This window comes from Oncorhynchus tshawytscha, linkage group LG07, assembly GCF_018296145.1.
Source record: "Oncorhynchus tshawytscha isolate Ot180627B linkage group LG07, Otsh_v2.0, whole genome shotgun sequence".
Taxonomy (NCBI): domain Eukaryota; kingdom Metazoa; phylum Chordata; class Actinopteri; order Salmoniformes; family Salmonidae; genus Oncorhynchus; species Oncorhynchus tshawytscha.
The window spans coordinates 49,703,082-49,775,170 of record NC_056435.1 but is presented as its reverse complement, the minus strand read 5'-3'; the positions used below and the strand labels follow the sequence as shown (position 1 = coordinate 49,775,170).

Below are 72,089 nucleotides of genomic sequence, written 5' to 3'. Positions count from 1 at the left end.
ACCTTTTCCTCCTCAGCTCTTCTGGTCTTAGCAAGTTTACTACCATATTTTCTAAGGTATTTGGACACCTCAAATTTAAAGAGCTCCCGGTTCTTGCAATAAGATTTTTCTTCACAAGCCCTTTCCCAAAAGTGTGAGAGCAGATTTTTAACCTCAAATGTAACTATATCATTATTTAATAATGAGCTATTTAGCTTCCAGTAGGATGCTCTACCAAGGTTAGTATCAGTGGTAAATCAAATCAAATCAAATTTTATTTGTCACATACACATGGTTAGCAGATGTTAATGCGAGTGTAGTGAAATGCTTCTAGTTCCGACAATGCAGTAATAACCAACGAGTAATCTAGCTAACAATTCCAAAACTACTACCTTATACACATAAGTGTAAAGGGATAAAGAATATGTACATAAAGATATATGAATGTGTGATGGTACAGAGCGGCATAGTCAATCTGCAGTAGATGGTATCGAGTACAGTATCTACATATGAGATGAGTATGTAAACAAAGTGGCATAGTTTAAAGTGGCTAGTGATATATGTATTACATAAAGATGCCCTGCCCTAACCCATCTGGACAAGAGGAATACCTATGTGAGAATGCTGTTCATCGACTACAGCTCGGCATTCAACACCATAGTACCCTCCAAGCTCGTCATCAAGCTCGAGACCCTGGGTCTCGACCCCGCCCTGTGCAACTGGGTACTGGACTTCCTGACGGGCCGCCCCCAGGTGGTGAGGGTAGGCAACAACATCTCCTCCCCGCTGATCCTCAACACTGGGGCCCCACAAGGGTGCGTTCTGAGCCCTCTCCTGTACTCCCTGTTCACCCACGACTGTGTGGCCACGCACGTCTCCAACTCAATCATCAAGTTTGCGGACGACACAACAGTGGTAGGCTTGATTACCAACAACGACAAGACGGCCTACAGGGAGGAGGTGAGGGCCCTCGGAGTGTGGTGTCAGGAAAATAACCTCACACTCAACGTCAACAAAACTAAGGAGATGATTGTGGACTTCAGGAAACAGCAGAGGGAACACCCCCATCCACATCGATGGAACAGTAGTGGAGAGGGTAGCAAGTTTTAAGTTCCTCGGCATACACATCACAGACAAACTGAATTGGTCCACTCACACAGACAGCATCGTGAGGAAGGCGCAGCAGCGCCTCTTCAACCTCAGGAGGCTGAAGAAATTTGGCTTGTCACCAAAAGCACTCACAAACTTCTACAGATGCACAATCGAGAGCATCCTGGCGGGCTATATCACCGCCTGGTATGGCAACTGCACCGCCCTCAACCGTAAGGCTCTCCAGAGGGTAGTGAGGTCTGCACAACGCATCACCGGGGGCAAACTACCTGCCCTCCAGGACACCTACACCACCCGATGCTACAGGAAGGCCATAAAGATCATCAAGGACATCAACCACCCGAGCCACTGCCTGTTCACCCCGCTGTCATCCAGAAGGCGAGGTCAGTACAGGTGCATCAAAGCTGGGACCGAGAGACTGAAAAACAGCTTCTATCTCAAGGCCATCAGACTGTTAAACAGCCACCACTAACATTGAGTGGCTACTGCCAACACACTGTCAATGACACTGACTCTACTCCAGCCACTTTAATCATGGGAATTGATGGGAAATGATGTAAATATATCACTAGCCACTTTAAACAATGCTACCTTATATAATGTTACTTACCCTACATTATTAATCTCATATGCATACGTAGATACTGTACTCTATATCATCGACTGCATCCTTATGTAATACATGTATCACTAGCCACTTTAACTATGCCACTTGGTTTACATACTCATCTCATATGTATATACTGTACTCGATATCATCTACTGTATCTTGCCTATGCTGCTCTGTACCATCACTCATTCATATATCCTTATGTACATATTCTTTATCCCCTTACACTGTGTATAAGACAGTAGGTTTTTTTTTTGGAATTGTTAGTTAGATTACTTGTTCGTTATTACTGCATTGTCGGAACTAGAAGCACAAGCATTTTGCTACACTCGCATTAACATCTGCTAACCATGTGTATGTGACAAATAAAATTAGATTTGATTTGATTTGAAGATGCAGTAGATGATATAGAGTACAGTATATACGTATACATATGAGATAAATAATGTAGGGTATGTAAACATTATATTAATAGCATTGTTTAAAGTCGCTAGTGATATATTTTACATCAATTCCCATCAATTCCCATTATTAAAGTGGCTGGAGTTGAGTCAGTGTGTTGGCAGCAGCCACTCAATGTCAGTGGTGGCTGTTTAACAGTCTGATGGCCTTGAGATAGAAGCTGTTTTTCAGTCTCTCGGCCCCAGCTTTGATGCACCTGTACTGACCTCGCCTTCTGGACGATAGCGGGGTGAACAGGCAGTGGCTCGGATGGTTGTTGTCCTTGATGATCTTTATGGCCTTCCTGTGACATCGGGTGGTGTAGGTGTCCTGGAGGGCAGGTAGTTTGCCCCCGGTGATGTGTTCTGCAGACCTCACTACCCTCTGGAGAGCCTTACGGTTGTGGGCGGAGCAGTTGCTGTACTAGGCGGTGATACAGCCCGACAGGATGCTCTCGATTGTGCATCTGTAGAAGTTTGTGAGTGCTTTTGGTAACAAGCCGAAATTCTTCAGCCTCCTGAGGTTGAAGAGGCGCTGCTGCGCCTTCTTCATGATGCTGTCTGTGTGGGTGGACCAATTCAGTTTGTCTGTGATGTGTACGCCGAAGAACTTAAAACTTACTACCCTCTCCACTACTGTTCCATCGATGTGGATAGGGGGGTGTTCCGTCTGCTGTTTCCTGAAGTTCACAATCATCTCCTTAGTTTTGTTGACGTTGAGTGTGAGGTTATTTTCCTGACACCACACTCCGAGGGCCTTCACCTCCTCCCTGTAGGCCGTCTCGTCGGTGTTGGTAATCAAGCCTACCACTGTTGTGTTGTCTGCAAACTTGATGATTGAGTTGGAGGCGTGCGTGGCCACGCAGTCGTGGGTGAACAGGGAGTACAGGAGAGGGCTCAGAACGCACCCTTGTGGGGCCCCAGTGTTGAGGATCAGCGGGGTGGAGATGTTGTTACCTACCCTCACCACTTGGGGGCGGCCCGTCAGGAAGTCCAGTACTCAGTTGCACAGGGCGGGGTCGAGACCCAGGGTCTCGAGCTTGATGACGAGTTTGGAGGGTACTATGGTGTTAAATGCTGAGCTGTAGTCGATGAACAGCATTCTCACATAGGTATTCCTCTTGTCCAGATGGGTTAGGGCAGTGTGCAGTGTGGTTGAGATTGCATCGTTTGTGGACCTATTTGGGCGGTAAGCAAATTGGAGTGGGTCTAAATCAAATCAAATTTTATTTGTCACATACACATGGTTAGCAGATGTTAATGCGAGTGTAGCGAAATGCTTGTGCTTCTAGTTCCGACAATGCAGTAATAACCAACAAGTAATCTAACTAACAATTCCAAACCTACTGTCTTATACACAGTGTAAGGGGATAAAGAATATGTACATAAAGATATATGAATGAGTGATGGTACAGAGCAGCATAGGCAAGATACAGTAGATGGTATCGAGTACAGTATATACATATGAGATGAGTATGTAAACAAAGTGGCATAGTTAAAGTTGCTAGTGATACATGTATTACATAAGGATGCAGTAGATGATATAGAGTACAGTATATACGTATGCATATGAGATGAATAATGTAGGGTATGTAACATTATATTAGGTAGCATTGTTTAACGTGGCTAGTGATATATTTTACATCATTTCCCATCAATTCCCATTATTAAAGTGGCTGGAGTTGAGTCAGTGTCAGTGTCAGTGTGTTGGCAGCAGCCACTCAATGTTAGTGGTGGCTGTTTAACAGTCTGATGGCCTTGAGATAGAGGCTGTTTTTCAGTCTCTCGGTCCCAGCTTTGATGCACCTGTACTGACCTCGCCTTCTGGATGATAGCGGGGTGAACAGGCAGTGGCTCGGGTGGTTGTTGTCCTTGATGATCTTTATGGCCTTCCTGTAACATCGGGTGGTGTAGGTGTCCTGGAGGGCAGGTAGTTTGCCCCCGGTGATGCGTTGTGTAGACCTCACTACCCTCTGGAGAGCCTTACGGTTGTGGGCGGAGCAGTTGCCGTACCAGGCGGTGATACAGCCCGCCAAGATGCTCTCGATTGTGCATCTGTAGAAGTTTGTGAGTGCTTTTGGTGACAAGCCGAATTTCTTCAGCCTCCTGAGGTTGAAGAGGCGCTGCTGCGCCTTCTTCACGATGCTGTCTGTGTGAGTGGACCAATTCAGTTTGTCTGTGATGTGTATGCCGAGGAATTTAAAACTTGCTACCCTCTCCACTACTGTTCCATCGATGTGGATAGGGGGGTGTTCCCTCTGCTGTTTCCTGAAGTCCACAATCATCTCCTTAGTTTTGTTGACGTTGAGTGTGAGGTTATTTTCCTGACACCACACTCCGAGGGCCTTCACCTCCTCCCTGTAGGCCGTCTCGTCGTTGTTGGTAATCAAGCCTACCACTGTTGTGTCGTCCGCAAACTTGAGGGTGTCAGGTAGGGTGGAGGTGATATGGTCCTTGACTAGTCTCTCAAAGCACTCCATGATGACGGAAGTGAGTGCTACGGGGCGGTAGTCGTTTAGCTCAGTTACCTTAGTTTTCTTGGGAACAGGAACAATGGTGGCCCTCTTGAAGCATGTGGGAACAGCAGACTGGGATAGGGATTGATTGAATATGTCCGTAAGCACACCAGCCAGCTGGTCTGCGCATACTCTGAGGGCGCGGCTGGGGATGCCGTCTGGGCCTGCAGCCTTGCGAGGGTTAACACGTTTAAATGTTTTACTCACCTCGGCTGCAGTGAAGGAGAGTCCGCATGTTTTGGTTGCGGGCCGTGTCAGTGGCACTGTATTGTCCTCAAAGCGGGCAAAAAAGCGGGCAAAAAAGTTATTTAGTCTGCCTGGGAGCAAGGCATCCTGGTCCGTGACTGGGCTGGTTTTCTTTTTGTAATCCGTGATTGACTGTAGACCCTGCCACATACCTCTTGTGTCTGAGCCGATGAATTGCGATTCTACTTTGTCTCTTTACTGATGCTTAGCTTGTTTGATTGCCTTGCGGAGGGAATAGCTACACTGTTTGTATTCGGTCATGTTTCCGGTCACCTTGCCCTGATTAAAAGCAGTGGTTCCCGCTTTCAGTTTCATGCGAATGCTGCCATCAATCCACGGTTTCTGGTTTGGGAATGTTTTAATCGTTGCTATGGGAACGACATCTTCAACGCACGTTCTAATGAACTCGCTCACCGAATCAGCGTATTCATCAATGTTGTTGTTTGACGCAATACGAAACATATCCCAGTCCACGTGATGGAAGCAGTCTTGGAGCGTGGAATCAGATTGGTCGGACCAGCGTTGAACAGACCTCAGTGTGGGAGCTTCTTGTTTTAGCTTTTGTCTGTAGGCAGGGAGCAACAAAATGGAGTCGTGGTCAGCTTTTCCGAAGCGAGGGCGGGGGAGGGCCTTATATGCATCGCGGAAGTTAGAATAGCAATGATCCAAGGTTTTACCAGCCCTGGTTGCGCAATCGGTATGCTGATACAATTTAGGGAGTCTTGTTTTCAGATTAGCCTTGTTAAAATCCCCAGCTACAATGAATGCAGCCTCAGGATATGTGGATTCCAGTTCGCAAAGAGTCAAATAAAGTTCGTTCAGAGCCATGCTTGGGGGGGAATATATACGGCTGTGATTATAATCTAAGAGAATTCCCTTGGTAGATAATGCAGTCGACATTTGATTGTGAGGAATTCTAAATCAGGTGAACAGAAGGACTTGAGTCCCTGTATGTTGTTGTGACCACACCACGTCTCGTTAACCATAAAGCATACGCCCCCGCCCCTCTTCTTACCAGAAAGATGTTTGTTTCTGTCGGCGCGATGCGTGGAGAAACCAGCTGGCTGCACCGACTCCGATAGCGTCTCTCCAGTGAGCCATGTTTCCGTGAAGCAAAGAACGTTACAGTCCCTGATGTCCCTCTGGAATGCTACCCTTGCTCGGATTTCATCAACCTTGTTGTCCAGAGACTGGACATTGGCGAGTAGAATGCTAGGGAGTGGCGTGCGATGTGCCCGTCTCCGGAGCCTGACCAGAAGACCGCTTCGTTTGCCTCTTTTACGACGCCGTTGTTTTGGGTCGCAGGCTGGGATCCATTCCGTTGTCCTGGGTGGAAGGCAGAACAAAGGATCCGCTCCGGGAAAGTCATATTCTTGGTCGTACTGATGGTGAGTTGACGCTGCTCTTATATTCAGTAGTTCTTCTCGACTGTATGTAATGAAACCTAAGATTACCTGGGGTACCAATGTAAGAAATAACACGTAAAAAAAACAAAAAACTGCAGTTTCCTAGGAACACAAAGCGAGGCGGCCATCTCTGTCGGCGCCGGAAGTATCAATGTAAATAGCCCAATGGTCTGTGAGGGGAGTAGTACAAATATTTGTAGTAACACACTCACTATCAATACATTTGGATTGAAGAAATTATTTTTAAATGGACCACTCTTTGGCCGGATATTCGTCACTCGTTCATGCCGCGATGATTGTGTTTTCAGCAACCGGTAGCTTGTGGGTGTTTTTTGCTACATTCAATTGAGTGCAGGTCTACTTATATTTAACATAATTATTAATATACGCCTACTGTATGATAGCTAGCAAATTAATTAGCTAACTAATGTTAGCCTGTCTAATTGGGACTTCTGAAGAAGGGAAATGTTTTATTTCTACAATTTCCCAAATAATAATTTTTACGTAGTAGCACAATTTCTAACTTATTTGCGTTTGTTTTTACTTTCACTTATGTTGACCTTATGTTGACCTTTCCATCGATGTTGTTTTTAAGTTTTGGCAGGCAGAGCCAACTCACTCACAGTCACACACTTAGCAGCTGAGGAGAGAGAGGAAGGGGAGCTGTGAAAACAACAGCTGGAAAATGAGTCTGAAGCACAGTAGCATTTGGATGCATTTTAATAATGTAGACAATGTCAAAGCACAGTGTAGAATTTGCCATAAACAAAATCTCATATAAAGCCGGTTCTACGCACAACCTACATCGGCATATGCGAACTGTGCACACAACTGTGAAGCTAGCTGTAGCGGAGCTTCGAGGAACTAGCGGGCCTGCTAGTGATAGTGGTGGACCCAGCACCTCCACACGTGGAGATGTATCCACTCAGTCAAGTAGGCCTACTCCGCGACCCACAGCAACGCAGTTTTCTATAGACCAGTTTATGCCAAAGTCTATGTCTGTAGCAAAACAAGGCCAAATTGATATTGCATTGGCTAAAATAATTGCCACCAATTTCGAGCCATTTTCGATTGTGGAGGACAGAGATTTTAGAAATTATAGCAATAGTCTAAATCCAATGTACACAATTCCAAGCAGGAAAACCCTTTCAAAATCACTTATTCCACAACTGTATGAGAGCACACAGGCTTCAGTGCGGGAAAGAGTCCAAAAAGCCTTACCACTGTCTCCTGGACATCAAGGGTAACCACTTCTTACATGTCGGTTACATGTCACTTCATTGAAGATTTTTCGATGTCTAGCTGTCTTCTGGACTGCTTTGAGTTCAGCGACAGACACCTCAGAGAACTTGGCAGAGGAACTCTTGAGAGTGGCCAGAGAATGGCAAGTATATGGAAAAGTGGTCTGTTGTGTTAGCGAAAATGCAGCTAACATAACCAAACTCATGAATATCTTAAAATGGACCCATCATCCATGTCTTGCCCACACAATCAGCCTGATTGTAAGAGATGCTCTGAAGGTGATGAAGTCCACTGTGGACAAAGTGAAAGCAGCTGTGGAATACTTCCACAGGAGCACAGTAGGTGTTGAAAAACTAAAGTCTACCCAATGCCGGATGGGGATGCCAGAACTGAGGCCTAAACAAGACTGCACTACAAGGTGGAATTCAACATTTTATATGTTGAAGTGGTTTCTTAAGTCAAAGGATGCCATCACTTCTACCCTGGCCATTGTCAATGTGCGTGTTGATGCTCTGACCCAAGAGGAATGGGAGGAGGTGTGCAGAGTCCTGGAACCCTTTGAGCAGGTCACTGTGGAGATCAGTGGAGAGAGGTAGAGTAAGCAGTTATTACTACATCATTATTTAATCCAGTATTATATATGTACAGTGGGGCAAAAAAGTATTTAGTCAGCCACCAATTGTGCAAGTTCTCCCACTTAAAAAGATGAGAGAGGCCTGTAATTTTCATCATAGGTACACTTCAACTATGACAGACAAAATGAGAAGAAAAAAAATCCAGAAAATCACATTGTAGGATTTTTAATGAATTTATTTGCAAATTATGGTGGAAAATAAGTATTTGGTCAAAAACAAAAGTTTTGCAATACTTTGTTATATACCCTTTGTTGGCAAAGACAGAGGGTCAAACGTTTTCTGTAAGTCTTCACAAGGTTTTCACACACTGTTGCTGGTATTTTGGCCCATTCCTCCATGCAAATCTCCTCTAGAGCAGTGATGTTTTGGGGCTGTTGCTGGGCAACACTGACTTCCAAATCCCTCCAAATTATTTCTATGGGGTTGAGATCTGGAGACTGGCTAGGCCACTCCAGGACCTTGAAATGCTTCTTACGAAGCCACTCCTTCGTTGCCCGGGCGGTGTGTTTGGGATCATTGTCATGCTGAAAGACCCAGCCATGTTTCATCTTCAATGCCCTTGCTGATGGATGGAGGTTTTTACTCAAAATCTCATGATAATGGCCCCATTCATTCTTTCCTTTACATGGATCAGTCGTCCTGGTCCCTTTGCAGAAAAACAGCCCCAAAGCATGATGTTTCCACCCCCATGCTTCACAGTAGGTATGGTGTTCTTTGGATGCAACTCAGCATTCTTTGTCCTCCAAACGCGACGAGTTTTTACCAAAAAGTTATATTTTGGTTTCATCTGACCATATGACATTCTCCCAATCTTCTTCTGGATCATCCAAATCCTCTCTAGCAAACTTCAGACGGGCCTGGACATGTACTGGCTTAAGCAGGGGGACACGTCTGGCACTGCAGACTTTGAGTCCCTGGCGGCGTAGTGTGTTACTGATGGTAGGCTTTGTTACTTTGGTCCCAGCTCTCTGCAGGTCATTCACTAGGTCCCCCCGTGTGGTTCTGGGATTTTTGCTCACCGTTCTTGTGATCATTTTGACCCCACGGGGTGAGATCTTGCGTGGAGCCCCAGATCGAGGGAGATTATCAGTGGTCTTGTATGTCTTCCATTTCCTAATAATTGCTCCCACAGTTGATTTCTTCAAACCAAGCTGCTTACCTATTGCAGGTTCAGTCTTTCCAGCCTGGTGCAGGTCTACAATTTTGTTTCTGGTGTCCTTTGACAGCTCTTTGTTCTTGGCCATAGTGGAGTTTGGAGTGTGACTGTTTGAGGTTATGGACAGGTGTCTTTTATACTGATAACAAGTTCAAACAGGTGCCATTAATACAGGTAATGAGTGGAGGACAGAGGAGCCTCTTAATTCTTGATACTACCCATCCCGCATGCGGGAGCGTAATCATAGCCTCAAACTAATTAGCATAACGCAGCGGACATTAATATCCCTAGAAAATGTTCCTATTCATGAAAATCACAAATTAAATATATTGAGACACAGCTTAGCCTTTTGTTAATCACACTGTCATCTCAGATTTTCTAAATATGCTTTACAGCCAACGCTAGACAAGCATTTGTGTAAGTTTATCATGGCATAATGCTATGCTAGGCTCTGCTACCAGCAGGCAATATTTTCACAAAAATAAGAAAAGCAATCAAATGAAATAATTTACCTTCGAAGAACTTCAGATGTTTTCACTCAGGAGACTCCCAGTTAGATAGCAAATGTTCCTTTTTTCCAAAAATATTATTTTTGTAGGCAAAATAGTTTCTTCTTCACCTTATGCTGAGAAATCGACCGGAAAATGCAGTCACTACAACACCAAACTTTTTTCCAAATTAGCTCCATAATATCGACAGAAACATGACAAACGTTGTTTAGAATCAATCCTGAAGGTGTTTTTCACATATCTATTCGATAAAATATCCACTGGGACAATTGGTTTCTCATAAGAAGCGATTGGAAAAATGGCTACTTGTGTACTTTACGCAAGATTTTCTGCGGGAGCCATCATGTGACCACTTGCTCAATGTGGTCCCTTACGGCTATTCTTCAACATAAATGCGTAAAAAGACGTCACAATGCTGTAGACACATTGGGGAATACGTAGAAAGTGTAAGCTCATTCGTAGCCCATTCACAGCCATATAAGGAGTCCTTGGCATGCACGGCTTTCAAAAAATGGGGCACTTCCTGGTTGGATTTTTATCTGGGTTTTCGCCTGTAACATCAGTTCTGTTGCACCCACAGACAATATCTTCGCAGTTTTGGAAACGTCAGAGTGTTTTCTATCCAAAGCTGTCAATTATATGCATAGTCAAGCATCTTGTCATCACAAAATATCCCGTTTAAAACGGAACGTTTTTTATCCAAAAATGAAAATACTGCCCCCTATTTACAAAAGGACAGTTTAACATACCAGTCCAAAACTGCGAGCATACCACAATTCTAGATGTAACAGCCAGACAGACATTAACGAAGAAGTTACTGGTCTGTGAGAGCCAGATATCTTGCTTGTTTGTAGGTGACCAAATACTTATTTTCCACCATAATTTGCAAATAAATTCATTAAAAATCCTACAATGTGATTTTCTGGATTTTTTTTCTCATTTTATCTGTCATAGTTGAAGTGTATCTATGATGAAAATTACAGGCCACTCTCATCTTTTTAAGTGGGAGAACTTGCACAATTAGTGGCTGACTAAAAACTTTTTTGCCCCACTGTATATATGAGCAGTAGATGAGAATGTAGTATCAGTAGACAAAACATGAACCTGAACTAATAAGTTACTGTTCTCTCTTTTCAGCTATGTGACAGCCTCAAAAATGATACTCCTGTGTAAGCATCTGCAGCGAATCACAGCCAGCCGCCAGAGAGAAGCAAATGTAACCACAGGACATGTGACAGAGTTGATGGATACCCTATGTTCATCAATGGACAGAAAGTTCCACAGAATGGAATATAATCACGTGCTATTAGAAACCGCTGCACTTGACCCCAGGTTTAAGAAGTTAGCCTTCAGTAATGCCAGAGCGATTGATGAGGCTCTTCAAAGAATAACCTCATCAGCAGGGAGGGACAGCCCCAGCAGTCAGCTGGCTCAGGCACCAGGGCAACAGGATGAAGAGGGATCAGATGGAGCCGAAGCTCCAGCAGTAGTGCCACAAACGTCTGCTGTTTGACGAGAGAGCAACTGGGGATGCAGCACGAAGGAATCCCTCAGCAGATGCCATAATGGAGGTCCGATCCTATTTGGAGGAGCCCCTCCAAATAGATCTGCATATCCTCTGAGCTGGTGGAAGAACAAGGCCTCTGTCTATCCACTGCTTACTAAAGTCATGACAGGGAGACTCTACATAGTGGCCACATCCGTTCCCTCTGAGAGGGTCTTCTCGAAAACGGGACAAATAATTACTGAGAGAAGAAACCCAATCAGCCCCTCGAAAGTGAGGCAGCTTGCATTTCTGAATGCAAATCTCTCAGAAAAGCAATATCTGGTCAGCATTGCTGTGTGCTGCTGGTTATAACATGGCAATAAAGAAGAGAGAGAAAAGAAGGACCAGTTTCATGTTTTAAGTGGGATGCTGCAGTTTTGCACATTGTTATTTACTTTTCTTTGATATGGTGCAATATTATATTATTATGTTGTTCAGATTGTATTCGTTTTGAATTGTTTTATTTATATGAACTTTGTTAATATACATTAAAAAGTTATACTTTAAATGCACATGTTTAATAGCATTCTTTTTCATAACAAACCAATGCATATTTAAATACATTGTGGTTAAGGAAGAGTATGATTTCATTTAATAATTTAATTAGAATTGTTTTAACACCAATCATATTCAAACTATCGCAAACTGTTTGACTTGAAAAAATACAAAACATATTATTTTAAAGAGCCGTTAGGGAGTCAAAATAGCCGGCTCTTTTTGGTGAGCAGAGCCGAACGAGCCGGCTCACTGAAAAGACCCGGAATGCCCATCACTAATTGGTGAGTTTCAGGCCTCGGAGAGAACATAATTGTACACTCGCAAAGCCGACTGAAAACGAGGGCTGAGGGGCTTACGTTGAAATCTTCCCTTGCTTGGCTAATCATTTGGACCACCCACCAAGATGGCGACGGATATTCCCCCAAGGGTTTTAGGCGAGGGTGTGTTTTTTAAGTGTTTGGACGGTAGACGGAGTGTGCATATAGGTTCACTCCAGGGCCTGAAACTCCCCATAATTAAATTCACGACGATTGTACATCCGCTAAGAAATGTCCGCCAAAACTTAAAAACAACGTCAATAGAGAAGTCAACATACAAGTGTAAGTAAAAACGAATGCAAATAAGTTAGAAATTGTGATACTAAATGCACATGACGGCACAAACACGTCTTGTAAAAAGTACATATGTTTTTGTTGTTATCTTTTGGAAATTGTAGAAACAAAACATGTTATTTTTCAGAAGTTCCAGCTAGGCAGGCTAACTTTAGTTAGCTAATTAATTTGCTAGCAATCATACAGTAGGCGTATATTAATAATTATATATTAAATCTATCGGTAGAAACGCTTTTATGCGAAAATATTGATATAATAACCATATCAAAGTAAACTTGGAGTCACGACATCTTGTGTGGTCCTCCCACTACGACTCGTCAGGAAAACATGCAGTTTGTTAGGCTACAGATTAAATTAATGATGATGAACTTCATAGGGAGGTGAAAGTGCAAGGAGATGAGCTTGTTGCACCTTTCCAATAAATATCGAGGGTCTTATTCTGGTGACATGATGATCGATGCTTGGCTGCATTTGACAAATACAAATCATCTCATAATGTAGGCTATACAAATATTGCCAGCAAACCATAAATGCAAGGTGAAGCAATTCAGGCATTCTTGAAAGTCAGGACAATCATTGTCCTGCAAATTTTTATATTAGAATTAATCGTGGAGTGGAGCTTTATAGTTACGTTACGCGGTTACATCGCGTGCCCCGTGTATCTTCAAATGATTCCGCAATCATTATTTATTCGAGGGGAAAAAAGTTTCCATAATTTGTCGCAATGAAGAAAGTTCGACAAAATAAAAATCCACCTCAGTCTAACGGATAAAAATGTCGATCTTTAGAAATTGCCGTTTGCATTACACATGTCGCAATGACTTTATTTTTTTTTGTTTTTGCGACATTTCTTTTGTAGAAGAAACCTGGGTCAATGGACACCGTCCTACTGTCCTAGTGTTATGTCAGTTTATCTATTCGTTATTTAACGAAATGAAATTGACATAAACACACGTTTTGTACATAAGCTATATCCAGGTAAGACGACGCTGATACATTCATTCCGGTGCTTGTTTTACTTTAACTTTACATCTAGCTTTCTAGCCGGCTAACACCATGGCATCCAAGTTAACGTTAACGTTAGCTAGCTAGCTAGGCTAATTGCTTGCCACATCATAGGTCAAAGTGAACTAACTAGCTGGTTAGTTAGCTGTCAATTATTTACTGTAAAATGTAAGTAGACAGCTATGTAAATTAAATAACACTTATTTGTAGTATTATAGTATTAATGCAGCATAAGTTAGCTAGCTAAGTTACACGTTTGGTAACTAGCCAGCTAGAGTCCATGTTAACGTTAGTTGCCCAATGTTCCAGCGCTAGCCGGGGAATGTAGTTAGTTTACCTGTGGTTTGCTAGCTACCTATCCAAGGTTTTGGCGATAATCTATGTTTCTTAAGATATATAACAGTTAGTTAGTATAGACGTCAGAATACTGTTCAGCCAGGAAATTTGGCTGATGTAGTTACTCAACTGACTTCTTACATTTGCTCAGTTTCCATTGGTTTGTTATGGTACTCCTTTGACGCTTACTTTTACTTAATTTCAGATAGCTGCCATAGAAATGTCTAGACTTTCTGCACCCCCTTCCTATCCAGTTACTAACCACACTTGCTTGCTAGTCATTTGTTATTGAATGGGTTTCAAAGTGAGCCCATGATTTGACTGGGTTCCAATGTCAAAGTGAGCCCATGCCACCAAACAGCTTAAAATAAACACATCTAGTATATGCAGTGTAGATGGAAATTAATGGACAGTTTTTACATTGCACAAGTTTGAATAAATATCAAATTCCTTTAATCACTTCACTGTTTAAACCACAACCTTTGAGATTTGAACATGAAAATGGTCAGTGTGACCTTGGTTTGACAGATATGTAGGCCTAATCATTGATTTGGACAAACTATAACATGTTCTAAACTTGCCAGACTCTTGCCACAGGCATTTATTCAGCCCTCAGACATTTCTAGGCCACACTGTTCTGTTTCCTGATTTCAAGCCTACTCCTTGTGTCATGTGAGGAATATAGCCTAAAGGTTTGTGTTTTCTTCCTAGGCTGCTACACCTTAAAAGAGATGGGTGTGTGTGCGCAAGGTCCTTGTTCCGTTAGGGAGGTGATATAGAGTGAGCTGTTTTTCACAGATTAGGTCTGTTGGAGAGAGGAGGGGGGAGAGGAAAGGCCCCAGGTTAGGGGAAGAGCAAACTGCTCCCACTCTGTTCTCTCTCTCCCACCCCAAGTTTTCAATGAGTCATGACTTTATAGTTGCACGCTTTCACAACCCCCCATTCTCCTCAGCCTCATGCTTCTGTTTCTTGGGAAGAATGAAGGTACACTGTGTGAATGTCAGGAGGTTTTTGTTAACTAATCGTTGAGGGAAGTGAAATTTGCTCAGTGGCTACCGAATAATATGTATTCTAACCACAGAGACCATGTTGAGGTCAATTTAAGGCTTTTGTACCAAATATTCTCACAGGGTAATCTTTTTTTGTATTACATTGTTATTGATTACGACACTTGGGGTTAGCGCTTGCTAGAAAGGCGTTACACTGTACTTGTACATGTGACTTTAAACTTGAATGAAGTAGTCATGTGCATTTGCTGAGTCATTTTGCTGTTGCAGAACTAGTTACTCAGCAGCATCAATATCAGTCGTCTCCTGTCATGGGTTATTGATACAAGTTTCAAGAGTGCTTATTTCCCATTGTAATGAATACCTTTTTTCTAGGTTACCTTTTTTTATTTTATCTTGTATTGTGTAAGATCTGGTCTAACACTACAAATTAAAGCATGCACCAGTCAGCCTCTCACAATTTTCTATAGCGGTCCTGCTCTTCTCTGGCAGAGCAGTATTTAGACCCAAGTGGAGAAATGTTGGAAAGAAATGGAACTCTAACCCAGGTATTCCCAAACTTTTTCACTCGGGGGGGGCTTCCAGCATTGGAATTTTTCTATGGACACAAGCACTGTTCATGACACAAACTGTTGACACCTGTTTTGTTGGTGGAGATAATATTGCAGGTTTAAAGTTTATTTCCTTCAATTCTACACATTTTGTCATGAGGTGCAAAGAAAACATCGCAGTTTTAAAGCATTTTTTGTTGCTGTAATTTTATACATTTGCCCTGTCTGTGTACTCGTGTTATTTGAGTGACAAAAAAAATACAACTATATCTATGGGCTAAAAAAAAGACAATTAAAAAAAACATTCGCTGACATAGTCTAGTTGATCCAGACATTTCTGCTAAGTTCTAAATAGCTCTCTAAGGTATGCAGTGGCTAACGTAACAAAAGGAACTAATGATGCATTACTCAATTTCAAAATTGCACCTTGTGCATTCTACTATTAAAACTTTCAAGATTAAGTTTTAAAGCCGAGTTTGCGCGCGCCCCCCACACACAGACCCCTTGGGCGTTTGGGAACCACTGCTCTAATATAGAGATGCTCTGTTTTTTTGACACCACACTCCAAAAGGCTCTTGTTTTGTCTAATCTTGATTATAGTCCAGTCTTGTGGTCCAGTGCGGCAAGGAAAGACCTAGTTAAGCTGCAGCTGGCCCAGAACAGAGCGGCACGTTTTGCTCTTCATTGTAATCAGAGGGCTGATATAAATACTATGCATGCCAGTCTCTCTTTGCTAAGAGTTGAGTAGAGACTGACTGCATCACTTCATCTTTTTATAAGAAACATTGTGTTGAAAATCCCAAATTGTTTGCATCGTCATCTTAAGCACAGCTCTGACATACACACATCCTACCAGACATGCCACCAGGGGTCTTTTCATAGACCCAAATCCAGAACAAATTCAAGAAAACGTACAGTATTATATAGAGCCCTTACTGCATGGAACTTCCTTCCATCTCATATTGCTCAAATAAGCAGCAAACCTGGTTTCAAAAAACAGATAAAGCAACATCTCTCAGCACAACGCCTCTCCCCTATTTGACCTAGATAGTCTGAGTATGCATTGATATGTAGACTACGTGTGCCTTTAAAAAAAAAAAAGTAGTTCTGTCCTTGCTGTTCTTGTCAAATGATGTTTTGTGTGGACCTCAGGAAGAGTAGCTGCTGCTTTTGCAACCGCTAATGGGGATCCTAATAAAATCCCAAACCAACTGTTTACTAACACTGATCCTTCAGTGATTCAGTGGGTGACTGGAGTGACAGCCTGCAGATAAACTTTGGTCATTGTGGGTAATTGGTCAGAAATTAAGGCTAGAGATGGAAGCATACTTTTTTCAAACCCAAAATAAGTGTTACTGGTCTCTGCAGTGTTGTATTAAATATATTTATCTTAATATTTAGTTTAATTTCAGTTGCCTGTTTCCAGACAGATCTCCAGTCTCTGCGTTTCCAGAGCTCCCCCTCCGCCCCCATTTAACCCCAACCCACACTGATGGAGACAGAGCGGGAAGCCGACCTCCTGGAAGGTAACGTTAACAGAAACAAGACATTCCACCACACTAACTCCCACGACTTACTGTGGTCAGCTCAGCAAACATGGTGCACTATAGGCTCTATGCCAGTATACACAATACATTGTAGAAAAAATAACTCCTGAACACACGATTTACCTCTGCACATTTTCGCTCCAATACCTTTTTCAAGACAAAGTGAGATTCACCTTGTTGTTTTTAGGGCATTAACTCCCAGCACCACAATGAGATAAGCTTGGTGGTAGTGTGTGTGATAACCCTCTTCTAAAGTGTCAAGAAGTGACACTGCTTTTTTGGGAAACAGCATGGTCATTGTTTTCAATTTAGGAACTTGTGCCTTGGACTTAGAAGGGATGTGTTATTATGTTCTTGCATGACTGTGTGTGTGTGTGGGGGGGGGGGGAGAATGATGTGGCAATAGAAATCAGGAGTTTGTGACCAAGCTTTCTTTCCTTGGGTTGAAGGGGAACGGGTTAGTAAGTTAGTCTTTGTCATCCTGAGTCTGACTCGTGTATTGAAATAGGAAGTTATTGAGACATTCATTGAGTTAGGCTATATATAGCCCATGTAAGCAACGCTCCTGTTAGAAGAAGTAGACTTGGACCCAAAGAGACTGTAGTGCGAGAGGAACCTTTGGGAGATGAAGGAAGAGAAGCCCAATGAACATTCCAACCTGAGTAAGTACAGATCATTGTATCAGACCATCGGTAGAGTGGTACACTGTTAGTGTAAGAGTGTAAGGAGGAGGATGCATTAAGGGTCTAGAATTCTTGTGTAATGATGTGATTATTGGGCTTTTGATTCATATGATGTGACAATTCATGTGATCACTCTGTTCATATTTAACCTGTTACGCAAATAGATATTTGGCCTTAGTATTGCTCTTTGTTTAACCTACTTTTTAGAGGTATGATGTTGCCTATTCATGTAAAAAGTGCATTGAAAGAGAAATTACACCTTCTATTAAGCTATTGGGTGGCAGGTAGTCTAGCGGTTAGCGCATTGGTCTGGTAAAGGATAGGTCGCTGGTTCGATTGCCAGAGCCAACAAGGTGAAAAATTAGCTGACGTGCCCTTGAGCAAGGCACTTAACCCTAATTTTTTCCAAGGGCGCTGTACTACTATGGCTGACCCTGTAAAACAACACATTTCACTGCACCTATCCGGTGTATGTGACAAAAATATTGTAAAAAAAAATGTTTTACATATCTTTATAACCTGAAGTGTTTCAATGTGTCATAAAAACAGGTTTGTTGGCCCTTCCTGGAGACTCAGCCAGGTTAAGAGAGTTGATTGACACTCCCTTTACAGGGGACTTTAATGTGGCACTTCCTTGTTGAAGTTGGCAAACGCTTCTGTCATTAGTCATACATGCTTTCAAGTGACTATAGATGGCTTGTAGAGACAGAAAGTATGGCTTTCAATCTCTTGACTGTGGCACGGTTGCCATTGAATGTCTGCTTTAATTTGCAGCTGAATCAAATCCAATGTTATTTGTCACATGCGGGGGGGGGCCAGGCAATGCAAATAGTCCCAGTAGCTGTGTGATTAGCTGTTCAGGAGTCTTGTGGCTTGGGGGTAGAAGCTTTTAAGAAGCCATTTGGACTTAGACTTGGCGCTCCGGTACCGCTTGCCGTGTGGTAGAAGAGAAAACAGTCTATGACTAGGGTGGCTGGAGTCTTAGGCAATTGTTTGGGCCTTCCTCTGACATGCCTGGTATAGAGGTTCTGGATGGCAGGAAGCTTGTCCTGGGCCGTACGCACTACCCTCTGTAGTGCCTTGCGGTCGGAGACCGAGCATTTGCCATACCAGGCGGTGACGCAACCATGCTCTTGATGGTGTAGAACTTACTTTTTGAGGATTTGAGGACCCATGCCAATTCTTTTTCAGTCTCCTGAGGAGGAATAGACTTTGTTGTGCCCTCTTCACGACTGTCTTAGTGTGTTTGGACCATGATAGTTTGTTGGTGATCTGGACACCAAGGAACTTGAAGCTCTCAACCTGCTCGACTACAGCCCCGTCGATGAGAATGGGGGAATGCTCAGCCCTCCCTTTTCCTGTAGTCCACAATCATCTCCTTTGTCTTGATCGTGTTGAGGGATAGGTTGTTATTCTGGCACCACACTGCCAGGTCTCTGACCTCCCTATAGGCTGTCTCATCGTTGTCGGTGATCAGGCCTACCACTGTTGTGTCATTGTTAAACTTAATGATGGTGTTGGAGTCGTGCCTGACGTGCAGTCATGGGTGAACAGGGAGTAGAGGAGGGGACTGAGCACGCACCCCTGAGGGGCCCCCGTGTTGAGGATTAGCGTGGCAGATGTGGTGTTACCTACCCTTACCACCTGGGGGCAGCCCGTCAGGAAGTCCAGGATCCAGTTGCAGAGGGAGGTGTTTAGTCCCAGGGTCCTTCGCTTAGTGATGAGCTTTGAGGGTACTATGGTGTTAAGCGCTGAACTGTAGTCACTGAGTAGCATTCTCACAAAGGTGTTCCTTTTGCCCAGGTGGGAAAGGGCAGTGTGGAGTGCAACCTCTGTGTATCTGTTTGTGCGGTATGCAAATTGGAGTGGGTTTAGGGTTTCTGGGATAATGGTGTTGATGTGAGCCATGACCAGCCGTTCAAAACACTTCATGGCTACAGATGTGAGTGCTATGGGTCGGTAGTCATTTAGGCAGGTTACCTTAGTGTTCTTGGGCACAGGGACTGGTGGTCTGCTTGAAATATGTTGGTATTTCAGATGCGGTCAGGGAGAGGTTAAATGTCAGTGAAGACACTTGCCAGTTGGTCAGCACATGCTCGGAGTACACGTCCCGGTAATCGGTCTGGCCCTGCGGCCTTGTGAATGTTGACATGTTTAAAGGTATTACTCACATCGGCTACGGAGAGCATGATCACAGTCGTCAAGGAACAGCTGATTGTCTTATGCATGCTTCAGTGTTGCTTGTCTCGAATAAAATGGTGTGGAACATAGCTTGGTCATGGGAAGAGTGTGGGTAGAATAGAATCTCTCTTCATATTGCTCAGGGTCATGTGATCACAGTAGTTTTCATGTCACTCACACTCTCTCACTCTCTCTCTCTCACTCTCTCACTCTCTCACTCACTCACTCACACAGAGGAACCTCCTCAGGAGAATGGGGTCATCCAGAGCACCCAGGGCCTGTACAGCTCCACCTCCCCTCCGGCCTCAGACGACGAGCCTTTCTCCACATACTTTGAGGAAAAGGTGCCCATTCCAGAGGATGTCACCCAGGTACTGAGGCCATGTGCCCTATGACCTCACAGGCATGATTAAAACAGAGCCCAGGACCTCACACAGATTATTAACACAGTCTAGAAAACCACAGGGATTATTAACACAGAGCCTATGATCTCAGGGTCTATGACATCACAGTAAGTATTAACTCAGAGGGTTATGACGTCAACATCTATGACCTTACACAGATGAACCCAGAGCCTATGGCATCACATGTGCAATTATGACCTTATAAAATACAGTACCAGTCAAAAGTTTGGACACACCTACTCATTCAAGGGTTTTTCTTTTCTTTTTACTATTTTCTACATTAAGAATAATAGTGAAGACATCAGAACTATGAAATAACACATGGAATCATGTAGTAACCAAAACAGTGTTAATCAAAGTATATTTTATAATTTAGATTATTCGAAGTAGCCACCCTTTGCCTTGATGACAGCTCTGCACCCTCTTGGCATTCTCTCAACCAGCTTCATGAGGAATGCTTTTCCAAAAGTATTGAAGGAGTTCTCACATCTGCTGAGCACTTGTTTGCTGTGTTTCCTTCATTCTGCAGTCCAACTTATCCCAAACCATCAATCAAATCCAATTGTATTCGGCGCATGTGACAAATACAACAGGTGTAGTTGACCTTACAGTGGAATGCTTACTTACAAGCCCTTAACCAACAATGCCGTTTTAAGAAAATGCCTATAAAAAAAAAACATTTTAAAAAAGAGAAAAGAACAACAAATGATTAAAGAGCAGCAGTAAATAACAATAGCGGAGCTATATACAGGGGGTACCGGTACAGAGTCAATGTGCGGAGGCACTGGTGTCAAGGTAATGTATAGGTAAAATGACTATGTATAGATATAACAGAGTAGCAGCAGTGTTCCAGAGGGGGGAAAGTAATGCAAATACTCTGGGGAGCCATTTGATTAGCTGTTCAGGTGTCTTATGACTTGGGGATGGAAGCTGTTTAGATGCCTCTTGGACCTAGACTTGGCACTCTGGTATGGCTTGCTGTAGCAGAGGGAACAGTCTATCACTAGGGTGGCTGGAGTCTTTGGCAATTGTTTGGGCCTTCCTCTGACACCGCCTGGTATATAGGTCCTGGTTTGCAGGAAGCTTGGCCCCGGTGATGTACTGGGACGTACGGACTACACTCTGTAGTGCCTTGCGGTCAGAGGCCGAGCAGTTTCCATACCAGGCAGTGATGCAACCAGTCAGGATGCTCAAGCTGTAAAACCTTTTGAGGATCTGAGGACCCATGCCAAATCTTTTCAGTCTCCTGAGGGGGAATATGTTGTCGTGCCCTCTTCATGACTGTCTTGGTGTGCTTGGACCATGTTTGTTTGTTGGTGATGTAGATGCCAAGGAACTTAAAGCTCTCAACCTGCTCCACTACAGCCCTGTCGATAAGAATGGGGGCGTGCTCGGTCCTCCTTTTCCTGTAGTCCACAATCATCTCCTTTGTCTTGATCCCTTTGAGGTTGTTGTCCTGGCACCACACGGTCAGGAAGTAGGTCCCTCTCATCATTGTTGGTGATCAGGCCTAGCACTGTTGTGTCATCAACAAACTTAATATTGATGTTGGAGTCGTGCCTGGCTGTGCAGTCATGAGTGAACAGGGAGTACAGGAGGGGACTGAGCTCGCACCCCAGAGGGACCCCTGTGTTGAGGATCAGAGTGGTGGATGTGTTGTTACCTAACCTTACCACCTGTGGGTGGCCTGTCAGGAAGTCCAGGATCCAGTTGCAGAGGGAGGTGTTTTGTCCCAGGGTCCTTCGCTTAGTGATGACCTTTGAGGGCACTATGGTGTTGAACGCTGAGCTGTAGTCAATGAATAGCATTCTCACAAAGGTGTTCCTTTTGTCCAGGTGGGAAAGGGCGGTGTGGAGTGCAATAGAGATTGCATCATTTGTGCATCTGTTTGTGCGGTATGCAAATTGGAGTGCGTCTAGGGTTTCTGGGATAATCGTGTTGATGTGAACCATGACCAGCTTTTCAAAGCATTTCATGGCTACAGATGTGAGTGCTACAGGTCGGTAGTCATTTAGGCAGGTTACCTTAGTGTTCTTGGGCACAGGGACCATGGCGGTCTGCTTGAAACATGTTGGTATTAGACTCAGACAGGGAGAGGTTGAAAATGTCAGTGAATACACTTGGCAGTTGGTCAGCGCATGCTCGGAGTACACGTCCTGGTAATCCGCCTGGCCCTGCGGATTTGTGTATGTTGACCTGTTTAAACGTCTTACTCATGTCGGCTATGGAGAGCGTTATCACAGTCGTCCGGAACAGCTGATGCTCTCATGCATGCCTCAGTGTTGCTTGCCTCGAAGCGAGCATAGAAGTTTTTTAGCTCGTCTGGTAGGCTCGTGTCACTGGTCAGCTCTCGGGTGTGCTTCCCTTTTGCAGTCTGTAATAGTTTGCAGGCCCTGCCTCATTCGACGAGTGTCAGAGCTGGTGTAGTACGATTCAATCTTAGTCCTGTATTGATTCTTTACCTGTTTGATGGTTTGTCGGAGGGCATAACGGGATTTCTTATAATCCCCCGGGTTGGAGTCCCTCTCCTTGAAAGCGGCAGCTCTACCCTTTAAGCTCGAATGTTGAATGTAGTCCATGGCTTCTGGTTGGGGTATGTACATACCGTCACTGTGGGGACAACGTCCTCGATGCACTTATTGATAAAGCAAGTGACTGATGTGGTGTACTCCTTTAATGCCATCGGAGAAATCCCGGAACATATTCCAGTCTGTGCTAGCAAAACATTCCTGTCGTTTAACATCTGCTTCATCTGACCACTTTTTTTTATAGACTGAATTACTGGTGCTTCCTGCTTTAATTTTTGCTTGTAAGCAGGAATCAGGAGGATAGAATTATGGCCAGATTTGCCAAATAGAGGGCGAGGGACACGTCTGTGTGTGGAGTAAAGGTGGTCTTGAATTTATTTATTTTTTTGGTTGCATATGTAATATGCTAAAGAAATTAGTTAAAACTGATTTGTTTCCCTGCATTAAAGTCATTTGGAGAGCCGCCTCTGCATGAGGGTTTTCCAGTTTGCTTATGGCTGTATATAGCTCATTGAGTGCGGTTTCGGTGCCAGCATCGGTCTGTGGTGGTAAGAAAAACACAGGTGTTTTACCAGAGGCTGCTGTCCTGTTGATCGTGTATAACCTGCCAGCTGTATGTTCTTAATGTCGTCGTTCAGCTATGACGGTGGGAACCACACACGCAGCGATTATCCGTTGACCTACTGAACCAAAAATCTCATATTTAGACTCCTCAGACCAAAGGATAGATTTCCACTGGTCTATTGTCCATTGCTTGTGTTTCTTGGCCCAAGCAAGTCTCTTCTTATTATTGATGTCCTTTAGTAGTGGTTTCTTTGCTGCAATTTGACCATGAAGGCCTGATTCATGCAGTCTCCTCTGAACAGTTAATGTTGATGTGTCTTGTTACTTGCACTCTGTGAAGAATTTATTTGGGCTGCCATCTGAGTTGCAGTTAACTCTAATGAACTTATCCTCTGCGGCAAAGGTAACTCTGGGTCTTCCTTTCCTGTTGCGGTCCTCATGAGAGCCAGTTTCATCATAGCGCTTGATGTTTTTTGCGACTGCACTTGGAGAAACTTTCAAAGTTCTTGAAATGTTCCGGCTTGACTGACCTTCATGTCTTAAAGTAATGATGGACTGTCGTTTCTCTTTGCTTGTTTGAGCTGTTCCTGCCATATGGACTTGGCCTTATACCAAATAGGGCTATGTTCTGTATACCCCCCTACCTTGTCACAACACAACTGATTGGCTGAAATGCATTAAGAAGCAATGAAATTCCACAAAATATTTTAACAAAGCACACCTGTTATTTGAAATTCATTCCAGGTGACTACATCATGAAGCTGGTTGAAAGAATGCCAAGTGTGCACAGCTGTCATCGTGGCAAAGGGTGGCTATATAATATGTTTAGTTTAACAAAAAAAAATGTTTAGCTTACTACATGATTCCATGTGTTACATAGTTTGGATATCTTCACTATTATACAATGTAGAAAAATTTAAAAATGAAGAAACCCTTGTTTGAGTAGTATGTCAACTTCTGACTGGTACTGTATATTACATCACAGTTGAGTCATAGAGCCTATGGCATCACAGGGATTATCATGACATCACAGGGCCCATCTTCTAAGTGCGTATGACCTCAAAGAGCATATTATGCTAAGCTGATGACCTGAATAAAGTGATACACAAAGATACTATTAGTATAGAATAATTTAGAAATTATAACTTCAATGACTGGTAATACTTCATGCTAAGATTTATTTTCAGGCGTTGATTGTAATATTTGCGATCCTCTCTTTTCAGGTGTTCAGTTTCCGTAAACTCTGGGCCTTTACGGGACCTGGTTTCTTGATGAGCATCGCCTATCTTGACCCAGGGAACATCGAGTCCGACCTGCAGTCTGGAGCTAAAGCTGGCTTTAAGGTGAACACAAACCTTCATTGAAGGGACTGGGGTACCAAGTCAAATCAAATGTTATTCGTCACTTGCTTCGTAACCAATAGGTGTAGACTAACAGTGAAATGCTAACTTACGGGCCCTTACTAACAATTCAGAGAACGGAAAAATTGAGAAATAATAGATAAGTAATACACAATGAGTAACAATAACTTGGCTATATACATGGGGTACAAATACCGAGTTGATGTGCTGGCGTACGAGGTAATTGTGGTAGATACAGTTAGGCAAAAAAGTATCAAGTCAGCCACCAATTGTGCAAGTTCTCCCACTTAAAAATATGAGAGAGGCCTGTAATTTTCATCATAGGTACACTTCAACTATGACAGACAAAATGAGAAAAAAAAATCATCCAGAAAATGATCATCCTGTATTAATGGCACCTGATTGAACTTGTTATCAGTATAAAAGACACCTGTCCACAACCTCAGTCACACTCCAAACTCCACTATGGCCAAGACCAAAGAGCTGTCAAAGGACACCAGAAACAAAATTGTAGACCTGCACCAGGGTGGAAAGACTGAATCTGCAATAGGTAAGCAGCTTGGTTTGAAGAAATCAACTGTGGGAGCAATTATTAGGAAATGGAAGACATACAAGACCACTGATAATCTCCCTCGATCTGGGGCTCCACACAAGATCTCACCCTGTGGGGTTGAAATGATCACAAGAACGGTGAGCAAAAATCCCAGAGGACCATTTATCAGCAACCATCACTCCTGTGTTGCAATGGCACGTTGTGTTAGCTAATCCAAGTTTATTTTAAAAGGCTAATTGATCATTAGAAAGCCTTTTGCAATTACCTTGGCTTGGCTTCTTGCTGCACTCGCGTAACAGGTGGTCAGCCTGCAAAAAATGCTGATTACTGATTTTGTTGTGAGAATTTGAAATCGGCTCAAATTAAAATGGCACCGGAAGAAATGGCAGGAAGCTTTTTACGGGTGCCTACCAATTGTGCTATTGTGGGGTTTTTTTGTGTTATTTGTAAATTATTTTGTACATAATGTTTCTGCAACCGTATCTCACGGTAAAAAAGAGCTTCTGGATATCAGGACAGCGATCACTCACCTCGGATTAGACAAAGATTTTTTTCTACATGAGGACAACGCGCAAGACATTCTCCAAACACCCCACAGGGCCGACATCCCCGTTATTTGCAAGAGGAAGCGACGCAGGTACAGAGGTCAGACAGCCAGATGCCTGGTCAGGACCCGGAGAAGGCGACCGGGAAAGCTGCCGTTATCGTCAATACTACTCGCCAACGTGCAATCATTGGACAATAAATTAGACGAGGTACGATCACAAATATCCTACCAACGGGACATCAAAAGCTGTATAATATCCAATGTTTCACGGAATCGTGGCTGAATGACATGGATATTCAGCTAGTGGGATATACGCTGCACCGGCAAGATGGAACAGCACACTCCGGTAAGACGAGGGGGGAGGGGGGGGGTCTGTGCATGTTTGTAAATAGCTGGTGCACGAAATCTAAGGAAGTCTCTAGCTTTTGCTCGCCTGAAGTAGAGTTTATTGTGATAAATTGCAGGCCACACTACTTGCCTAGAGTTTTCAGCTATAATTTTCACGGCTGTTTATTTACCACCACAGACAGATGCTTGCACTAAGACCGCACTCAGTCAGCTGTATAAGGAAATAAGCAAACAGGAAACCACTCACCCAGAGGCGGCGCTCCTAGTGGCCAGAGACTTTAATGTAGGGAAAATTAAATCAGTTCCACCAAATTTCTATCAACATGTGCAACCAGAGGGAAATAAATTCTAGATCACCTGTACACCACACAGAGACGGGTACAAAGCTCGCACTCCATTTGGTAAATACGACCACAACACTATCCTACGGATTCTTGCTTACAAGCAAAAATTAAAGCAGGAGGCACCAGTGAAACAGTGAAAAAGTGGTCAGATGAAGCCGATGCTAAACTACAGGACTGTTTTGCGATCACAGACTTGAATATGTTCAGGGATTTTTCCGATGGCATTGAGTACACCACATTAGTCACTGGTTTTATCAATAAGTGCATCGAGGACGTCGTCCCCACAGTGACTGTACATACATGCCCCAACCAGAAGCCATGGATTACAGGCAACATTCATACTGAGCTAAAGGGTAGAGCTACCGCTTTCAAGGTGCGGGACTCTAACCCGGAAGCTTACAAGAAATCCTGCTATGCCCTGTGATGAACCATCAAACAGGCAAAGCGTCAATACAGGGCTAAGATTGAATCATACTACACCGGCTCCAACACTTGTCTTATGTGGCAGGGCTTGCAAACTATTAGACTACAAAGGGAAGCACAGCTGCAACCTGCCCAGTGACACGAGCCAGACGGGCTAAATCACTTCTATGCTCGCTTCGAGGCAAGCAACACTGAGGCATGCATGAGAGCATCAGCTGTTCTGGATGACTGTTATCATGCTCTCTGTAGCCGACGTGAGTAAGACCTTTAAACAGGTCAACATACACAAGGCTGCGGGGCCAGACGGATTACCAGGACGTGTGCTCCGGGCATGTGCTGACCAACTGGCAGGTGACTTCATTGACATTTTCAACATGTCCCTGACTGAGTCCGTAATACCAACATGTTTCAAGCAGACCACCATAGTCCCTATGCCCAAGAACACAAAGGCTACCTGCCTAAATGACTACAGACCCGTAGCACTCACATCTGTAGCCATGAAGTGCTTTGAAAGGTTGGTAATTGCTCACATCAACACCATTATCCCAGAAACCCTAGACCCATTCCTGTTTGCATACCGCCCAAACAGATCCACAGATAATGCAATCTCTATTGCACTCCACACTGCCCTTTCCCACCTGGACAAAAGGAACACTTACAGTGCCTTGCGAAAGTATTCGGCCCCCTTGAACTTTGCGACCTTTTGCCACATTTCAGGCTTCAAACATAAAGATATAAAACTGTATTTTTTTTGTGAAGAATCAACAACAAGTGGGACACAATACTTTCTTAAGGCACTGTATGTGACAATGCTATTCAGTGACTACGGCAATTGCTCGCACTCTGACCGCAAGGCACTACAGAGGGTACTGGGCCATACACACTACATCACTGGGGCTAAGCTGCCTGCCATCCAGGACCTCTACACCAGGCGGTGTCAGAGGAAGGCCCTAAAAATTGTTAAAGACCCCAGCCACCCCAGTCATGGACTGTTCGCTCTACTACCGCATGGCAAGCGGTACTGGAGTGCCAAGTCTAGGTCCAAAAGGCTTCTTAACAGTTTTTACCCCTAAGCCGTAAGACTCCTGAACAGGTAATCAAATGGCTACCCGGACTATTTGCATTGTGTGCCCAACCCCTCTTTTTACGCTGCTGCTACTCCCTGTTTATCCAATATGCATAGTCCCTTTAACTATACATTCATGTACATACTACCTCAGTTGGGCCGACCAACCAGTGCTCCCGCGCATTGGCTAACCGGGCTTTCTGCATTGTGTCCCACCACCCGCCAACTCCTCTTTTACGCTACTGCTGCTCTGTTCATCATATTTGCATAATCACTTTAACCATATCCACATGTACATACTACCTCAATCAGCCTGACTAACCGGTGTTTGTATATATCCTCTCTCCTTTTATAGCCTCGCTACTGTATAGAGGTTGACCGATTTAATCGTAATGGCCGATTTTTAATTAGGGCCGATTTCAAGTTTTCATAACAATCGGAAATTGGTATTTTTAGGCGCCGATTTTGCCTGTTTTTATTTTTTATAAATACCTTTATTTAACTAGGCAAGTCAGTTTTGAACACATTCTTATTTTCAATGACGGCCTAGGAACGGTGGGTTAACTGCCTTGTTCAGGAGCAGAACGACATATTTTCACCTTGTCAGCTCGGGGGATTCAATCTTGCAACCCTACAGTTAACTAGTCCAACGCAATAACGACCTGCCTCTCTCTCGTTGCACTCCACAACTGCTGTTACACGAATGCAGTAAGTTAAGTTGCTAGCTAGCATTAAACTTATCTTATAAAAAAAAAACTATCAGTCATAATCACTAGTTGACTACACATACACGTTGATATCACTAGATATTGTCTAGCGTGTCATGCGTTGCATATAATCTGACTGAGCATACAAGTATCTGACTGAGCGGTGGTAGGCAGAAGCAGGCGCGTAAACATTCATTCAAACGGCACATTCGTGCATTTTGCCAGCAGCTCTTCGTTGTGCGTCAATCATTGCACTTTTTATGACTTCAAGCCTATCAACTCCCGAGATGAGGCTGCTTCCATCACGTGGACTGGGATATGTTTCGTATTGCGTCAGACAACAACATTGACGAATACGCTGATTCGGTGAGCGAGTTCATTAGAACGTGCGTTGAAGATGTCGTTCCCATAGCAACGATTTAAAACATTCCCAAACCAGAAACCGTGGATTGATTGCAGCATTCGCGTGAAACTGAAAGCCCGAACCACTGCTTTTAATCAGGGCAAGGTGACCGGAAACATGACCGAATACAAACGGTGTAACTATTCCCTCCGCATGCAATCAAACAAGCTAAGCATGAGTATAGAGACAAAGTAGAATCGCAATTCAACGGCTCAGACGCGAGGTATGTGGCAGGGTCTACAGTCAATCACGGATTACAAAAAGAAAACCAGCCCAGTCACGGACCAGGATGTCTTGCTCCCAGGCAGACTAAATAACTTTTTTGCCCGCTTTGAGGACAATACAGTGCCACTGACACGGCCCGCAACTAAAACATGCGGACTCTCCTTCACTGCAGCCGACGTGAGGAAAACATTTAAACGTGTCAACCCTCGCAAGGCTGCAGGCCCAGACGGCATCCCCAGCCGCGCCCTGAGAGCATGCACAGACCAGCTGGCTGGTGTGTTTACGGACATATTCAATCAATCCCTATCCCAGTCTGTTCCCACATGCTTCAAGAGGGCCACCATTGTTCTTGTTCCCAAGAAAGCTAAGGTAACTGAGCTAAACGACTACCGCCCCGTAGCACTCACTTCCGTCATCATGAAGTGCTTTGAGAGACTAGTCAAGGACCATATCACCTCCACCCTACCTGACACCCTAGACCCACTCCAATTTGCTTACCGCCCAAATAGGTCCACAGACGATACAATCTCAACCACACTGCCCTAACCCATCTGGACAAGAGGAATACCTATGTGAGAATGCTGTTCATCGACTACAGCTCGGCATTTAACACCATAGTGCCCTCCAAGCTAGTCATCAAGCTCGAGACCCTGGGTCTCGACCCCGCCCTGTGCAACTGGGTACTGGACTTCCTGACGGGCCGCCCCCAGGTGGTGAGGGTAGGCAACAACATCTCCTCCCCGCTGATCCTCAACACTGGGGCCCCACAAGGGTGCGTTCTGAGTCCTCTCCTGTACTCCCTGTTCACCCACGACTGCGTGGCCACGCACGCCTCCAACTCAATTATCAAGTTTGCGGACGACACAACAGTGGTAGGCTTGATTACCAACAACGACGAGGCGGCCTACAGGGAGGAGGGGAGGGCCCTCGGAGTGTGGTGTCAGGAAAATAACCTCACACTCAACGTCAACAAAACTAAGTAGATGATTGTGGACTTCAGGAAACAGCAGAGGGAACACCACCCTATCCACATTGATGGAACAGTAGTGGAGAGGGTAGTAAGTTTTAAGTTCCTCGGCGTACACATCACAAACAAACTGAATTGGTCCACCCACACAGACAGCATTGTGAAGAAGGCGCAGCAGCGCCTCTTCAACCTCAGGAGGCTGAAGAAATTCGGCTTGTCACCAAAAGCACTCACAAACTTCTACAGATGCACAATCGAGAGCATCCTGTCGGGCTGTATCACCGCCTGGTACGGCAACTGCTCCGCCCACAACCGTAAGGCTCTCCAGAGGGTAGAGAGGTCTGCACAACGCATCACCGGGGGCAAACTACCTGCCCTCCAGGACACCTACACCACCCGATGTTACAGGAAGGCCATAAAGATCATCAAGGACAACAACCACCCGAGCCACTGCCTGTTCACCCCGCTATCATCCAGAAGGCGAGGTCAGTACAGGTGCATCAAAGCTGGGACCGAGAGACTGAAAAACAGCTTCTATCTCAAGGCCATCAGACTGTTAAACAGCCACCACTAACATTGAGTGGCTGCTGCCAACACACTGACACTGACTCAACTCCAGCCACTTTAATAATGGGAAATGATGTAAAATATATCACTAGCCACTTTAACTATGCCACTTTGTTTACATACTCATCTCATATGTATATACTGCACTCAATACCATCTACTGTATCTTGCCTATGCCGCTCTGTACCATCACTCATTCATATATCTTTATGCACATATTCTTTATCCCCTTACACTTGTGTCTATAAGGTAGTAGTTTTGGAATTGTTAGCTAGATTACTTGTTGGTTATTACTGCGTTGTCGGAACTAGAAGCACAAGCATTTCGCTACACTCGCATTAACATCTGCTAACCATGTGTATGTGACAAATAATATTTGATTTGATTTGTAACCGAAGTGAAATGGCCAGCTAGTTAGCGCGTGCTAATTGTCGTTGTGTTGCTGGTTCGAGCCCAGGGAGGCGCGAGGAGAGGGTCGGAATCTATACTGTTACACTGGCAATACTAAAGTGCCTATAAGAACATCCAATAGAAATACAAATGGTATAGAGGGAAATAGTCCTATAATAACTACAACCTAAAACTTCTTACCCGGGAATATTGAAGACTCACGTTAAAAGGAACCACCAGCTTTCATATGTTCTCATGTTCTGAGCAAGGAACTTAAATGTTAGCTTTCTTACATAGCACATATTGCACTTTTTCTTTCTTCTCCAACACTTATTATTTAAACCAAATTGAACATGTTTCATTATTTACTTGAGGCTAAATTGATTTTATTGATGTATTATATTAAGTTAAAATAAGTGTTAATTCAGTATTGTTGTAATTGTCATTATTACAAATAAAAAAAATATTTTAAAATCGTCAGAGTAATCGGTATCGGCTTTTTTGGCATCGGCGTTGAAAAATCATAATCGGTCGACCTCTACTACTGTATATAGCCTGTCTTTTTACTGTTTTATTTCTTTACTTACCTATAGTTCACTTAATACCTTTTTTTTGCACTATTGGTTAGAGCCTGTAAGTAAGCATTTCACTGTAAGGTCTACACCTGTTGTATTCGGGCGCACGTGACAAACTTTGACTTGATTTTTGAATTAATCGGCCATGCCTAATGACTAATGTTTGCGTTTTAAATAATGCAGCAGTAGCTCTGGCTTTTTGTTTCACCTGCCGGTTGGAAGGTGGAGACTACGGTGTCCGAGGCGGCGGGACTGTTCCTGACCACTGCCGATGTGTGGCTGATTTTTCTGGTGCTTTATTGCAGTAGAAGCATCACTCAGTTGGGTGTTCCACTGTCGACAATGGAGGATCAGCTACCTATGGAGGAGTGGCTACTATGAAGGAACTGGGAACTTTGGACAAAGGGATGGACCCTGATGAAGAGCTTCTGGCTTGACTGACAGACTGACTTTCTCCCTGGCTGTACTGTAGCATTGATGCTCCCTCGCAAGCCATAGAGTTTTCCAAACTGTCTCAACTCCATTCGTTTTCCATCTTTCATTTGTTGATTAATGTTAACATAAGTTTCTAAACATTTTTTTTATTTTTATCCTTGATGATTTGCAATGTATCCATATGTGATCTATTGTGATTTTATTGTCAAATATGGCAGTCTTATGGCTTGGGGGGTGGTAGAAGCTGTTCAGGGTGTTGGTTCCAGACTTGGTGCATCAGTCAAATTTGCTGTGCGGTACCAGAGAGAACCATCTGTCTTGGGTGGCTGGAGTCTTTGACAGTTTTTAGAGCCTTCCTCACACCGCCTGATATAGAGGTCCTGGATGTCAGGGAGCTCGGCTCCGGTGATGAACTGGGACATACGCACTACCCTCTGTAGTGCCTTGCGGTTGGATGCCAAGCAGTTTGCAAACTCCGTGGTGATGTAGCCAGTCAAGATGCTTTCAATGGTGCAACTGTAGAGATTTCTGAACCATGCTCAAATTTGAAGACAAATAATTTACTCAAAGGCAGTTCTATCTCCAGTTGGACAGTAATGTTTTTTATTCTATAATCAGCATTCCCTATTACATCTTGTCTTTATGCTCTTGATTATGTTTAATTTACTCCAATGCTTCATCACCATTATTTTGTCCCCCATTCTCGCTCTTTCTCTCTCAGCTCCTGTGGGTGTTGTTGGGGGCCACCATCATCGGCCTCCTCCTGCAGAGACTGGCTGCGCGCCTGGGGGTTGTCACAGGGATGCACCTCGCAGAGGTCTGCAACCGCCAGTACCCCACTGTGAGTAACCCTCCCTCACCCTACACCATATAAAAGGGTTTAAATTAATTGAATGTGATTGCTTTGTGTTGTCCTTCACTCCTCCATCCCCTCCTCACTCCCAGGTTCCTCGTATTCTCCTGTGGCTGATGGTGGAGCTGGCCATCATCGGCTCAGACATGCAGGAGGTCATCGGCTGTGCCATCGCCTTCAACCTCCTCTCTATGGGCAGGTAGCTACAGTACCCTCCGCCAGCGCCCAACCAAGCCACACTGTACTACACTACACAAAGAGTGCGTCCCAAATGACACCTAATTCCCTATATAGTGCCCCCTGTTCAAAAGTAGTGCACTATATAGGGTGACATTTGGGATGCTGACAAAGGCATACAACGGTTGCTCTAGAGGTTAATGTATTGGGGTCAAACTAACATTGTTTGCTATCTACCAGGATTCCACTTTGGGGAGGTGTCCTCATCACCATCATTGACACCTTTGTGTTCCTTTTTCTAGATAAATATGGTGAGTGTTTCTTTGACACATTAAGATGTCTGTGATTTTAAGTCCTTGGGCACAGGTGTGTTTATGCATTTCTGTCTGGGCGTGTTTCAAAATTATTTCCGACTTTTGTTTTTTAGGCCTGAGGAAACTTGAAGCCTTCTTTGGGTTTCTCATCACCATCATGGCTGTAAGCTTTGGATATGAGGTAAGAACAAGCTTTTCCCCGTGTTCATCTATAAAAAATACCCTTCTGTAAACCTGCCAGCTGGTTTTTGTAGTATAGAGTGCAGCTTTGATAGAATTTGGTAGTTTTTTTTTTCTGCATTTGTGTGTGTCTGACTGCCATCTCTTGTGTGTGTGCCTGTAGTATGTGATGGTGCGTCCGGACCAGGGGGAGCTGCTGAAGGGGATGTTTCTGCCGTACTGTGAGAACTGTGATTCTGCCCAGATGGAGCAGGCTGTGGGCATCGTAGGAGCGGTCATCATGCCCCACAACATCTACCTGCACTCTGCCCTCGTCAAGGTAGGTCTCTTGCATTATGACATAGTGAAAGTCTTACACTCCTCTATAGTATGACATAGGAGTCAAAGACCTGCTTTATGACTTACTACAGAGTCAAAGATCTTCACTATGACATAGTAGAGGGTCGTCATTGACCTTTACTATGACCTAAAATATTGGTAACAATTGAAACAATCATTTATAAATTTTTGGGCCAAACAACCAGAAAGTACAATGTCACAGGAATTGTGATATTTTAATTCATTCATTTTAATGATATTTTATTGTCTAGTCTCGGCAAATAGATCGTGGGAACAAGAAGGAGGTGAAGGAGGCCAACAAATACTACTTCATCGAGTCAACTATTGCTCTCTTCATCTCCTTCCTCATCAACGTCTTTGTTGTAGCAGTGTTTGCTGAGGCCTTCTACGACAAAACCAACATTGAGGTGGTGGGTATAATGACTAACCAGACCCAGCATGTCTCCTTGTCTCGGACTGTAGCAATCCTTTACAGATGGTTTATACATTAATATAGTATCAGTATGGCACCTCTAAACCAGTGACCTCCCTTGTTAGTGATGTGCTGCTGTTATTCTGTGTGTCACAGAATGCAAAATGCAATGCATCAGGCAGTCCTCACACAGACCTCTTCCCTCTGGACAACAGCACGCTACAGGTGGACATCTTCAAAGGGGTACATCTTTCAAGGATTAACAACAATCTATATAACCTGTGATATGACATCACTTTGATACTGTATATACCTGCTATCTCAGTCAATCATTTTGCCATGAAATGAACATTTGTTTGGTGTTGATAATGTAGAAATTCCCCCCATGGTTATTCATAATCTCCCACTCACTCTATACAGGGCGTGGTGCTGGGTTGTTTCTTTGGCCCTGCGGCCCTCTACATCTGGGCCATCGGGATCCTGGCTGCCGGACAGAGCTCCACCATGACAGGCACTTACTCTGGCCAGTTTGTCATGGAGGTGAGAATGTGCACAAGTACCCAACTACCGTGTTTGTTTGTGTACGTGAGGGTGCACATTGTATTGTTAACCTCTAAGTCAATCCTTGTGTGTGTTGGTGTTTTGTATGTAAACACCTCAGTGTTTTGTCAGTAGGGATGTGTGTTTGTCTGTATGTTGACTATTTTCTCTCTTCCCCTGCCTCAGGGTTTCCTGAACCTGCGTTGGTCCCGTTTTGCCCGGGTGCTTCTCACCCGCTCCATCGCAATCTTCCCCACCCTGCTGGTGGCCATCTTTCAGGACGTACAGCACCTAACGGGCATGAATGACTTTCTCAACGTATTGCAGAGCATGCAGGTCAGAGAGAAGACATGACCAGAGCCCTATCAAAAGTAGTGCACAAAATGGGGACTAGGTTGCCATTTGTGATGCCGAAGGGGTCTGGGAACATGCAGAGAGAAGAGACGGGGCTTGCTGTTTGGGGTTTTAGGCTGGGTTTCTGTATAGCACTTGGACATCGGCTGATGTAAAAAGGGCTTTATAAATATATTTGCTTGATTAGGGAGAAGGGTGCAGGATGGAGAGAGTGAAGACTTGGGCTAGGGACTGCAGGTTAGAGAGAGGGGTAGCAGCTACTCTGGGCTGGCTTGGGAGTCTTTGGGGGTGTTAAACTGATGCATGTAGTATTAAAAGCTATTGAAGGGACAGAGACAGAATGTCGTCAGTTCTTTCTGTCTCTCTTTGTTCCACAGCTGCCGTTTGCTCTGATCCCCATCCTGACCTTCACCAGTCTGACATCCATCATGGATGACTTTGCTAATGGACTGTGAGTCACCATAACCCTCAACCCATGTAACACTGAAGATTGCTTCTGTATTTGCACTGATAGACCAAAAAATTAATAAATGTGATGACGGGGAATGCATCTCAAATGGATCCTTATGTCCTACATAGTGCCATACCTAGTGCACTCTGTAGGGAATAGGGTGGCATTTGGGACGTAGTCAGATTTATTTCTGTATTTTCACTGATCGACCAACTAATTAATAAATGTGATGACAGTGACCCTTTATCATTGATGCCTAACCGTTTCGTCTGTGACTGTGCTCCTGAGGGTGTGGAAGATTGGCGGAGGGGTGGTCATCCTGGTGGTCTGTGCCATAAACATGTACTTTGTGGTGGTCTACGTGACCAGCCTGAACAGTGTGGCGCTCTACGTGCTGGTGGCCTTGCTCTGCATAGCCTACCTAAGCTTTGTGTGCTACCTGGTGAGTTACTGTAGTAGTCATTATAACAGCATGGACTGGGTTGGATAAGCATACAACACTGTAGATCAATTCCCAAATAAAGAGGCTACCGTTCGATGCGGAATACTAGATACTGAATACTAGATACTGAATGCAGGGATATGGTTTGAAAAGATGGATTGTAAACTATTATAAGGAGTACAGTGATCCTCTTCTGACCTCCCCTCTCTGTGTGTCTACAGGCGTGGCAGTGTCTGATAGCCCTCGGTGTGTCCTGTCTGGACGTGTCCTGTCTGGGCAACAGGGTAAGCAACAACCGCCATGCTGTGTTCATTGAGGAACAGCCAGCGTATGACACCTGAAACGGAACAGGACAGTGTTTTAAAGGACAAGACAGACCAAGACGAACATTGGCTGTGCACAGCAGATCACCTGCTAGGTGTCGACAAACGTTGGAGATGTAGAATCGTTGGGATATGAACAGAAAATGACGCACTCGCTGCACATAATGTTCTTGTTGGTCTGTCATGTCCTTCAGGCTTTGAGAGAGACGTACACCTTTTTATAGAGCGATCTTAAGACCTATCCCGATATCTCTAATCATGAGATCAACACTTCAGAGAACATTTTCCCTCCACTGTTCTAATGGTTTTATCGTGTTCTGTTGAGCTACTGGTATGTGGGGTTTATTATGTAAAACCCAATTACGACAACCCCCTGTCCCTTTTTAGAGTCCTCAGGGTTCAGTTATAGTTTATATCCTATCTCCTGTATTTTCTTGCTCAAGCAGAGCGGGTGTGACATTCTTATGCTTTTCAATTGGAAAATTAAGTTTGAATTCTATTTCTCAAATTATTGCATTCCTATTCCAGGTTAAGATGTGACAAGTTATGATCTGGCAAAATGGCAATTCTTAACCTGCTGACATAATAAGCTGAAGTCTACAGTATTTGGCAGCTGCTATCGGTCTGTTTGGTAATTTACTTTTTTCTGTTATTGTACCTCTGTGTGAATACACCATTTATGATTATTTGGTCAAATGTAGAACTGAAGTATATCTCTCCTTGCTGTATTATTGAATTCATTTTAGATTTTTGTTCATTATAATTACAGTTCTCACCTTTTCAGCAAAAGAAACCATGGGAAGAGAACACTTAGTTTGGGTTGAGCATAATTTAAAAATTACCTTTTAGTCAGTATTTTCAACACATCTCTCCATTCAAACTGATTTTTTTCAGAGTGCATGTGTTTTGACTTCAAAACTGTTAATATAATCTGTTCGTAAATTGGGGTTGTTCCCCACTAGAAGTGAGGATTTGGAATGGACACGTATGTACAATTTGATGTGACTAGGAAGGACAACAAACTTTTTAAGTGTAATATCCTTGTTATGGCGAGTAAATAAAGAATTCTCGCATATCTTTTAATTGAGAGTTAATAGATTGTTTTAAGATTGAACATGCATATAAAGAACTGGTTTCTTGCTGATGTTTAATGCAACAGACCAATCTGTAAACTTAATTCATGCAGTTCTTGCAAGGTCAAGCTCAATCTATTTGACGAAGAATAATATTCAGCAGCTATAAAAGGTTTTAAGGATTTTACGATGTTTTTACCAAGGTTTTAAGAACTCAAATGTAACTATCTGTAGTGTCACACCAGTGCATCTCTCTCTCTGTGTAATACAGCCAGGCAGACTCTTAGCAGTGCATTGTTCTGACTAGAGGTGTGTTTGAACCCAGCAGAACCAAGTGAAGCATATTGTAGATATAAGCTATACGACAGTGTCTGTCTCACTACTGAATAAAGCAACACCATGTATCAAAAATAAAAATCAAAACAAACATGGATATTTCTAGATGTCTCGTGTCTTGGTGTTCGATGAAAGGATTTACGTTTGAACTTTTTCCCCCCTCTTTAATAATAGTTGGGTGTATACGTTTGTCCTATTTCACACATGCACAAGTGTGTATTATACGCATGTGTGGATTGAAAATGTGTGTTTTTTGCATATCCCACTCTCCGAGACACCCTCAGAGTGGTGTCAGATCCAGGGATCAGCCATTGATGGTGACCCTGGAGCAGTTAGGATTAAGTGCCTTGCTCAAGGGCACAGACAGCTGTTTTTTTTTCACCTAGTCGTTGCAGTGTTGACCTTTGGGTTACTGGTCTACCACTCTTAAACCGTGAAATGCTTACTTACAAGCCCTTCACCAACAGTGCAGTTCAAGAAGAGTTAAGAAAATATTTATCAAAGTAAAAAAGTAACACAATAACGAGGCTATATACAGGGGGTACCGAGTCAGTGTACAGGCTAGTTGAGGTCCGCTCATTCTTTGAGTACACATCCTGGTAATCCATCTGGCCCTGCGGCTTTGAATGTTGACCTGTTTAAAGGTCTTGCTCACATCGGCTACCGAAAGTGTTATCACACAGTCATCCAGAACAGCTGGTGCTCTTGTGCATGCTTCAGTGTTGCTGTCCTTGAAGCGAGCATAAAGGCATTTAGCTCACTGGGCAGATCGCATCCGAGTTTCCCTTTGTAGTCCGTAGTAGTTAAGCCCTGCCACATCCGACGAGCGGTCAGAGCCGGTGAAGTAGTATTCAATCTTAATCCTGTATTGACACTTTGCCAGTTTGAAGGTTCGTCGGAGGGCATAGCGGGATTTATTTTAAGCGTCTGGATTAGTGCTCCTTGAAAGCGGCAGCTCTAGCCTTTAGCTCGATGCGGATGTTGCCTGTAATCCATGGCTTCTGGTTGGGATATGTACGTGCGGACGACGTCATCGATGCACGTATTGATGAAGGCGATGACTGAGGTGGTATATTCCTCAATGGTATTGGATCAATCCTGGAAAATATTCTTGTCTGTGCTAGAAAAACAGTCTTGTAAGCATAGCATCCGTGTCATCTGACCACTTTCGTATTGAGTTGAGTCACTGGCACTTCCTGTTTTAGTTTTTCCTTGTAAGCAGGAATCAGGAGGATAGAATTATGGTCAGATTTGCCAAATGCAGGGTGGGGGAGAGCTTTTTATGCATGTCTACGTGTGGAGTAAATGTGGTCTTGAGTTTATTTAATTAAATAAAAAATCTCTGGTTGCACGTGACATGCTGGTAAAACTGATTTAAGTTTGCCTGCATTAAAGTATCTGGCCAGCGCCGCTTCTGGATGAGCATTTTATTGTTTGCTTATGGCCTTAAAGAGTTGGATGAGTGCGGTCTTAGTGCCAGCATCGGTCTGTGGTGGTAAATAGATAGCTACGAATAATATAGATAGTGTGGTCTATGGCTTATCATAAGGCACTCTACCTCAAACGAGCAATACCTTGAGACTTCTTTAATAGAAGACATTGCGCACCAGCTGTTTTTGACATGGCTTCTCTGTTCTGCCTGTGCATGGAAAATCCCGCCAGCTCTATTTTTTATTTAACCAGGTAAGCCAGTTGAGAACAAGTTCTCATTTACAATTGCGACCTGGCCAAGATAAAGCAAAGCAGTGCGACAGAGTTACACATGGAATAAACAAATGTACAGTCAATAACACAAAGTCTATATACAGGGTGTGCAAATGAAGTAAGATTAGGGAGGTAAGGCAATAAATAGGCCATAGTGGTGAAATAATTACAATTTAGCAAATCAACAGTGGAGTGATAAATGTGCAAGTAGAGATACTGGGGTGCAAAGGAGCAAGAAATAATAATACAATAAATAACAATATGGGGTTGAGGTCGTTGGATGTGCTATTTACAGATGAGCTATGTACAGGTGCAAAGATCTGATGCTTAAAGGTAGTGAGGGAGATATGACTCCAGCTTCAGTGATCTTTTTTTTTTTTTTGCAATTCGTTCCAGTCATTGGCCGCAGAGAACTGGAAGGAAAGGCGGCCAAAGGGGGAATTGGCTTTCGGGGTGACCAGCGAAATATACCTGCTGGAGCGCGTGCTACGGGTGGGTACTGCTATGGTGACCAGTGAGCTGAGATAAGGCGGGGCTTTACCTAGCAAAGACTTATAGATGACCTAAAACCAGTGGGTTTGGTGACGAATATGAAGCAAGGGCCAGCCAACAAAAGCAAACAGGTCGCAGTGGTGGGTAGTATATGGGACTTTGGTGACGAAACGGCTGGCACTGTGATAGACTGCATCCAATTTTCTGAGTAGAGTGTTGGAGGCTATTTTGTAAATGACATCGCCGAAGTCAAGGATCGGTAGGATAGTCAGTTTTACGAGGCTATGTTCGGCAGCACGAGTGAAGGATGCTTTGTTGCGAAAATAGGAAGCAGATTTCTATATTTAATTGTGGATTGGAGATGCTTAATGTGAGTCTGGAAGGAGAGTTTACAGTCTAACCAGACACCAAGGTATTTGTAGGTGTCCACACATTCTAGGTCCGAACCGTCCAGAGTAGTGATGCTAGGCGGGCGGGCAGGTGCGGGCAGCGATTGGTTGAAGAGCATGCATTTAGTTTTACTTGCATTTAAGAGCAGTTGGAGGCCACGGCAGGAGAGTTGTATGGCATTGAAGCTCATCTGGAGGTTAGTTAACAGTGTCCAAAGAAGGGCCAGTAGTATACAGAATGGTGTCGTCTGCGTAGAGGTGGATCAGAGAATCACCATCCGCAAAGCGACATCATTGATTTATACAGATGTCTATTGATGTATATATTATGTCTCGTCGTTCAGCCATGGCTCGGTGAAACATAAGATATTACAGTTCTTAATGTCCCGTTGGTAGGATAAACGTAGGTCATTTTATTTTCCAATGATTGCATGTTAGCAAGTAGGACAGATGGCATTGAGAGTTTACTCGCTCACCCACGGATTCTCAGAAGGACTCGTTAAAGGAAACAGCTTCTTGCTGTTCGTGGTGAGTAATTGCTGTTTTGATGGCCAGAAGTTATTTTCGGTCATAAGAGTCGGTAGCAGCAACATTGTTTGTACATAATAAGTTAAAAAAATAGTTTACTAACAAAATAGCACAATTTGGTTAGGAGCATGTAAAACGTCAGCCAACATCTTCGGTGCCATCTTAAATACCTGCTTTTCAGCAAAAAAACTATTTCTCAAGCAAGAATTGTGCTAGGACTGTCTGGGAGTGGTCGGTCTGGTGCGGGGCAACCTGAAAACTAGCTGTTAACTAGTGGTTTGGAACTTTTTTCTTTTTATTAGTGGGTGGATAAGCTTTAATATTGCGGATAGATTGTTGCTTCCATCAGTAATTGTCTTTTGTAATAATTTCCAATCCCCCATATATTTTTGGGGTCACTTAGAAATGTCCTTGTTTTTGAAAGAAAAGCACTTTTGTTTTGTCCATTTTAAAATAACATCAAATTGATCAGAAATACAGTGTAGACATTTGTTAATGTTGTAAATTACTATTGAAGATGGAAACGGCTGATTTAAATAAAATGAAAATGTATTAATGGATTATCTACGTAGGTGTACAGAAGCCCATTATCAGCAATCACTCCTGTGTTTCAATGGCACGTTGTGTAAGCTAATCCAAGTTTCTAATTTTAAAAGGCAAATTGATCATTAGAACACCCTTTTGCAATTATGTTTGCACAGCTGAAAACTGTTTTACTGATTTAAAGAAGCAATAAAACTGGTTGTCTTAGACTAGTTGAGTATCTGGAGCATCAGCATTTGTGGGTTCGATTACAGGCTCAAAATGGCAAGACACAAAGAACTTTCTGAAACTCGTCAGTCTTTTCTTGTTCTGAGAAATGAAGGCTATTCAATGTGAGAAACTGAAGATCTTGTACAACGCTGTGTACTACTCCATTCACAGAACAGCGCAAACTGGCTCTAACCAGAATAAGAGTGGGAGGCCCCGGTGCACAACTGAGCAAAAGGACAAGTACATTAGTGTCTAGTTTGAGAAACAGACTCCTCACAAGTCCTCAACTGGCTGCTTTATTAAATAGTGCCCGCAAAACACCAGTCTCAACGTCAACAGTGAAGAGGCGACTCCGGGATTCTAGCCTCTGTCCAGTGTCTGTTCTTTTGCTCATCTTGATATTTTGTATTTTTTTGGGGCCAGTCTGAGAGATGGCTTTTTCTTTGCAACTCTGCCTAGAAGATTAGCTAACACAACCAACATGCCATTGGAACACAGTAGTGATGGTTGCTGATAATGGGCCTAGGTAGATATTCCATCAAAAATGTGCAGTTTCCAGCTACAATAGTCCTTTACAACATTAACAATGTCTATACTGTATTTCTGATCAATTTGATGTTATTTTAATGGACAAAATATTAGCTTTTCTTTCAAAAACCCCCAACTTTTGAATGGTAGTGTGTATGTATGTGTGTATGTATATATATATATATAATCTCTCTCTACAGTGGGGCAAAAAAGTATTTAGTCAGCCACCAATTGTGCAAGTTCTCCCACTTAAAAAGATGAGGCCTGTAATTTTCATCATAGGTACACTTCAACTATGACAGACAAAATGAGAGAAAGAAATCCAGAAAATCACATTGTAGGATTTTTAATGAATTTATTTGCAAATTATGGTGGAAAATAATATTTGGTCAATAACAAAAGTTTCTCAATACTTTGTTATATACCCTTTGTTGGCAATGACAGAGGTCAAACATTTTCTGTAAGTCTTCACAAGGTTTTCACACACACTTGCTGGTATTTTGGCCCATTCCTCCATGCAGATCTCCTCTAGAGCAGTGATGTTTTGGGGCTGTTGCTGGGCAACACGGACTTTCAACTCCCTCCAAAGATTTTCTATGGGGTTGGGACTGGCTAGGCCACTCCAGAACCTTGAAATGCTTCTTACGAAGCCACTCCTTCGTTGCCCGGGCGGTGTGTTTGGGATCATTGTCATGCTGAAAGACCCAGCCACGTTTCATCTTCAATGCCCTTGCTGATGGAAGGAGGTTTTCACTCAAAATCTCACAATACATGGCCCCATTCATTCTTTCCTTTACACGGATCAGTCGTCCTGGTCCCTTTGCAGAAAAACAGCCCCAAAGCATGATGTTTCCACCCCCATGCTTCACAGCATTCTTTGTCCTCCAAACACGACGAGTTGAGTTTTTACCAAAAAGTTATATTTTGGTTTCATATGACATTCTCACAATCTTCTTCTGGATCATCCAAATGCTCTCTAGCAAACTTCAGACGGGCCTGGACATGTACTGGCTTAAGCAGGGGGCACTGCAGGATTTGAGTCCCTGGCGGCGTAGTGTGTTACTGATGGTAGGCTTTGTTACTTTGGTCCCAGCTCTCTAGGTCCCCCCGTGTGGTTCTGGGATTTTTGCTCACCGTTCTTGTGATCATTTTGACCCCGCGGGGTGAGATCTTGCGTGGAGCCCCAGATCGAGGGAGATTATCAGTGGTCTTGTATGTCTTCCATTTCCTAATAATTGCTCCCACAGTTGATTTCTTCAAACCAAGCTGCTTACCTATTGCAGATTCAGTCTTCCCAGCCTGGTGCAGGTCTACAATTTTGTTTCTGGTGTCCTTTGACTGCTCTTTGGTCTTGGCCATAGTGGAGTGTTACTGTTTGAGGTTGTGGACAGGTGTCTTTTATACTGATAACAAGTTCAAACAGGTGCCATTAATACAGGTAATGAGTGGAGGACAGAGGAGCCTCTTAAAGAAGTTACAGGTCTGTGAGAGCCAGAAATCTTGCTTGTTTGTAGGTGACCAAATACTTATTTTCCACCATAATTTGCAAATAAATTCATTAAAAATCCTACAATGTGATTTTCTGGATTTTTTTTTCTAATTTTGTCTGTCATAGTTGAAGTGTACCTATGATGAAAATTATAGGCCTCATCTTAATTGGGAGAACTTGCACAATTGGTGGCTAACTAAATACTTTTTTGCCCCACTGTATACACTGCTCAAAAAAAAAAAGGGAACACTAAAATAACACATTCTAGATCTGAATTAATGAAATATTCCTATTAAATACTTTTTTCTTTACGTAGTTGAATGTGCTGACAACAAAATCACACAAATTATCAATGGAAATCAAATTGATCAACCCATGGAGGTCTGGATTTGGAGTACCTATGATGAAAATTACTGGCCTCATCTTATTAAGTGGGAGAACTTGCACAATTGGTGGCTGACTAAATACTTTTTTGCCCCACTGTATATGTTTGTAAACGTACCATTAAAAAGTAACATGATGATTGTCTATATAGCTTGCACCATGATATTTGCATTGCTACTAAGTAAACCTACAATTGGTACCCACTATTCGACCTGCTAAAACCCCTCATCCCGCGTTGGGTTGTCATCCTAATGACCGGCAGACCCCCCGATCCCCCCCGGATCCCAGAAAGACCCCCGGATCCCGGAGAGACCGGGACCCATCCTTCGAAAAGAGCACACAGTGCCACCCACAGAACAGAAGCAGATCAACCGCCAAAAGCATTTCCATCGCCCTCACCTCGCTTTGTATTATGTATAGCTACTAAACAGGATTTTAAAATATTTATCTTAATTTCCATAATGAGCAATTAATATTTGTAGTAATGTATGCAGATTATGCAAAGGATTGTTATCTCTTACAAGTATTGCAATTACAAAAGTTACATTTTGGCAAGCAATTATTATTTTAGAAAATAATTGTGATTCATCCTATATTGTCCCTAACATCTTTTGCTCCCTCGCAACAGTTGTGGGATAAACACACAAACACTCATACACACTTAGCCCCTTTCCCCCACATACAACCATAGACTCAGATGCTCAACAGTTGCACCATCCCAGAGCCCAACTCAAGAAAGGTCTTGATTTGCCTCCCGGGTGGCGTGGTCTAGGGCACTGCATCGCAGCGCTAGCTGTGCCACCAGAGACTCTGGGTTCGCGCCTAGGCTCTGTCACAGCCGGGAGGTCCGTGGGGCGACGCACAATTGACCTAGCGTCGTCCGGGTTAGGGAGGGTTTGGCCGGTAGGGATATCCTTGTCTCATCGCGCACCAGTGACTCCTGTGGCGGGCCGGGCGCAGTGCCCGCTAACCAAGGTAGCCAGGTGCACGGTGTTTCCTCCAACACATTGGTGCGGCTGGCTTCCGGGTTGGAGGCGCGCTGTGTTAAGAAGCAGTGCGGCTTGGTTGGGTTGTGTTTCGGAGGACGCATGACTTTCGACCTTCGTCTCTCCCGAGCCCGTAAGGGAGTTGTAGCGATGAGACAAGATAGTAATTGGATACCACGGAATTGGGGAGAAAAGGGGGTAAAAAAAAAAGGGCTTGATTTACAAATGCATATACAGTTGCAACTGTATGAGAAGGCCCTCAAAACTGAGCAAAAATTGACAAAATTGGGAGATTAGATTAACCATTGTCACGTCCTAGGTGATGGAGATCAGATATACCCCCTTCCCCTGAAACAGTCCGACCTTTGATTTTGTGCCACCAGGGCCACAATAATATGCCCCCTCTCTGAATGTCGGAGTGTGACCCTCCCCATGGGTTACTGCAGCTAGTGTTGCCAGTACTGCCAGGGTGGGGGCAATCCACACCGGAACTCTTTGTTATTGGTCTATTAATACATTTACCACATGGTTATGTCATCATGGAAAGCCGAAACTCCCACCCATGCAAACCTACTTAGAAGGTTCTGTATTGATGAAACTGTGTACAAAACATTAGGAACACCTGCTCTTTCCATGACATCGACTATCCAGGTGAAAGCTAGGATCCCTTATTGATGTATCCACTTCAGTCAGTGTTGATGAAGGGGAGGAGACCAGTTAAAGAAGGATTTTTAATCTTGAGACAATTGAGACTTGGATTGTATGTGTCATTCAGAGGGTGAATGGGAAACAAAAGATAAAATGTGCCTTTGAACAGGGTATGGTAGTAGGTGCCAGGCGCACTGGTTTGAGTGTATCAAGAACTGCAATGCGGCTGGGTTTTTCCCATTCAACAGTTTCTCGTGTGTATCAAGAATGGTCCACCACCCAAAAGACATCAAGCCAGCTTGAAGCATTGGAGTCAACATGGGCCAGCATCCCTGCGGAACGCTTTCGACACCTTGTAGAGTCCATCCCCTGATTGAGTCTGTTCTGAGGGATAAAGGGGTGCAACTTTATATTAGGAAGGTGTTCCTAATGTTTTGTACACTTTATCAATTTATCAAATTCTTAGAAATGCCTTATGAGCCTAGTTCAACGGGTATACCCCATCAGAACCAAAAATATAAGCTTGTTTTACTCCAATGTCTGTATTTGGGTTAAGTTTTTTACGCCCGTTTCTGTTCACTTACAATGCATTTGGAAAGTATTCAGACCACTTCCCTTTTTCAACATTTGGTTACGTTAATGCCTTATTCTAAAATGTATTAAATAATTGTTTTTCCTCATCAATCTACACACAATAGTGGTCTGTAGCAACCACTACATAATAAAAGTCCTGATCCCATACTCCCGCAGCTACACATTGCACTGGGCTGACCACATTTTATGCTCCTGAACTTGTACTGTAATTTCACAATAATGAATACATACCACCAGGCCCAATGAGCAAAAAGTGTTGTGTTGGTAAGCACATACTATGTTTTTGGTTGGTGTCAGTGTCTCAAAATTTGAGACTATAGATGCCAATCACAATCCCAGTCGCAAAACTTGATAAAGTGCTTTGCTGCTTACAGTTCGTAGCCTATGCATAGTCAAAACACAACCGCTTAAGCATGCCAGTAATGATTATTGAGTTGATGAATGGGACATCCCACCAATCGAGTGCTTCTGACTTTGAGTAATAAGATAATCAAACTCAGATGACATGAGATGAGCCATCTCTCACCCTCCTCTCTTCTCAACAGATGAGGCTGACGGGCCACACAGACGTTTACCTGTTGAATGACATGGACAGCAACACGATGGTGGAGAGATAAGGAGGCCATGTTGGAGGGGTGGATATTAGCAGTGGTAAAGTCAGTAGCTAGACAGGGGTGACCTAACATGGTGGAGGCATGGGACCACAGGCTCAGCCAGTACAGTGCTCCTCCTCCTTTGCCTTAGTGCCAACGAGACCTTTGTAAGTGCCCTTCGTCATCATCTATCCCTTACAAGAAGCCTTGAACCCCTCACTTGACATTCCACTAACTATGATTGGCATCTTAAAGTTAGTACCAATGAATTGTTGGTTTTTATCATGTTGAGCATGCTTTTAAAATTCTGCAAGTACGCCGGCCTTTTCTCAGGTCAGCATTTCCATATGACTTTGAAACGCTGTTATAATTTTAGATGGGAAATACACAGTATGTATTACACAGTTTGTTTGTTTGTCCTCCAATTAATAAGCATGTACAGTAGCAGTCAAAAGTTTGGACACCTACTCATTCCAGGGTTTTTCTTTATTTTTACTATTTTCTATATTGTAGAATAATAGAGGACATCAAAACTATGAAATAACACCTATGGAATCATGCAGTAACCAAAAACAAATCTAAATTTGTTATTTTAGATTATTCAAAGTAGCCACCCTTTGCCTTGATGACAGCTTTGCACGCTCTTGGCATTCTCTCAACCAGCTTCATGAGGTAGTCACCTGGAATGCATTTCAATTAACAGGTGTGCCTTGTTAAAAGTTCATTAGTTAAATTTCTTTCCTTCTTAATGCGTTTGAGCCAATCAGTTGTGTTGTGACACGGTAGGGGTGGTGTACAGCAGATAGCCCCATTTGGTAAAAGACCAAGTCCATATTATGGCAAGAACAGCTCAAATAAGCAAAAACGACAGTCCATCATTACTTTAAGACATGAAGGTCCGTCAATCTGGAAAATGTCAAGAACTTTGAAAGTTCCTTCAAGTGCAGTCGCAAAAACCATCAAGCGCAATGATGAAACTGGCTCTCATGAGGACCGTCACACAAAAGGAAGACGCAAAATTACCTCTGCTGCAGAGGATAAGTTCATTTGAGTTACCAGCCTCAGAAATTGCATCCCAAATAAATGCTTCACAGTGTTCAAGTAACACACATCAACATCAACTGTTCAGAGGAAACTGCGTGAATCAGGCCTTCATGGTCAAATTGATGCAAAGAAACCACTACAAAAGGACACCAATAAGAAGAAACTTGCTTGGACCAAGAAACATGCACAATGGCCATTAGACCTGTGGAAATCTGTCCTTTGGTCTGATGAGTCCAAATGTGTTTGTTTTTTCAACCGCCATGTCTTTGTGAGACACAGATTAGGTGAACGGATTATCTCTGCATGTGTGGTTCCCACCGTGAAGCATGGAGGATGAGGTGTGATGGTGTGAGGGCGCTTTGCTGGTGACACTATCAGTGATTTATTTAGAATTCAAGGCACACTTAACCAGCGATACGCCATCCAATCTGGTTTGCGCTTAGTGGAACTATCATTTCTTTTTCAACAGGACAATGACCCAACACACCTCCAGGCTGTGTATGGGCTATTTGACCAAGAAGGAGAGTGATGGAGTGCTGCATCAGGTGACCTGGCCTCCACAATCACCTGACCTCAACCCAATTGAGATGGTTTGAGAAGAGTTGGACCACAGAGTGAAGGATAAGCAGCCAAAAAGTGCTCAGCATATATGTGGGAACTCCTTCAAGACTGCTGAAAAAGCATTCCAGGTGAAGCTGGTTGAGAGAATGCCAAGAATGTGCAAAGCTGTCAAGGCAAAGTGTGGCTTCTTTGATGAATCTCAAATATAACATATTTTGATTTAACACTTTTTTGGTTACTACATGGTTCCATGTGTTATTTCATATTTTTGATGTCGAAACTATTATTCTACAATGTAGAAAATCATACAAATTAAATAAAATGGTAAAAAATAAAAACCCTAAATAAGTAGGTGTCAACTTTTGACTGGTACTATATGTTGTAGATTTTTTTTATTTATGAGAACAAATAACTTAACTTTGGTAAGAATTGAGAAGATATATAATACTTAAAGGGCCAAGTTGCTACATACATTGTTTTGCATATAAATTAATATACACTGAGTGTATAAAACATTAGGAACACCTGCTCTCTCCTTGTGGAGTCCATGCCCCAACGAATTGATGCTGTTCTGAAGGAAAAGGGGGGTGCAACTCAATATTAGGAAGGTGTTCCTAATGTTTTGTGCACTCAGTGTATATTGATTCTTGAGGAATATTGTTTCTTAGAAATGCCTCATGAGTTTAATTCAACTGGTATACCCCATCAGAACCAAAAATATAAGCTTGTTTTACTGCAATGTCTGGAAACATTGTAAATGTAAACAAACTCTATCTTCGACACATGCTTAAAGCTATCATTTTGATATCTTGGAAGGTCAGAGCTTGCTTTCATAGCTCGGTCTATGAATTAGTGTTTGTTACATTTCTCCAGGCCCATACCTCAGCTTTTTACAAAACACAGGTGGGGTGACGGCATTGTTATTAACGTCTTTTTATTTTTTATTTAACTTCCTAACCTAATTGGTCAGGCACTTGGAATATATTGGCCACCATTTTTATTTATTTTCAAAAGATATGCATGCAGATGCACCCACTGCCCTGCTTAAACTGGGACAGGGGTGCTCAAAATAATTATACATTTTATCAAATGCAATTTCACACCCAAGGCACAAATAGATATATTGGGTGTACTCATTGAAAATCTGTATAATTTGACCCTTTTACTAATTTCCTGCTATTGTGGTCAAAGCACCGCAGTAAAACTGTTGAATCAAAGCCCTCGTCATGCCCAAATTATCCCATTACCTGAGGATCAGTTAAGGACGATGTGATACTAACCTTTGTGTAAGCCATTGTTTTTGTTTGTACAGAACTCTACCCATTGAAATTCCATTAAATTGTAAGTTGTCTCCAAAGCCCATAACAAATGAAAGATGTAGGCCTTTTCTGATGCTTGGCTCTGTCTGAAGTCAGGTGTCACTGCTAAATACAGTTCCTGATGACAATAATGAATCAACCATGACACAATAGTGATCAATGTTGTTTCCATCTGACATTGTGTAGATCATAAATATAAGGTCTCTGCATGGCTACCACTTTAGTCAAGTTATTACTCTGGATTGTTTTGTCATTCTAACAGGAGTCATCCACTGTAAGGTATATAGTTGAACTGGTTTTATGTACTGTAGAAAGCCAGGTCAGTACTCGTAATTTGTCAATTGTAACAATCAAGTAGATATTGACTATTGTGTTTTTGTATATATTTTAAGGAAAACCAAAGTAACAGTTTGGATGTTACAAGTTGTTGATACCATACATTTTGTATGAATAAAAGTACAAATTATGCTCAAAAAAAATATTTCTGGTCACTTTTCAAAAATATATTTATTTTTCAAAGTACAAACTCATGAACAGTGAGGCTGGACAAAGTGACCACCTGAGCGCGATAAGGTTTTTTGCCAATACTTCTCGTTAGACTAGTTAGTGTGTGGATAGTTAGTTGAAAGTACAACCTACTTCTGTACCTGTAGAATAAAAATAAAACAAAGAGTTCACTCACATGTAAAAGTAAATGTGTGTAATATATATACATACACACAAATAACTCATGGCGAGGATCAGTGTATGGATTAACTATAGTAGTCTATGGGTTTAGTTACCTAAAAGGTGATATTTTACTAGTGGTTTACAGCAGCTGTCTAGCAGAGAGAATGATAAACAGAACACACAATGGATGTGCTGGCCAATTTCCTGACATGTATATACTTTTTCAAAGTGATTGCCAGATTGAAATGCTACTAAACAAAAAGACAACCTCATCCAAAATATACAGAAAAATATAAAACGTTAAGTGTTGGTCCCAAGTTTGATGAGCGAAAATTAAAGAGCCCAGAAATGTTCTATAAGCAAAAGCATTCTCTCATTCTATGCACAAATGCATTTACATCCCTGTTAGTGAGCATTTCTCACTTGCCAAGATAATCCAGCCAGCTGACAGGTGTGGCATATCAAGAAGCTGATTAAACAGCATGATCATTACACAGGTGCACCTCGTGCTGGGGACAAAAGGCCACTATAATGTGCCGTTTTGGCACACAACACAATGCCACAGATGTCTCAAGTAGAGGGCATATGCAATTGGCATACTGACTGGAGGAATGTCCACCAAAGCTATTGCCTGAGAAATAAATGTTAATTTCTACCATAAGCAGACTCCAATGTCATTTTAGAGAATTTGGCAGTACTTCCAAATGGCCTCAAAACCGTAGACCATGTGTAACCACGCCAGCCCAGGATCTCCACATCTGGCTTCGTCACCTGCGGTATTGTCTGAAACAAGCCACCTGGACAGCTGATGAAACTGAGGAGTATTTATCTGTAATAAAGCCCTTTTGTGGGGAAAAACTCATTCTGATTGGGTGGGCCTATGCCCTCCCAGGCCCACCCATGGCTGCACCCCTGCCCAGCCATGTGAAATCTATAGATTTGGGCCTCATGAATTTATTACAATTGACTGATTTCCTTATATGAACTGTAACTCAGTAAAATCTTTGAAATTGTTGCATGTTGTGTTTATATGTGTGTTCAGTATAAATTACTTGTCATCAATGGAATGTTACTTTGACAGATATGATCCATTCTAGGACTTCCATTTTAAAAAGTACAATGCAGGAATGGCAGGCTTGATGCGTTCTCTGGTCAAGCCAGTTGCTGATTGGCTCACTTGCTGTCCTTGTGGGCACTGTATTCTTTGTACATGGAGTAGATCACCCCTACAAATAGACAAACAAAGTCATGTTAGCAGTCTATTTTATGTTAGTGTGTAAGGACAACACGATCAGTCTTGTGTGGTACATGTTTCCCCCTGTAAATTGATAGATATTAGCTGTTGGACCTGTGTATCTGTTATACAGCACATATTGGATTAGGATTTACCTAATGTCATTGCGCCTACTATAAAGCCTTGAGCTCCAACACGCATGTGGATGAGGTGGACTGACATCTTTGTGTTCCCCCGTGACTTCAGCCTCCACAGACCAAAGGCTACCACTGCAGCACATCCTGCCATGCCTGTCAAACACACACATGGGAAATGTAATGATGACTGGGTGGGTGTAGTCCTACCCAGTGCTCGACTTGGACTGAAATAGGTGCCTGTACTTATTTTGGGTACCGTTTACTATTAGGTGCAGGAGCTCCACAATCATTTTGATCTGTTTTTCTAGGGAGGTACAGGACCTCAAGCTGTAGAAAATGTGAGGTGCCAGTACTCAGTTCCAGTGAGCTCCTGCCCTAGTCAAGCACTGAGCCTAGTGGAGTTGACAACCGGATGCATTTGGTTCAGGGACACAGCTAATTCAACCTAGCTTCCTTTTCAACTTAAAACCAGATGTGGGAACTCCACTACTCGGTTTGTTTTATGCCTGCCACGTTAGGTTACTGGGTGTATGATATCTAACCAGGGTTGGAAGAGTGGATTGCAATTTATTCCATGACTGACTGGGATTCACGCAAACATTCACTATGGAAAACCTCCACTACAATGAAGCCCCCAACATAATTCCTGCCCTTGAATATTTTTTTTTAATTCTACAACTTCGCTTACCTATTGGGACAAACGGCGACTCCTTTGCTTTCCTCATAAATTTTGATTCATTCTCATCAAATGATGAAAAATTGTTGTTGGAGGACATGGTAACTGGGAGGAAAGAGGGGCAGAATCTGTTATGCGGACTTGCTAAATTAATGTATATAGTTTTTCCTTCAAGTCCATTAAAAATGCAATAATTTATATTCCATAAACATTGCTTATAACACAACATGTCCTTACACAACATACTAGCTACGTGACACATAGCAGGAAAACGCTTTGAATTTATCTGTTCCAGTTTACTAATCAACTACAGCACAGACTCACTACTAGACCGATGGGCCCCCAGTTCGAGCTTCTGCCCGGTGACTCGCATGTTAAACTAACAGATGATGCTCGACAATCATTAGACACCGCTTTGTTTTCATAACAAGTTATTTGTCGTCGTGACCTTAGATTAATAACTTTAGGTGACAATAGCTACTAGCTAACATCCCTTCAAAGACAGAATCAGGGTTTATCTGGCAATAAAGTATGATTCAGCATTCACAACATCATCTCTAAATATTGACATTACACAGCCCTTCGAGTGAGCTTTAACGTTAGTAGGTTAATGACTTACATTCGTGCTCTGTCGAACGATCCGGTTAAATGCTGAAGACTCTCTCTTCGGCTACCTGTTGCTGTCTATTCCAACCTTCGAAGTCAAATCAATTTATCGTATCCGTAATACGCAATATTCCTATATTCTTCTTCGGTGAGGTTTAAAGGCAATTGGCATCCAATAAATGTTGCATTACCGCCACCTACCCAGACTGGAGGATAACTCCCTTATACTTCGCTTGAAAAATAAATAAATAAAACAAATACCCTACCATCTGACACACACTCACACACATTTTTTAAATAATAATATATATACACAATACTCCAGGATTTAAATCTATTTAGTCCTACTTCAGGCCAACAGCTTGAAAGGATGGGACACAACCACTTAACACACCCTGTAACTCTGACGTCAAGTCTCGCACATCCAAGTACCTTTCTGCAGCTACCACCACAACCTCTATTTTCTGCTATTTTACATTCCATCCCTGCTTGTTGATAACCATTGCTATAAAATTGCTATAAAATCCAATCTTACTAAAACATATATGGGTGATTATGCAACTACGGCACTTCCATGTCCTCGGGTCAATTTTGGGGATTTTATACAAAATAAAACAAATACAAAAATGTGTATGTTATGTTCACACTGGAATCACCCCATACTTTTTAAAAAACCTCTCTATCAAGTATTTTAGCTACTTTTTAGATGCATGTTATACCTCAATTTCCCTATTTTGCCCTTGTCCCTGACCCAGACTTTTAAGCTTCTACTATGTTTTTCTATGAGAAAAGATGAATAATTACGCATTATATAATGTTATGTACTACAGAAAGAGGCAATTAAATAAAATCTATGTCAATATTTATTGTAAGTATGCCCTTTATATTGTTTTTTTTTTACACAAAATATACCCTTCCTTTGGGAGTGGTGTCATTTCCACCACGGAGGACAAATTACTCATTAATAAAGTTTTTTCAAGAGAATGTTAATTTAGTTACCATGGAAACATATTGTGACACTGAAGAACATGGCTGCAGTGGACAGTTGTCCCAGATGTGATGTCCTGAATTTTAAGAAAAGTCAAGGTAAATATTGCTTGTGTAGAGAATATTTTAATTGTCAGTCATTTCCAAACAGACTATAATTTAATTTGTGGTAGAACTTTTGATTTAAAAAATATATATTTGATGTATTTAAGGTAAATTATATGCTAACTGTAATACTAATCAAACCATGCTAAACTGTCTGTAAATTTTCTCCAGAATCTGCAGAAATGTTATTTCCTTCACAAACTTAAGTGTGGTGGAAATGACAAAGTGGTGGAAATGACACAAATCCATTATCTTATTCGTTTTTACTTAACTTTAAAAAAAAAAACTTTAGCCTTATTTAATCATGTTTTAAATGATTTGAATCTAGAAAATGCTCCAAGGTGTGCACAAGTTAAAAACTAAGTAGTATTTGTCTTTATTTTTAGAAGATGCCACATAAAACAACACAGAGGTCACAGACATATAGAAACAAAATAAAAGATGGTTCTATATGATACCAGGAACATCTGCAAAAAGACAGGGAGAGATACTGGAAGAAAAAAAGAGAAGGGAGAAGTGAAATCTATCTCTGAGCTTACAAAGCGAGAACAAAGAAACAAGAGATGGCAATGGAAATGTAACCAACGGTGTAGACAGACTTTAAAGAGAACAGTTGCAATGGAGACCTACCTATCAGCTAACACACCACCTCAGTCACCAGATGACTTGCAGCCAGAACATGAGGCTAACATACCTGCCCCTAACTTACCTACCCCTGATGCACACCCTGATACCCCTTCCTCATCATCTGTAACAGGAATGAGAAGTCAAATACTTTCTGGAAGGAAAAAGGTTGGAAGAGGTCGCTCAAAAGCATACAGAGATCTTAGTATGACAAATGTCAAACTTGATAATGCTTTACGGAAAGTTAAAAATACAAAAAAAGGTATGATCGACTGATGAACAAAATGGAGAGACAAGATTCCCCAAAGACAAAGACAGAACAGCAAATGAAGAGAACTCCGAAGAACGTGAGAAGGATTTTATTGTTTCAAAATGCCATCATTGCAGAGTTAAAACAAAAGTATTAAAAAATGTGCAGTGCCAAAGACAAACACGTGTCTTCAAAAATTCTCTGAGGCAACATCCTGAGAAAGTATGGCCTGGTCAAAGCTGCAAACAGAGAATTTGGATTTTCAGCAAAAGCAATGAGGGCAAATGCAAACAGGCCATCAAGTCTTCAATACTCCAGGAAAAATCAGTGTAACAGAATTAGCACAGCCACAGAAGAGAAAATCACTAGATTCTATGAACGTGATGACAACAGCAGAGCAACAACAGGGAAAAGGGACACACTAACGAGGAACAAGAAGAAAAAGCAGAAGCACTTCTTGAATGGCACAATTCAGAACTTTTATCAGAAGTTTAAGAGGGAATATTCAGAAATTCAAATTTCCTACTGTGAATTCTGCAAAATATGTCCTTTTTGGGTTGTCAAGCCAACAGTCCAGGATAGGGACACATGTCTCTGCAAAACCCACGCCAACCTCCAGTTCATGGCGGACAAACTACAGTATCACAAAGTGATCAGCTGCAGCAACATTGGGAACCTTAATGAGTCTTGTGCTGTGAGAACCTGAGGAAAGAGTGCATGTATACAGAGTGCTCCCTTTGTCAAGCCAAAGAGCTTAAAACATCTGACGTTGATGCTGGTGAGCAGGCATGGTGGTTTGAGTGGAAAAACAAAGCTGAAGAGAGAGAGAAGTTCGCTGTACATTTGACAGTAAAAGAAAAGCTATGTGGCACACTGCATATTCTACTGTAGGGCTTCTCCAAAGGATTGAAAGAGAAGTTGGGGAAACACGTGTACAACATTCAACACCAATACTCAACTGAGAGAATTAAGAGAATCTGGAGAAAGAGGAGATCATTGTGCATATTGACTTTGCAGAGAGTTAACTGTGTAAATACACCAGTGAAATCCAGGCAGTTCACTTTGGTGATTCTCACAAGCAGGTGACCCTCCACACCTGTGTTGGATATACCACAAATGATACAGTTTCACTTTGCTCACTGAGCTATTCTATGCGGCATGACCCCTTTGTTATCTGGGCCCATCTCTCAAAAACACTGGCCTACTTCCTTGAGCTCTGCCCATCGGCTACTGCTGTACACTTTGTGAGTGATGGGCCTACAACCCAGTATAGGTCTGAAATGTTTAACAATGGTTGTTGTTCAAAATGTTTGCAATAAAATATTGTCTTCATACAATTTTTTTTTACATAGATGTCATTTCCACCAAACCTTGTCATTTCCATCACAACCCATATTTTGAGGTAAATGAGTATATTATGTATAATTTACATACATTTATTTATTTTAGATATGGAAATCATATGGTTGTTATCATAATCGCATAAAAAGGTTGGATGGAAATATATTATTTTTCATGATAAATGTTTTCAGCTTTCACAAAGGCAAGTTTATACATTCAGGTGTTGTGTTGAATTATTAAAATTATGAAAACCTTAAAAATCACTTTAAATAATATTTAATTCAAGTTCATGTACAAATGTATAAGAAATCCATTATAAATCAATTGTATGATATTTCATTTTCAACTAAAATGGATGTTTAATGACATGATGGAAATTACATTTCCATACATGCGTATGGCTGTCTGGGAAAATTGACAAAAATATATAAATTCCTGAAGTACGATCGCAGCCATTATCAAATATAATTTCTAGACAAATCAAAGACAAGTACAATACTGGTAAAATGGTGTTTGAATAAGTTTTAATTTCTGAAAGTTTGCACGGCCAAAGTGTCCGAAGTTGCATAATCACCCATACCTTATACATATATCTTATATCTTACTGAAACCCCCACTATCTTAGGCCTCATCCCACCCCCTATCTGAGATACCTACTGCAGCCCTCATCCTCCACATACAACACCCGTTCTGCCAGCACATACATCCCTGGGTCACTCCTCTTTTCAGTTCGCGGCAGCTAGCGACTGAAGCAAGTTGCAAAAAGCACTCAAACTGGACAGTTTTATCTCCATCTCTTCATTCAAAGACTCAATCATGGACACTCTAACTGACAGATGTGGCTGCTTTGCCTGATGTATTGTTGCCTCTACCTTCAAGCCCGTTGTGCTGATGTCTTTGCCCAATAATGTTTGTACCTCATTGTAAATGAGAATTTGTTCTTAACTGACTTGCCTAGCTTAATAAAGGTTAAATAAAAAATAAAAATAACTTGTTGGTTTATCCCTCTGTACTGGTACAGATCTACTACTCACACCACTGCTCTCAGGATCCCACCCCCTTGACCCATCTTCCTCTATTTTCTTCACTGCCTCAGCTTATGATATCTTCTGCACTACTCTAACCCTGGAAACCTCAACCTGCCTCTCTCGCATGGCAATATTCCTTTTGTGTTAGAACAGCTGCGGTAATGTTAGTGTGGTGTAATATACTATAAAAAAAGGACAATATTTTTCCAATATTTTATTTTCTTCTATTTTTTTATGTAGGTAACGTTAGGTACCTGTGATTTTTTGAAGATTTTATTTCAAATGAATAAAAGATGCTGATTGATCTCAGTCAGCAAGTATGCCTGAGTCATCAAGGAATGGTAGAAGCCGTATGCTAGAGTCATGGGTACCTGGAGTGTCTCTGGAGATGGGCATGTCAATCAAAGTGGGCGGGTAAATCGAAGAGGCCGTATTTCAAGTGAACAAGCTAATTGGGCAGATTTGTTGTTCCTCAAGACCGTTTTGCGTGGCTGCTTGTCAAACCTTCAGTGAGTCTTTGTCATGGTTTTGGTAGAAGATGGGTCAAGGGGAGGGAACTTGAGAGGAGTGGTGTGAGTAGTAGATATTTACCAGTACAGAGGGATAGGCCAACAAGTGATACTGTATACAGTACTAGTCAAAAGTTTGGACACATGTACTCATTCAAGGGTTTTTCTTGATCTTTAGTCATCTGGAATGCATTTCAATTAACAGGTGTGCCTTGTTAAAAGTTTATTTTCTTCTTGAGCCAATCAGTTGTGTTGTGACAAGGTAGGGGTGGTATACAGAAGATAGCCCTATTTGGTAAAATACCAAGTCCATATTATGGCAACAACAGCTCAAAAAGCAAAGAGGTCAGTCAATCTGGAACATTTCAAGAACTTTAAAAGTTTCTTCGAGTGCAGTCGCAAAAACCATGATGAAACTGGCTCTCATGAGGACCACCACAGGAAAGGAAGACCCAGAGTTATCTCTGCTGCAGAGGATAAGTTCATTAGAATTACCAGCCTCAGAAATGTCAGCCCAAATAAATGCTTCACAGAGTTCAAGTAACAGACACATCTCAACATCAACTGTTCAGAGGAGACTGTGTGAATCAGGCATTCATGGTCAAATTGCTGCAAAGAAACCATTACTAAAGGACACCAATAAGAAGAAGAGACTTACTTGGGCCAAGAAACACGAGCAATGACCATTAGACCTGTGGAAATCTGTCCTTTGGTCTGATGAGTCCAAATTGAGATTTTTGGTTACAACGGCCGTGTCTTTGTGAAACGCAGAGTAGGTGAATGGATGATCTCCACATGTGTAGTTCCCACCGTGAAGCATGGAGGAGGAGGTGTGATGGTGTGGGGATGCTTTGCTTGTGACACTGTCAGTGATCTATTTAGAATTCAAGGCACACTTAACCAGCATGGCTACCACAGCATTCTGCAGCGATACGCCATCCAATCTGGTTTGCGCTTAGTGGGACTTTCATTTGTTTTTCAACAGGACAATGAACCAACACACCTCCAGGATGTGTAAGGGCTATTTGACCAAGAAGGATAGTGATGGAGTGCTGAATCAGATGACCTGGCCTCCACAATCACCAGACCTCAACCCAATTGAGATGGTTTGGGATGAGTTGGACCGCAGAGTGAAGGAAAAGCAACCCACAAGTGCTCAGCATATGTGGGAACTCATTCAAGACTGTTGGAAAATCATTCCAGATGAAGCTGGTTGAGAGAATGCCAAAACTGTGCAAAGCTGTAATCAAGGCAAATGGTGGCTTCTTGAAGAATCTATATAACATATATTTTGATTTGATTAAACTTTTTTGGTTACTACATTATTCCATGTGTTATTTCATAGTTTTGATGTCGTCACTATTATTCTACAATGTAGAAAATAGAAAAAATAAAGAAAAACCCTTGATTGAGTGGACGTGTCCAAACTTTTGACTTGTACTGTATGTTACAGTAAGATTGGATTTTTAGCATTTATAGCAACTGTACTGCAGGGATAGAATGTAAGTTGAAGAAAATGTTGGTTTTGGTGGCAGCTGCAGAGGTATTTGGGTGTGAGACCTGACATCAGAAGAATTACAGGATGTGTTAAGTGGTGGTGTCCCATCCTTTCAGGTCAATGGCCTGAGGTAGGACTAAATAGATTTAAATAGTGGAGTAGGGTGGTGCTATTTTTTGTGTTGTGTAGATGGTAGGGTATTTATTTATTTATTTTTCAAGCAAAGTACAAGGGAGTTGTACTCCAGCCTAGTAGGTGGCGGTAATGCAACATGTATTGGATGCTAACCATCGTTAAACCTTATCGAAGAAGCTATGACGAAGGATGACCGGAAGTGGTAGGAGCTGAATCGTCAGATTTGTAATCACATTTTCAAGTGGGCTGATGGAAATGTTGTTTTCGTGGACCAGTGACCACTGTTTGGGAAGCTGTGGCTAGCGAACAATCGATGATAAACAATCCAATTTTACTCGGTGTGGCGGTGGTTCGGCTGTGCTGTGACTGTGTAAGATATAGTTGGAGGGATGGAGATAGGGATGGAGAAGAAAGTAAAGCAAGTATGGAGCATGGTGGTACAAATAAAGGAGGGCGGTGTTGAGCAGCTGGACTGATCAAGCAGGGAAGTAGTGGATTAAAGGGGTGACAACAGGAGTTTCTGTGAGTGTTATATGTGTTATGTGAGAGCTTATGTACCGAAGCCTTTAAGATGTTATAAATGCTAGAGGTTTGGGCATGTGGCAACAGCCTGTAAAGGGAAAAAGAGGTGTGGAGGGGAGTATGGGAAGTGTGGCATGCTGTACAACCAAAGTGCTGCAGCTGTGAGGGTGCTCATAGTGTGGCATATAGTTGGTGTGAGGCTATGAAGCAGGCAGTGGAGGTGTAACAAGTGAGAGTGGCAAGAAGGGTGTCATATGCTGAGGCAGTGAGGGTGGTCCAGGTCCAGGGACATACAGATTCAAGGGAGAGATGGGTAAGGAGCATCTAGACCAGGGATTACGGGGCAGGTGGGAGGCGATATGGTATACATAGATAAGAGAATGCTGGTGACGTTCATTGCAGGAGCTATCAATAGCAAAGTAGAGTCTAAAACAGAGAGGATTCAGCTAATAGTGAAAGCTGCTGGGACACATCTGAGTATGACAGGGTTGACATGGGATGAGGTTTGGGATGATCTCAATTAGTGGAGTCATGTATTACTGGATCTTAGTTATGGTGGTAGTGCCACAATGGAATGCTTGAAGCCTGTTGACTAATGGGCAGCAGTTCATTGTAGATATGCCAGCTAAGCCTGATGTGATTTGTGTGCAGGAAACATGGCTCAAACCGAATGTGGCGTGTATCATACAGGGATATGTAGTGGTTTGTAGGGACGGAGATATTTGGGGAGGATGTGCCACCTTCATAAAGCATGCACTTCCTTACAGGATGTTATGGAAAAGGTATTGAACAGGAATGTATGGAGGTGTGGTTGAGGGGGTTGGTAGTGAACTACTATAATCCGTGTCAGATATTGGATTTAGAAGTGCTGGGGAGGGGGAAGAGCCAGGATAGAAGTAAGGTAATGTGGTGTGGGGATTTTAATGGAAATGGCCAAGTGATGGAAAATCTGATAGGAATGAAAGATCTGGTGTGCCTGAATGATGGCCAAGGGACCAGGATTGATGTAACCACAGTGAAAGAGTCTGCCTTGGACCTCTCTCTGGTATCTAGTGCGATGGCAGGAATCTGTGAGTGGGAAATATTGGAGTCGACGACAGTAGGGAGTGATCATTACCCCATAGTATGCACAGTAGGACGGAAGGAGGAGGAGGTGTCAGTGGATGGAGTAGGCGGGTGGGTGTTTGGAAGGGCAATGTGGGATCAGTTTTGAGAGCTGAGTGAGCAGGTGATGGCTCGGGTGGATATGAGAGGGGATGTGGATAGTATGAATAACTGGGTGAGAACAGCATTAATGAGGCAGCTACTGAGGCTATACCTAAGAGTTCAGGGAGGAGGAGGAAGCATTCCCATGGTGGACGGAGGAGTGTGGGGAAATGGTGAGGAGTAGGAACAGGGTATTTAGAGTACTGAAAAGGATGCCTAACTTCCAGTACGTCTGACTCAGTATAAGCAGGCCCAGGCCCTGGTGAGGAGGGCCGACTCTTTTCTCTGTATAGATCAATGATATCGCTATTGCTGCTGGTGATTCTCTGATCCACCTCTACGCAGAGGACACCATTCTGTGTACATCTGGCACTTCCTTGGACACTGTGCTAACAAACCTCCAAATGAGCTTCAATGCCATACAACACTCTTTCTGAGGCCTACAACTGCTTTTAAATGCAAGTAAAACTAAGTGCATTCAACCGATTGCTGCCAGCACCTGCCCGCCTGTCCAACATCACTACTCTGGGCGGTTCTGACTTAGAATATGTGGACAACTATACATACCTAGGTGTCTGGTTAGACTGTAAACTCTCCTTCCAAACTCACATTAAGCATCTCCAATCCAAAATGAAATCTAGAATCGGCTTCCTATTTCGCAACAAAGCATCCTTCACTCATGCTGCCAAACATACCCACATAAAACTGACTATCCTATCGATCCTTGACTTTGGCGATGTCATTTACAAAATAGCCTCCAACACTCTACTCAGAAAATTGGATGCAGTCTATCACAGTGCCATCCATTTTGTTACCAAAGCCCCATATACTACCCACCACTGCGACCTGTACACTCTCGTTGGCTGGCCCTCAGTACATATTCGTCGCCAAACCCACTGGCTCCAGGTCATCTATAAGTCTATGCTAGGTAATGCCCCACCTTATCTCAGCTCACTGGTCACCATAGCAACACCCACCAATAGCATGCACTCCAACAGGTATATTTCACTGGTCATCCCCAAAGCCAACACTTCCTTTGGTCGCCTTTCCTTCCAGTTCTCTGCTGCCAATGATTGGAACGAATTGCAAAAATCACTGAAGCTGGAGTCATATCTCCCTGTAACTTTAAGCATCAGCTGTCAGAGCAGCTTACCGATCACTGTACTTGTACATAGTCAATCTGTAAATAGCACACCCAACTACCTCACACCATATTATTACTTACCCTCTTGCACCCCAGTAACACCCCAGTGTTGTTTGATTTTGTCACACTGCTTTGCTTTATCTTGGCCAGGTCGCAGTTAGAAATGAGAACTTGTTCTCAACTGGCCTACCTGGTTAAATAAAGGTGAAATTTAAAAAAGGAGAACTATCCGTCAGGCAAAATGGTCATGTTGGCATAGGTTCTGTGACACCACTGGAACGGCGACACCTGTGGGAGAAGTGTGGGGGATGAGTAGGGTCAGAAGGGAGTGGAATTATCCAGTGTTGACGAGTGGGAAGGATGTGGCAGTAACAGATGAGAAGGCAGGGATGATGGCCAAAGCTTTTGTCAAAGTGCATAGCTCTGCAAATTTGGCAGAGGGGGAGAAGTGGAGAGGACGAGAGAGGAGCATTCTGGTGTGCTGGATAGGAGGGAGGATGTAAATGATGCGTTGAATGCACCATTTACCATCGCAGAGATGAAAAGGGCAATAGGTAAGGCTGGGTTAACTTTACCTGGGAAAGATTAGGTGTGCTATGTTATGTTGGCCCATCTTAGTGATGAGGCCCTGGATAAGGTATTGGGGTTCTACAACACAGTATGGGAGGAGGGGAAACTACCAGGCAGTTGGAAGGAGGCAGTAGTGGTACCAATCCGGAAGCCAGGGAAGGACTCAACGAGGCCAACGGCTTTAACATTGCATGTATGTAAGATTATGGAACGTATTATTACAGAGAGGCTAACTTACTTCTTGGAGATCAGAGGGCTCGTATCACCACATAAGGGTGGTTTCAGGAAGGCTCATTAACTTTGAGCTGTGTCTTTGATGTATGTATACTAGGTTTTTATTGCTGTCTAACATTAGCGTGGATATAATCTACCAAGCTAACATTAGCTAGTATGTGGACACCCCTTCAAATGAGTGGATTCTGCTATTTCAGCCACACCTGTTGCTGACAGGTGTATAAAATCGAGCACGCAGCCATGCAATCTCCATAGAGAAACATTGGCTGTAAAATGGCCTTATTAAAGAGCTCATTGACTTTCAACGTGGCACCGTCATAGGATTCCACCTTTCCAACAAGGCAGTTCCTCAAACTTCTGCCCTGCTAGAGCTGCCCCGGTCAACTGTAAATGCTGTTATTGTGAAGTGGAAATGTCTAGGAGCAACAACGGCTCAGAAAATTGGATGCAGTCTATCACAGTGCCATCCATTTTGTTACCAAAGCCCCAGATTGGCTGGAGTGGTGTAAAGCTCGCCGCCGTTGGACTCTGGAGCAGTGAAAATGCATTCTCTGGAGTGATGAAGCACGCTTCATCATCTGGCAGTCCGACAGTTTTTGCAGATGCCAGGAGAATGCTACCTGCCCCAATGCATGTTGCCAACTATACAGTTTAGAGGAGGAGGAATAATGGTCTGGGGCTGTTTTCCATGGTTCGGGCTAGGCCCCTTAGTTCCAGTGGTCTTAAAACTACTGCATACAATGACATTCCAGACGATTCTTTGTGGCAACAGTTTGGGGAAGGCCCTTTCCAGTTTCAGCATGAAAATGCCTGTTCACAAAGCAAGGTTCATACAGAAATGGTTTGTTGAGATTGGTGTGGAAGAACTTGTCTGGCCTGCACAGAGCCCTGACCTCAACCCCATCAAACACCTTTGGGATGAATTGGAATGCCGACTGGGAGCCAGGCCTAATTGTCCAACATCAGTGCTTGATCTGACTAATGCTCTTCGAAGCAAGTCCCCACAGCAATGTTACAACATGTAATGGAAAGCCTTCCCCGTTATACCACCCATGGCACCACCCTCAGGTACTTCATCTGTTTGTTTTTCTCTCAGTTGTATCAATTACTATTGTTGCTGTAGTACTTCTCTATTTGCCTAGTTAAATAAAGGTTAAATAAATGTTTAAAAATTGCAAATCATGTTCATCAATTTGATTTGTTTTTCAAATAAAAGTAGACACCACCTGCTGTGCTCGCTGCGGAGAGCGTGATCCGCCTGCAAGTTCCCCTCAGGAGTGCAGGTCCGTGGTGCCGTGGGTGTGCTGTGACTTCTTCCAGCATTGGTTCCACTGCAAGTGTGTGCAGTAGGATCCAAAGGTAGCGGTGGAGCAGGATTTTTATCATTATTTTTGTGACAATATAAGGATGGAGGTTGAGATTTAATTGTTTGCTTTGTTTGTTTTCAGATGAATTGATTTATTTGTATACAAAAAAATAAACATATATATATATATATATATATATATATATATATATATATATATAAAATATATATAAAATATGTGTGTGTGTATATATATATATATATATATATTATATATGTGTGTTTACCCATTTTGTTTGTTTCTTCCTTTACTTTCCAAGTGCATGTCTGCAACACAAACTACAACAGTGTTTTCATTGTTTGTCAATGCACATTAATAAAATGTACGTTTTATTTTATGTAAATTATTCATACTCATTTATATTTTACTATTAAACTGGTATCTACTTTCTCACAATATAAAATTAATCTGTAAAACAAATTGAGAGATTATTTGGATAAAACACTGAAGATGTTGGTGAAGAACCATTTTTAAGAGTCCACAGGAGGGCGCACCAGGCTACGCAACGAAAAGTTGACGAGCAACTAATTTTATTATTATTTTTAAACCGGAAGACTAACCAACTAGTCAATTATCTAGTAAACACTTCGGATACGAGGTTGGTGTCTATTTTTGGAACAAAATGAAACGGATATATCTTGTAATTTAACAAAATAGTAAGGTGGGCAATAACTGGGCGGGGACCGTATGCCGAAAATACGGGACGTCTTTTTATTTTGCTAAACCGCTTATCAAAAAGCTGATAGTATTGCCACAGAAATGTCAAACATTCTACTTGCTAACCCGTTAACTAACATTTTACGACACCAATAATCACAAAACATTGATGGCTTGATCACAAGATAACACCGTTGAAGGTAATATATTTCTTGAAACGCTGTTGAATATGCCCATAATACGGGGTTCCACGTCAACTATTGAGCGGAGTTGTGGGAGAGACGCACCAAAACGTTTAATTGTGGTGCAGCGGTCATTCAGATTCGGGAGGCAATTAGATCTGGCATCGACACAGGGCTATCACGACTCCTACTTATATCAATCAGTACACGTGTAAGAACCTAATCATTACGAAACCTGTATTCGATCAAATAAGCCACATAATTTATATATAAATCAAATAAGCCACATAATTTATATATACTTTTTACATTCTTCTTCAAACATAATGCTCTATACCAGTGGTTCCTAAACTTGTAATAGTCCCGTACTCCTTCAAACATTCAACCTCCAGCTGCGTACCCCCTCTATCACCAGGGTCAGCGCACTCCCAAATGTAATTTTTTTGCCACCATTGTAAACCTGCCACACACACACACTCATTACGATACATTTATTAAACATAAGAATGAGTGTGAGTTTGTCACAACCCGGCTCGTGGGAAGCGACAAAGAGTTTTTATAGGACAAGGGCACAAATAATAATCAATATTTTTGTACTTTATTTAGCCATATTACATAACCTTTTTTTAAATTTATTTTTACCTTTATTTAACTAGGCAAGTCAGTTAAGAACAAATTCTTACTTGTACATCAAAATTGTGAATAACTCACCACGGTTTAATGAGAAGGGTGTGCTTGAAAGGATGCACATAACTTTGCAATGTTGGGTTGTATTGGAGAGAGTCTGTCTTAAATCATTTTCTACACACAATCTGTCCCTGTATTTAGTTTTCATGCTAGTGAGGGCTGAGAATCCACTCTCACATAGGTATGTGGTTGCAAAAGGCATCATCAGTGTCTTGACATCACAATTTGCCAAGGCAGGATACTCTGAGCGTAGCCCCATCCAGAAATCTGGCAATGGCTTCTGATTAAATTAAATTTTAACAGAACAACTTGTTGCAATTTCGATGAGGCTCTCTTGTTCAGATATCGGTAAGTGGACTGGAGGCAGGGCATGAAAGGGATAACGAATCCAGTTGTTTGTGTCATCTGTTTCGGGAAAGTACCTGCGTAATTGCACACGCAACTCACTCAGGTGATTTGCTATATCACATTTGACATTGTCTGTAAGATCTTTCCAATGATGGAAAGATCTGCGTGTTGTCCTTGTTAGTGCAGACAGAGAAGAGCTCCAACTTCTTACTCAAAGCCTCAACTGCGTATATTTTCAGCAAACTTAACCTGTAAATATTTGTAACATAACATTCGACAACAGACAAACGGAACAAGTTCCACAGACTTGACTAACAGAAATACTGACATTCCTGTCTTGCAGGAAATCACGCACAGAACGAGCAGTATGGCTGGTGGCATTGTCATGCTGGAGGGTCATGTCAGGATGAGCCTGCAGGAAGGGTACCACATGAGGGAGGAGGATGTCTTCCCTGTAACGCACAGCGTTGAGATTGCCTGCAATGACAACAAGCTCAGTCCAATGATTTTGTGACACACCGCCCCAGACCATGACGGACCCTCCACCTCCAAATCGATCCTGAGTACCGGCCTTGATGTAACGCTTATTCCTTTGACGATAAACGCAAATCTGACCATCACCCCTGGTGAGACAAAACCGTGACTCGTCAGTGAAGAGCACTTTTTGCCAGTCCTGTCTGGTCCAGTGACGGTGGATTTATGCCCGAATGCAACGTTGTTGCCGGTAATGTCTGGTGAGGACCTGCCTTACAACAGGCCTACAAGCCCTCTGTCCAGCCTCTCTCAGCCTATTGCGGACAGTCTGAGCACTGATGGAGGGATTGTGCGGTTCCTGGTGTAACTCGGGCCATTGTTGTTGCCATCCTGTATCTGTCCCGCAGGTGTGATGTTCGGATATACCGATCTTGTGCAGTTGTTGTAAAACATGGTCTGCCACTGCGAGGCCGATCAGCTGTCCGTCCTGTCTCCCTGTAGCGCTGTCTTAGTTAGGCGTCTCGCAGTACGGATATTGCAATTTATTGCCCTGGCCACATCTGCAGTCGTCATGCCTCCTTGCAGCATGCCTAAGGCACTTTCACGCAGATGAGCATGGACCCTGGGCATCTTTCTTTTGGTGTTTTTCAGAGTCAGTAGAAGGGTCTCTTTAGTGTCCTAAGTTTTCATAACTGTGACCTTAACCTCTCTGCGATCATCCGGGACGCTAGCGTCCCACCTCGCCACCAGCCAGTGAAATTGCAGGGCGCCGAATTCAAAACAACAGTCATAATTAAAATTAAACATCATAATTAAAATTCCTCAACCATACAAGTATTTTACACCATTTTAAAGATACACTTCTCGTTAATCCAACCACAGTGTCCGATTTCAAAAAGGCTTTCCTATGAAAGCAGAACATATCATTATGTTAGGTCAGCAACTAGTCACAGAAAGCATTCAGCCATTTTCCAACCAAAGAGAGGTGTCACAAAAAGCAGAAATATAGATATATATCTAAAATATATATATATATAAAATGTATCACTAACCTTTGACGATCTCCATCAGATGACACTCCTAGGACTCAATGTTACACAATACATGTATGTTTCGTTCGATCAAGTTCATATTTATATCCAAAAACCTCAGTTTACATTGGCGCCATGTTCAGAAATGCCTCCAAAACATCCAGAGAAATTACAGAGGGCCACATAAAAACAGAAATACTCATCATAAACTTTGATGAAAGATACATGTTTTACATAGAATTAATGATAAACCTGTTCTTTATGCAACCGCTGTGTCAGATTTCAAAAAAGCTTTACGGCAAAAGCACAATATTCAATAATCTGAGAACAGCGTTCAGCCAAAAAAGCAAGCCATAGCCGCCAAATTTTGGAGTCAACAAAAGTCATAAATAGCATTATAAATCTTCACTTACCTTTGCTGATCTTCGTCGGAATGCACTCCCAGGACTCCCACAAGAAATGTTTGTTTTGTTCGATTACGTCCATATTTATGTCCAAATACCTCCGTTTTGTTCGCGCGTTTAGCTCACTATTCCAAAGGCACAATGCGCGAGTGCAAAATCCAAACGAAAAGTCAAAAGACTTCCATTACAGTTTGTATAAACATGTCAAACGATATTTACAATCAATCTATAGGGTCTTTTTTATAATACATCTTCAATAATATTCCAACCGGACAATAGCGTATTCATTACAGAGGAAAAAGAGGGAACGGCGCGCGCCCGCGTGACCGCGCAGTAAACAACTGATTGGCCTCAGCCTAGTCCACTTGTTGAAACAGCTCTTATTCGACACCCTTCCACAAAAGAAGCCTCAAACAATTTTCTAAAGACTGTTGACATCTGCTGGAAGCCTTGGGAAGTGCAATCTGTTCCCATAGACACAGCATTATTGGATAGGCAATCACTTAAATGAAACTACAAACCTCAGATTTCCCACTTCCTGGTTGGATTTGTCTCAGGTTGTCACCTGCCATATGAGTTCTGTTATACTCACAGACATCATTCAAACAGTTTTAGAAACTTCAGAGTGTTTTCTATCCAATATTACTAATAATCTGCACATACAGTGGTACAAAGAAGTATTTAGTCAGCCACCAATTGTGCAAGTTCTCCCACTTAAAAAGATGAGAGAGGCCAGTAATTTTCATCATAGGTACACTTCAACTATGACAGACAAAATGAGATTTTTTTTCCAGATAATCATATTGTAGGATTTTTAATGAATTTATTTGCAAATTATGGTGGAAAATAAGTATTTGGTCACCTACAAACAAGCTAGATTTCTGGCTCTCACAGACCTGTAACTTCTTCTTTAAGAGGCTCCTCTGTCCTCCACTCTTTACCTGTATTAATGGCACCTGTTTGAACTTGTTATCAGTATAAAAGACACCTGTCCACAACCTCAAACAGTCACACTCCAAACTCCACTATGGCCAAGACCAAAGAGCTGTCAAAGGACACCAGAAACAAAATTGTAGACCTGCACCAGGCTGGAAAGACTGAATCTGCAATAGGTAAGCAGCTTGGTTTGAAGAAATCAACTGTAGGAGCAATTATTAGGAAATGGAAGACATACAAGACCACTGATAATCTCCCTCGATCTGGGGCTCCACGCAAGATCTCACCCCGTGGGGTCAAAATGATCACAAGAACGGTGAGCAAAAATCCCAGAACCACACGGGGGGACCTAGTGAATGACCTGCAGAGAGCTGGGACCAAAGTAACAAAGCCTACCATCAGTAACACACTACACCACCAGGGACTCAAATCCTGCAGTGCCAGACGTGTCCCCTTGCTTAAGCCAGTACATGTCCAGGCCCGTCTGAAGTTTGCTAGAGAGCATTTGGATGATCCAGAAGAAGATTGGGAGAATGTCATATGGTCAGATGAAACCAAAATCAAACTTTTTGGTAAAAACTCAACTCGTCGTGTTTGGAGGACAAAGAATGCTGTGAATCATGGGGGTGGAAACATCATGCTTTGGGGCTGTTTTTCTGCAAAGGGACCAGGATGACTGATCCGTGTAAAGGAAAGAATGAATGGGGCCATGTATCGTGAGATTTTGAGTGAAAACCTCCTTCCATCAGCAAGGGCATTGAAGATGAAACGTGGCTGGGTCTTTCAGCATAATAATGATCCCAAACACACTGCCCGGGCAACGAAGGAGTGGCTTCGTAAGAAGCATTTCATGGACCTGGAGTGGCCTAGCCAGTTCCCAGTCTCAACCCCATAGAAAATCTTTGGGGGGAGTTAAAAGTCCGTGTTGCCCAGCAACAGCCCCAAAACATCACTGCTCTAGAGGAGATCTGCATGGAGGAATGGGCCAAAATACCAGCAACAGTGTTTGAAAACCTTGTGAAGACTTACAGAAAACGTTTGACCTCTGTCATTGCCAACAAAGGGTATATAATAAAGTATTGAGATAAACTTTTGTTATTGACCAAATACTTATTTTCCATCACAATTTGCAAATAAATTCATTAAATATCCTACAATGTGATTTTCTGGATTTTTTTTCTAATTTTGTCTGTCATAGTTGAAGTGTACCTATGATGAAAATTACAGGCCTCTCTCATCTTTTTAAGTGGGAGAACTTGCACAGTTGGTGGCTGACTAAATACTTTTTTTGCCCCACTGTATTAGCATCTGGGACAGAGTAGCAGGCAGTTTACTCTGGGCACCTTATTCATCCAAGCTACTCAATAATGCTCCCCTGTCACCAAGAAGTTAACTGCCTACCGTCTGTAAGCTGTTATTGTCTTAACAACCGTTCCACAGGTGCATGTTCATTAATTGTTTATGGTTCATTGAACAAGCATGGGAAACAGTGATTAAACCCTTTACAATGAAGATCTGTGAAGTTATTTGGATTTTTACGAATTATCTTTGAAAGACAGGGTCCAGAAAAGGGACGTTTCTTTTTTTACTGAGTTTATATATTTTTCAAATGAGAATCACGTTTTTATTTGGCATACCGCCGACGGCATTGCACGTACCCCTGGGGTAATACCTGCTCTATACCATTTTACGGGTACAGCGACTTGTGTACTTTACAGATGGATTGTTTCAATGAAATGCCAATTATCCCAAAGTGAGCAGTCTGCACTGCTGGGCAGTGAGATTGTTTTGGGAGGTATGTAAGATGGGAGGGTATTCGCGCCTTTTATTTCCTTCTCTCCATTTGGGCAATTGTGTTTGCTTCTCTTGTTTCATCACCTCTGTTCACTACACCTCTCTTGTGGGCTGTCTCTCTCTTCTCACTCTCACATTCTCTATCTTGTTCCCTCTCTCATATCCCCCTGTTTCGCTCAGCCCAGGCGTCACAGTTTGCCTTCTAGGACCCTTTTCCTGGAAACGGCACTATGGCTGAGGCCACCGCGGGGCAAGATGGGAAGGAGTAGGGGGAACAGGCATCTTCCTGCAAATCACATGGTACAGGAGGTGCCTTCACTTCTTGTCTTAAATGAGTTCAGCTTGTGGTCTACGATATGGTTGAGAGATAAATGGAAGCATGTAGTACAGTGGGCGATTACCCTGATATGCCAACTACACATATGTGTCCATCCTGCCACAGCTTTGTGTAGTATTTTGTGTAGTATTTCTACACCACTGTTTTAGTTAGCTTCGTTATGTGTGTCAGCCTGCCCCACCCTTGTGAGTTCTGGTGTTCTCTGCTTATCCCGTCTCCCTCTCTCCAGCCCCCTCATTCCTGCCAGACCCTGAGGATCACGTGACCTCTGTATAGGTTTTCCATAAATTCCTCACATTCAACCAATGGGCATCCAGTATCACAACCTTTGGTTTCCCTGTTACCTCATTCCTGCCTGCACGTGTTTTTT

The 72,089-nt window shown here is 42.6% G+C and overlaps 2 protein-coding genes across 4 annotated transcripts; one reads left to right on the top strand and one right to left on the bottom strand.

The window, feature by feature from the left end:
* The first annotated feature begins 13,213 nt into the window (after window positions 1-13,213).
* slc11a2 (solute carrier family 11 member 2) lies at window positions 13,214-47,510 on the top strand. Of its 3 annotated transcripts, XM_024427522.2 has the most exons (17): window positions 13,214-13,482; window positions 16,830-16,929; window positions 20,049-20,185; window positions 24,534-24,653; window positions 32,943-33,062; window positions 33,167-33,273; window positions 33,492-33,562; window positions 33,679-33,746; window positions 33,909-34,064; window positions 34,336-34,494; window positions 34,653-34,739; window positions 34,917-35,036; window positions 35,223-35,372; window positions 35,768-35,841; window positions 36,130-36,283; window positions 36,505-36,567; window positions 47,056-47,510. In XM_024427522.2, the coding sequence occupies exons 2-17, from the start codon at window positions 16,896-16,898 to the stop codon at window positions 47,125-47,127; spliced, it is 1,692 nt and encodes a 563-aa protein (XP_024283290.1). In that variant the 5' UTR covers window positions 13,214-13,482; window positions 16,830-16,895; the 3' UTR covers window positions 47,128-47,510. The 3 variants fall into 3 exon arrangements, with proteins under 3 accessions (XP_024283290.1, XP_024283291.1, XP_024283289.1); XM_024427523.2 differs by lacking the exon at window positions 47,056-47,510 and having other exon boundaries at window positions 13,216-13,482; window positions 36,505-38,112; XM_024427521.2 differs by lacking the exons at window positions 13,214-13,482; window positions 16,830-16,929 and adding an exon at window positions 17,407-17,612.
* A 4,108-nt stretch (window positions 47,511-51,618) lies between these two features.
* LOC112254730 (HIG1 domain family member 1A, mitochondrial) lies at window positions 51,619-53,520 on the bottom strand. The gene is made up of 4 exons (XM_024427520.2): window positions 53,363-53,520; window positions 52,756-52,848; window positions 52,086-52,220; window positions 51,619-51,922 (listed from the first exon to the last, which is right to left on the bottom strand). Exons 2-4 carry the CDS (start codon window positions 52,841-52,843, stop codon window positions 51,870-51,872), a joined length of 276 nt encoding a protein of 91 aa, XP_024283288.1. The 5' UTR covers window positions 52,844-52,848; window positions 53,363-53,520; the 3' UTR covers window positions 51,619-51,869.
* Between the last annotated feature and the right edge of the window lie 18,569 nt (window positions 53,521-72,089).

What these genes read in the sequence shown, in the direction of transcription:
- LOC112254730 (XM_024427520.2), bottom strand. Translation starts at nt 52,843, where the DNA reads ATGTCCTCCAACAACAATTTTTCATCATTTGATGAGAATGAATCAAAA. An exon ending in GTCGCCGTTTGTCCCAATAG is followed by an intron (nt 52,221 to 52,755) that starts GTAAGCGAAGTT and finishes TGTGTTTGACAG; the next exon opens with GCATGGCAGGATGTGCTGCA. An exon ending in AGTAGGCGCAATGACATTAG is followed by an intron (nt 51,923 to 52,085) that starts GTAAATCCTAAT and finishes GTCTATTTGTAG; the next exon opens with GGGTGATCTACTCCATGTAC.
- slc11a2 (XM_024427521.2), top strand. Translation starts at nt 17,576, where the DNA reads ATGAAGGAAGAGAAGCCCAATGAACATTCCAACCTGA. An exon ending in ACGTATTGCAGAGCATGCAG is followed by an intron (nt 35,373 to 35,767) that starts GTCAGAGAGAAG and finishes TTTGTTCCACAG; the next exon opens with CTGCCGTTTGCTCTGATCCC. An exon ending in TAAGCTTTGTGTGCTACCTG is followed by an intron (nt 36,284 to 36,504) that starts GTGAGTTACTGT and finishes GTGTGTCTACAG; the next exon opens with GCGTGGCAGTGTCTGATAGC.